Source organism: Oncorhynchus kisutch, linkage group LG29 (assembly GCF_002021735.2).
Source record: "Oncorhynchus kisutch isolate 150728-3 linkage group LG29, Okis_V2, whole genome shotgun sequence".
NCBI classification, from domain to species: domain Eukaryota; kingdom Metazoa; phylum Chordata; class Actinopteri; order Salmoniformes; family Salmonidae; genus Oncorhynchus; species Oncorhynchus kisutch.
The window spans coordinates 14,253,508-14,325,596 of NC_034202.2; the positions used below are offsets into that span (position 1 = coordinate 14,253,508).

At 42.4% G+C, this 72,089-nt stretch overlaps 1 protein-coding gene across 1 annotated transcript; it reads left to right on the plus strand.

Moving 5' to 3' along the window:
* The first annotated feature begins 276 nt into the window (after positions 1–276).
* Positions 277–35,974, plus strand: LOC109873570 (neuropeptide FF receptor 2). The gene is made up of 5 exons (XM_031808705.1): positions 277–523; positions 6,495–6,860; positions 19,250–19,349; positions 19,467–19,587; positions 33,453–35,974. The coding sequence occupies exons 2-5, from the start codon at positions 6,503–6,505 to the stop codon at positions 34,242–34,244; spliced, it is 1,371 nt and encodes a 456-aa protein (XP_031664565.1). The 5' UTR covers positions 277–523; positions 6,495–6,502; the 3' UTR covers positions 34,245–35,974.
* Positions 35,975–72,089: the final 36,115 nt, after the last annotated feature.

Consider the following 72,089-nt stretch of genomic DNA (forward strand, 5'->3'; position numbering starts at 1 on the left):
AGCGAACCATTAACCTTCTGGCCTGTAGCCTTGTGCGGCATTTACTGTGCCAGAAAAGCATGAACGTGCCAACGTCGACATCCACATTTATAAACAGTTATTGTTATTTGTGATCGTGAACATTATTTTGAGTTAATTCTATGAGGGGGGCATTTCATATTTTACAGTAGAGCAGTGCTGGTATTTCATATTTTCCAAAGAGCAGTGTTGGTAGCCTCAACCGTATACACAAACCATCAGTCTCGAAAAACCATCAGCATCATAACAGCGGCACGCACTTTACCTACCCGCCCTGCAATACTGCGCATCTTGTGCTTGTTATTGGATTTATTTGTGCCAAAGCGTGCGGAGCGACAACAGTCAGTCCGTGTCTCTCTTCTCGGTCGTTGCTATGTACAGATCTTCTTCAAAGCAGTGCTCTCGTTCAGAAGTGAGCACATCTATCTCTTTGGACTTTTGAGTCTTCCTATTCTAGTTTTCTACATCACCTTTTGGAAGGTGGACATTTTATGAAGTTCTTAAGGTAAGGCAAGATCTTTCTTATTTTTTTTGTTGGTAACACTTTAGTTGACACCTAGCATCATAACACATTATGACATGGTCATAATATGTCATACAATGTCATAACAGCTGATATAACTTGTCATAACATGGTCATGACATTTTTTTAGACTGGTTGTGACATATATTGCGTTATTTTATGGCTGATTATGACACCTACATAAGAGTGTCCAAACCCACAAACCCCTCCACGGTAGTTATTGTATGGCTGGTTATGAAACCAAGAACCACAAAACCTACCACACAAGGCAAAATTACACCATAGCTTAGTTGTCAACAGTATTTTTATGTTATTTCACATTTTCTGAAATTGACCATATTAAATGGTAATTGTGTACACATTGATGTCACACATGCACCCACAACAAAGCTCTGTTGCTGATGAATGCAAGAGCAGATTTCAGGAGCAGGACAAGACATCCTCTTTTTAACTGATGACTGACTGTACTTTGGTAAGCCTATCTGGCTTACATGATTCTGATGTTTATAATGCTTATTGACACTGTCATAAAGTGTCTTTTCTACAAGTTCTTTAAAATCTGATGAAAAAAACATGACTGTAAAAAAATGCATTTACAAGTTACCATAAAGGATTTAAGGAACACACTGTCAAACAAAAGGAAGCTTCTTGGCAGAGAAAAAATGTGAATACATGTGGGTCTTGACACTTATGTAGTTGTCACAATTAGCCATAAAATAATGCAATATATGTCACAACATGTGTAAATATATGGGTCATGACAGCTATGACCATATTATTACAGGTCACGACCATGTCATAATGTGTTATGACGCTAGGTGTCAAGTAATTTAAAAAAATGTTCTCTTCTAAATGTTAGAACGTAATGATAAATCATCAAAGCATTATGCCTATCCATTTAAAAAAGACTTAGCCTTTTTTTTTTTACGCATACAAATTGTCACTTTTCAAAGCGAGATGACGACTGCATTCACATGGTCCATAATCAACCTAATTATATGACTGACCTTAATTGATACTCTACAACTACATATTTAAGTTGTAGTGTCAAAGTTCAGTGAGTAGATGGCCTACAGTGTATACGACTGTCTTTCTGATCAATGGCAGGTGGTATAGCAGTCCACCCACTCCCATCCATCTAATTTCAGCTAGAGATTGGCACAATTCAGTTTATAATTCAGGAACTGAAATGTAGTTTGTGTGAATGTAATTAAATATAGATATTTTATTACACATTGAATTCTAACATCTACATGAGTTAAATTTGAATTATTTCCATAATAAGGTTCTGAAATCTCTCTTGATTTCTTCACATCTGGCATTCTGTGTATGTGCATAGGGTGACTAATTGCTTCTCATTCATTCTGCTTGCTGATTTTAATATCTTGGTTTTGGTCTGGTCTTGGATCTGGTCTTGGATCTGGTCATGTCCAGTTGTTGACTGGAGGTTGTTGAGGATTACAGATCAGTTTATCTGTGTTTAGCCTGGATTCAATTAGTATTTGTGATCTTTCAAATAATTTAGCTGTACTTGATTGATGTCACGTCTTAGTGTTTTGTGTTTTCGTTATATATTTTGGTCAGGCCAGGGTGTGACATGGGTTTACATGGGAGGAATGGACATGGGAAGACGTATTGGATGGCAAAGGTTGTTACACTTGGGAGGAGATACTGGCTGGAAGAGATCGCCTCCCATGGGAACAGGTGGAGGCACTTAGGAGAGCAGAGGCAGCCGGAGATAAGAGCCGACGATACGAGGGAACACGGTTGGCAAGGAAACCCGAAAAGCAGCCCCAAAAATTTATTGGGGGGGGGGGCTCAGAAGGAGAGTGGCTGAGTCGGGTGTCAGACCTGAGCCAACTCTCCCTGCTAATCGTGAAGAGCAGTTGCAGTGGGAGAGGCTGCATCACTTGGAGAATTGGACATGGGAGGAGGAACTGGACGGAAAAGGACCCTGGGCTCAGCCTGGAGAATATTGCCGTCCCAAGGAAGAACTAGAGGCGGCTAAAGCAGAGAGGCGCTGGTATGAAGAGGCAGCACGGCGACGCGGATGGAAGCCTGAGAGTCGGCCCCAAAAATGTATTGGGGGGGGGGCTTACAGGGAGTATGGCTATGCCAGGTAGGAGACCTGCGCAAACTCCCTGTGCTTACCGGGGGGCTAAAGAGACCGGGCAGGCACCGTGTTATGCTAGTGAGCGCACGGTGTCTCCAGTGCGGGTGCATAGCCCGGTACGGTTCATACCAGCCCTTCGTATTGGCCGGGCTAGAGTGGGCATCGAGCCAGGTAAGCTTGGGCAGGCTCGGTGCTCAAGAGCTCCAGTGCGCCTGCACGGTCCGGTCTATCCAGAGCCACCTCCACACACCAGTCCTCCGGTAGCAGCTCCCCGCACCAGGCTTCCTGTGCGTGTCCTCGCTCCAGTATCACCAACGCCCGCACCACGCATCAGGCCTACAGTGCGCCTCGCCTCTCCTGCTCTGTCGGAGTCTCCCGCCTGTTCAGCACAGCCAGAGCCTTCCTTCCCTCCTGCGCTGTCGGAGTCTCCCACCTGTTCAGCGCAGCCAGCATTTTCCTCCTCTCCTGCACTACCGGAGTCTCCTGTCTGTTCAGCGCTATCAGAGCATTCCTTCCCTCCTGCGCTGTCGGAGTCTCCCGCCTGTTCAGCGCTATCAGAGCCTTACTCCTCTACAGCGCTGCCGGAGCCTCCTGCCTGTTCGGAGCAGCCTGAGCTGTCAGTCTGCAAAGAGCTGTCAGTCTGCAGGGAGCTGTCAGTCTGCATGAAGCAGCCAGAGCTGTCAGTCTGCAAGGAGCTGTCAGCCTGCAGGGAGCAGTCAGAGCTGTCAGTCTGCATGAAGCAGCCAGAGCTGCCAGTCTGCAAGGAGCTGCCAGTCTGCAAGGAGCTGCCAGTCTGCAAGGAGCTGTCAGTCTGCAAGGAGCTGTCAGCCTGCATGGAGCAGTCAGAGCTGCCAGTCTGCAAGGAGCTGCCAGTCTGCAAGGAGCTGCCAGTCTGCAAGGAGCTGTCAGTCTGCAAGGAGCTGTCAGTCTGCAAGGAGCTGTCAGCCTGCAGGGAGCAGTCAGAGCTGCCAGTCTGCAAGGAACTGTCAGCCTGCATGGAGCAGTCAGAGCTGTCAGTCTGCAAGGAGCTGCCAGTCTGCAGTGAGCTGTCAGTCTGCAAGGAGCTGCCAGTCTGCAGGGTGCTGTCAGCCTGCATGGAGCAGTCAGAGCTGTCAGTCTGCATGAAGCAGCCAGAGCTGCCAGTCTGCAAAGAGCTGCCAGTCTGCAAGGAGCTGTCAGCCTGCATGGAGCAGTCAGAGCTGTCAGTCTGCATAGAGCAGTTAGATCCGCCAGTCAGCCATGATCTTCTAGATCTGCCAGTCAACCAGATTCTTCCAGATCAGCCTGTCAACCAGAATCTTCCAGATCTGCTAGTCAACCTGAATCTTCCAGATCCGCCAGCCAGCCAGGATCTACCGGAGCCTACTACCTACCTGAGCTTCATCTCAGTACTGGGCTTCCTCTCAGTACTGGGCTTCCTCTCAGTACTGGGCTGCCCCTCTGTTCCGGGCTGCCCCTCTGTTCCGGGCTGCCCCTCTGTTCCGGGCTGCCCCTCTGTTCCGGGCTGCCCCTCTGTTCCGAGCTGCCCCTCTGTTCCGAGCTGCCCCTCAGTCCCGAGATGCCCCTCAGTCCCGAGATGCCCCTCAGTCCCGAGATGCCCCTCAGTCCCGAGATGCCCCTCAGTCACGAGCTGCTCCTCAGTTCTGTGGGGTTCTGGGTGAGGACTATTAGGCCATGGTCGGCGGCGAGGGTGGATTATCCCAGGACGCGAAGGGGAGGAACTAGGACATTTATGAAGTGGGGTCCACGTCCCGAGCCGGAGCCGCCACCAATGACAGACGCCCACCCGGACCCTCCCTATGGTTTTGAGGTGCATCCGGGAGTCCGCACCTTGGGGGGGGGGGGGGGTTCTGTCACGCCTTGGTCTTAGTGTTTTCGTTATATATTTTGGTCAGGCCAGGGTGTGACATGGGTTTACGTGTTGTGTTTCGCATTGGGGGTTTTATAGGATTGGGATTGCTATGATTAGGGGTGTGTCTAGTTAGGTTTGGGCTGCCTGAGGCGGTTCTCGATCAGAGTCAGGTGTTTGTTGTCTCTGATTGGGAACCGTATTTAGGTAGCCTAAGTTTCGCTTTGTATTTCGTGGGTGATTGTTCCTGTCTCTGTGTAGTGTTCACCAGATAGGCTGTATTAGGTTTCACGTTCCGTTTGTTGTTTTCGTATTTATTTAGTTATTTCATGTATCACCGTTTTCTTTATTAAAGATCATGATTAACCACCACGCTGCATTTCAGTCCGACTCTCTCTCAACAAACGAAGAACGCCGTTACAATTGAGCTTGCCTGGTGCAATGCAACCAATTAAATAAACCACTAGAGAAAACCCCACTTGGCACTCCAGGCAGTCAAAATGTTTTTACGTATTTTTTAAAACCCAGATCTGCCCAAGAGACAGCCCTAGAGAATATGCTGATTGAAATTCAGAATGATTGCTATATGGTAAATTCCATCAGTGGGTCTCGCCTGTGGCTTAAGTAATGAAGTGCTGCAGGTGAACTGACAGCATCTGGAAGTCAGTCTGATCGGATCATTTCTCATGTTGGTGGAGGTTTTTTCTAAATCCAATTGAACTTCTTCACTTACCTTTCTTTAGAAGTAAAGAGTAAAGTAAGGATGAAAGTGCCCACAGGTGGTATGTGAAGTGTATTTAGCTATAAAAGAGGACTTCAAAACTACTTGTCAACTCTGTTAAAATGTCATATGTGAAAGTTAACAACAGCCTAAAGGAGTGTACTTATCAATCATAGGCAGTTTGGAGCTTCAGAGAGAAAAGAGCTTGATATCAAGGATAATTCTCTTCAGTCAAATATTTGAGAAATTTGCCAATTTGAAGTGATGTGATTGATCGCTTTGATCGTTTTGATGCCTTGGTGCACAGAGGGGTACCAGCATGCCAGCAGAATATCACCATAAAAAATACTTTGGAATTTTTCACTCGAGCTCATGTTTTAATTGTCTCTGTGTGTGTGTGTGTGTGTGTGTGAAGTTGAGAGACAGCATACACTTGTTGGAATCACAATCATCAAGGAAGAAAAATGGTTCAAGTTGATTTCTGGAGACTAGGTTGTGTATGTTGTATGTAATGGTGACCAATCACTATCCACTTCATGTGAGTGTGGTATTGCCTTTTATTACCTGTAGATTGTGAAGGCTTTAACCTTTCTGAGCATGGGCATTCTTGATTGGATGATTTTGTAAATAGGATGTTTCTAACATCGTCTCAGCACACGGTTCTGGTAATCTAAATCTGAATGACTTCAAAGGTTGAAATGGTTACACCCAGTGATGTAGTGGTAAAATAATAGGTGGGTGAATGCTGATAGCCATTCAGGATTGTTTAAAGAAGTAACGCTCCCTATACTAAAATGCATTTTCCCGCAAAAGGTGGGTAAACGCTTGAGCAAAATAAAAAAAATTCATAAACGGTATTTACTTGCGTTTACCCTCCACTACAGCCCTGTTTACGCCTCCCTCCACTTACTGCCACACACACACACACATCCATAGAGACCTACAGTACACACAATATAATATTTATCACGTATGGTGTACTGTATGCCAATGGTAAGTGCCTTCAAGGTTCAACGCCACAATTGAAAGATGGCTTTTGACAGAATTTTTTTAAATCTGAAAATAGCCAGACTGTTGCACATCATCTCTACCAGAACCTTTCTTTTGTCAACCACTACAGTATATTCACAAGGTGTCCAACGTGACGAATCATTTCACTATCTGTACAGCACAAAGAAACCCACAATCTAAAACCACCATCTCACCGTCATACTCTCCCTCCCATTTTCTCTTTCTCTCTCTTTCCCTCTCCCCCTCAATCCCTCCTCAGATTCCACCATGACGCAGACTCTGGATCCCAACTGCTCCAACAGCTCAGAAGACTGGAACAGCTTTTACTTCAACTCATCAAGGGAACCCCAATACCTCCAAAACCCACCTTACTACTACACCCAACAGAATATCACCTATGTGGACTTGTACCTCCACGAGCCCTCGGTGGCTGTGGTCTTCATTGTGTCCTACCTGCTCATCTTCCTGGTCTGTATGGTGGGGAATGGTGTGGTGTGTTTCATCGTGCTGCGGAGCAAGAATATGAGGACAGTCACCAACCTCTTCATACTCAATCTGGCTATTAGTGATTTGTTGGTTGGCATATTCTGTATGCCCACTACCCTGGTGGACAACATCATAACAGGTTAGTACTCAAAGGCCTCCTAACCCTGACCCTACCCCTCAACCACAACACTAACCATAGCTTCATGTCCAAACTTTGGCTCAACCTTAACCCTACACAATTGCATGATTGCCCACAGCTGTGGAGGGCACCTGGGCAGGCAATCAACAGGCAGTGGTTGGTAAGGACGTGGACGCACTAGCTCTCTCTGTCCTTATGGGACACCTGGTAAAAAAAAAAATGGGGGGGATATGGGGAGCCAGGGCGCAGAGTCAGAGCCAAAGCCCTCTCCTGACCACGAGCTCCCCGAGCCAAGGGATAGAGAGGCGGTGGGAGTGAGCCTCACTGCCAACAGCAGAGGTTTGAATTAGGCAGTGCTTAGCAGAGTACAACAGGGAAACAAGTGAGAATACCCGGTTCACCAGCAACCCCCAATCCTCTTCGGACGCAGCCTTGATGCCGTGCATAACGAGGGAAAGGGAAAGAGTTAGTCAGGGCGCAACCAAGGCTATGGGAACCAACAGGTCTGTGTTGGGAGAGAGAGGTGGTTCACCAGCGACTCCCAATCACCTTCGGACGTGGCCGTGAGGCCGTGCATAATGGGGAGATGGGGAGAGCCAGTTGGGTGCAACCCAGGCAAAATGGTGAGATGCAGTGAGATGCGGGGAGCCGGGACGCAGAGTCAGGTGGGTGCCTCCCTCCGAGACGGGAAGGGAAAGGAGGAGTGCACGGGGGAGAAAGGAGAGAGCCGAGACCCCCTCTCTTTACCACCGAGTTGTCCTGGTCTACACTTAGGAGGACAAAGGCCACACGGAGGCGGCCTGCTACTGCCCCAACTGTGAAAATCCGGGGGTTCCGATTGATGGCAAGGCAACCCTCAGACACGCGTAGCCCCAGGAGGAACCTGGGGCAGCAAGACAGACAGAGAAAGGGGGAGAGCCAGTCTGGCACAATCAAATCAAACTTTATTTGTCACATGCCCCGAATAAAACAATTGTAGACCTTACCGTGAAATGCTTACTTACAAGCCCTTAACCAACAGTGCAGTTCAGAAAGAGTTAAGAAATTATTTACCAAATAAACTAAAGTAAAAAATTATAAAAAGTAACACAATAACATAATAATAACGAGGTTATATAAAGGGGGTACATGTACCGAGTCAGTGTGCGGGGGTACTGGTTAGAGGTAATTTGTACATGTAGGTAGGGGTGAGGTGATTATGCATAGATAATAAACAGCGAGTAGCAGTAGTGTACAAAACAAATGAAGGGGTGTAAATTTAATAGTCCAGTGGCCATTTGATTCAGCAGTTTTATGGCTTGGGGGTCGAAGCTGTTAAGTAGCCTTTTGGTCCTAGACTTGGTGCTCCGGTACCGCTTGCCATGCGGTAGCAGAGAAAACAGTCTATGACTTATGTGACTGGAGTCTCTGACAATTTTATGTGCTTTCCTCTGACACCGCCTATTATATAGGTCCTGGATTGCAGGAAGCTTGGCCCCAGTGATGTACTGGGCCGTACACACTACCCTCTGTAGCGCCTTACGGTCAGACGCCGAGCAGTTGCCATACCAGGCGGTGATGCTCTCGATGGTGCCGCTGTACAACTTTTTGAGGATTTGGGGACCCATGCCAAATCTTTTCAGCCTCCTGAGGGGGAAAAGGTTTTGTCGTGCCCTCTTCACGACTGTCTTGGTGTGTTTTGACTATGGTAGATCATTGTTGAGCTCTCCAGCTCTCAACCCGCTCCACTACAGCCCTGTTGATGTTAATGGGGGCCTGTTAAGCCAGGCTTTTCCTGTAGTCTACGATCAGCTCCTTTGTCTTGCTCACGTTGAGGGAGAGGTTATTGTCCTGGCACCACACTGCCAGTTCCCTGAGCTCCTCCCTATAGGCAAATCCAGGCGATGGGAACCAACAGGTCTGTTTAGGGAGAGAAAGTTGGCAAGACCCGGTTCACCAGCGACCCCCAATCGACCCTGAACAAGTCTGTATTGGGAGAGATACAAGCATAAAATATCAGCGATTTACTTTAGTTGGAACCGCACACTGGATCCATGCACCTGGTATCCGAGCGGGATAGGGGGAAAGCTCCAGGGGTCCCCAAGGGTGTGCTGGGTGTCCATGGCTTTATTGGGAGAGACCCCGACTGGAGAGACCAAGGCCCCTACCCAGGGTCAGTCACTGGGGGGAGCCACTGGCCGTTTCAGAGCAGTTATCCAAGGGCACCAAGGGCACCCAATACAAATCAATAAGAGCACTCTGAAAAATGACAGTCCCACTTTTCAACCTTCTCCCTCTATGGAGCTCCAGACAGGCTCCCACTGACCTGGTGACTTCTGCCCCCCTCGGGGTACCCACTTTCTGCGTTTCACTCCTGCCTCACCCTCTGGAGCTCCACGCCTTACACTGGAGCTCCACAGCCTAAGCCCAGAGCTCTAGGCCTACACTCGAAGCCTGCCCTCCATGCCTGCCCTGCCTATCCACCTGCCCTCTTGCCTGACCTCTCCCTGGGCCTGAGACCATGGCCTACTCCCTAAGCCCACCCTATGGAGCTCCACACTGTCATTCACAGTTCAGCCCTGCACATGGTAACCCACCCTTAAAAATGCATGAAAGATCCGGGGCCAGGGAGGGCTGGGGCAGACCAAATAAACACCATCCGATTAAGGACACAAACTCAATAAAATGATGCACAATTATAATTTATTCTCAATTTATTTTGAATCAGCATTCTTGGTTTTCTGGGCAACCTGACCGAATTCTAATAACGATTCTGTGTATCCAAAATGTAATCCACAATTCCTTGATCTGTAGCTATCTTGGGTGAAATTGAATGTTGAAAATAGGGCTATGCGCTATAGACTTCCTTAGACAACTTAGACTTCCAAACATCACATCACAGCCCATACTCTTCAAATATTTCCCCCCACGCTTACGCCAAGCCCCGACAGCTATAGAAAAATGTCTTGGATGATCCCTAATAACGGCTTAGAGAGGGGTGGATTTGGTGGAAGCGCTGTAGCCAGTCAAATCCTTCTTCCGACAAGACAATTTGATATTACCCGAAAGCATAATTGGTTTTGTGACTATAAATACAGAGTTGGTACCCCTGGTCCTCTGGAACCACTTCTGAATATTTTTTTTCATTGAAAGACAAGAGATTGCGATGGCCAGTACTCAAACAGAGTCAGCCCTTGTTTGATCAAACCGCTGCTTTTTTGTAAGAACGTCTGCAGCTGTACGGGGATTAGCAAACGGGGTTGAACCTAAATCATTTTCCAATTTCTTCATTCTGAACAGAACCGATGTTTTTTCTCATTCCGTTCCACTTTTCCGAGTAGCAAAATAAACTTCTGAACCGGTTCAGAAAAAAAAAAACAAAGAACCGGTTTATATTGTTTCTTTCTGTTCCCTTTTTAACCTTTAAAATCTACAGTGCAGCTTGCTATGGAGCGGACAAGCTACCTAGTTATTTACAGACAAGTGTAGGGCGCGAGATGAGACTGAGATTTTGCACGTGGGGAGAGAGGATAGAACAGGAGGCTTGGCTTGAATCCCTGGGCACATTGTAATGACATCTATATTTTAATATGCAAAAAAATGGAAGCTGTGAGATAGTCTGCTCCTGTGTCGATTTTCGTCATTTTAGGCTCAAAAGAAGCATGTCATCCTCACATTTGGGCTGGCCACTTTTATCCTCTGTTCCCTGGTAGTTTAGAGATGTTAAAAGTTTGCTTAAAAGTCATGAACAGTCAAAATCATGTTTTCATGGAATTTGATATTTGGATGAAACCAGATCAAAGTATGATGACTAAAAGAAAAATGACTGTTGCTTATACATGAATTAAGTTTGATCATAACGTTACTGGTCCATTCCCCAATGTCAAACACTTGAATTCAGGATGCAGGATTATTAAGGGGCTAGGGTGACATCGCCCTAACTCTCTCATTTGAATACACCAATGGTAACATGATATTCTCTTACCTCATTTTAATAAGTACCGCCTAGTCACCAACATTGGAGAAGGTGTGTTTGTGGAGGGGCGTGATTTATATAACTAGATAGCTACTCTACTGGTGCCAAAAATTGACTGTAGGGTGTCAGCAAATATAATTAAAAGTTTACACTATCCATCCATGGCAAAGATACTTAAATGTCTCCCCATTCATCTGTATCTGATGTGAGCTAGTTACTGTCCAGCTAGGTCTTCAGCCAGCATGGGACAAAAGGCGGGGAAGGGTCGTTAAAAACTCTACCAGTTGTCATTTCAACACATCAATCAGTGTTGCTGTGAGACAAGAGACAAATGGGAGATATAAATAATTTACATAATTGATTAAATGTAAATGTTGTTTGAGTTGTTATGTACATCACCAAATTTTCTTGAGATAATTTTTTTGCAACACGGCTCACTGCATCCAAGTTTCTTGACATAGGAGTTTCAAAGAGCTGTCAATAAAGGCGAGCTCATGAATACAAGCTCTCTGCCCACTTAGCCTGGTAGTTAGCCATGAGAGAATAAGTACATTTTCTCAAATTGTGAGCATTTCTACCCCCATTTCTAGTCACTCAAAAGGCTACAGAATAACTGTTCAGGAGCTATAAAAAAAGATGGTATTTTAACTAAAACTTTTATGACTAACTTTTTGTTATTAGATGGTTGTTGAAGGAATTCTAAATTCCTCTGTTTTATTTCCCAATCAAAATTAAACACTCTGTCAATGCATTAAGAGGTTTGTAAGACCCTTAATTTATAAGAATGGACAGAGCCCCGGTCTTAAAAGTCAGGTAACAGCGTTTAATTCAAGAGAGTACTGCCTTCATACACATTTTACCACAGGCTATAAACTGAAAATGACATCAGCGTTTTCTAAATGTTCTATCTCTTCTTGACACTGGTAGAGAGGCCCTATAGTTCAAGCCTTCCCTCCTCGCCTAAAGCCAAGGTCAGTCAGTGTAGATAAGCATTCTAGACAGTCTGGATATAGTCCGTCCCTGCCATCTGGAGATAGTTCATTCATTTGTACAAAGGAACAGACCGTCATTGTCCTAACTTTTGCCCACGTTCACACACCTCCGTTCCAGTACCAAGGCTGTGTCTCAAGCCTTCCCACATCCGTCTCCCTACCAATTTAATATAATTTACGAGTCAAGGTTCTCTTGTGTAGATAAGCATTCTAGTCAGTCTGATTCAATTGTACCAATGAACAGACTGTCATTGTTACTAAACTCTTGACCACATTCACTTCAGTACTGGGATCAGATAAGAAAATTCATACATATACAGTAACATTTAGTATTTTGATTAGTACATACAGTACCATAATTGTATTCTGATTAGTACATCCTGATTGAAATGTATACATAAGTCATTATAGATAAAAATTCCCTTAACAATGATTTATAAAAGTTTAGGCAGTATAGATAATATATAAGTAGATAATAGCCTAATATGTTTGGGATATATACAATTTTATCTGGCCCTAGCAAATAAATAAAAACAATGTATTTATATATATTTTTAAACACATTCAATCACCAACAGTCAAGTCAGAGGCATGGCAAATAAATTGATAATCTATATTATAACATGGTAAGCGATTTTATGACCAAAAGAAGAGCGTTGTCCTCCTATATACCACTGCACACTATATTTAGCTGTTTTTTTGTTTGTGTTTGGAATGGCATGGTTACTATGGGAGATTTAGCTGTCATAATGCAAAGGAGCATTTGTAGGCCAATTTAGAATCGGTAGACTGACTGCATTAATCATAATACTAATTTACTGGACAGCGAGCAATTGACAGTGAGCAAAGTAACCATAGACAGGAAGTTGACAATGGCATATTAATAGGCATAAATAAATTGTATTTCTACAGTTGCAGTCCTCAAAGAGGAAATTGCATTGAATCAAATTAATCAGATGAAATGATTTACCACTGTAACGGTTCTCTTGTGGTGAAGGAGAGTCGGACCAAAATGCAGCGTTGTGATGATTCATGTTATTTTAATAAAGGAAAACCTATACATGAAAAACTACCAAAATAATGAAAATGTGAAAACCGAAACAGTCCTATCTGGTACAAACACAGAGACAGGAACAATCACCCACAAACACACAGTGAAACCCAGGCTACCTAAATATGGTTCCCAATCAGAGACAATGACTAACACCTGCCTCTGATTGAGAACCATATCAGGCCAGACATAGAAATAGCCAAACAAGACATCCAACATAGAATGCCCACTCAGATCACACCCTGACCAACCAAAACATAGAAACATACAAAGTAAATTATGGTCAGGGTGTGACAACCACCCACAGAGCTAGGGTACTCCTAGTGCAGGGGCCGGCAACCTTTTTTGTGTGGAGTGCCATTTCACAATTTATCCTACCATTTCTAACAATCTGCATGCCAGTTATGATTTTCTATGTGTATTATAACTAATTGTGTTTGTTTTATGTCTATTTGCGGACACACGGATGCATTCCATAGCTCGCTAAACGGAGGTGCTGTCCATTAGCACAACCCAGCTCCACTAAAGGCCTACCTGCATCAGATGAGCAATGCCGCACCAAGGCGATGTCCAAGTTGTTGAATCCGGCGTCATCTTCGCTCCTTTTCAAACGCATCTATAGATCTTTGTATTGTACTTCCTGATTTTCGCCATTGTTTGGTCGATATTGTTTGGTGATTGTAAGTCATTCCTTTGATGTTATGCCTCTTATTTCATTGCGTTATGTGTATTTGTCTGACATGCAGTTGTGGTCAGCAGTTTTAATGCTATGGTCATTTTAATTTTGATGTATTAATTTGAATTCGGTCTTATTGTGACTTGATAGGAGTGGCTTTATGTGGCTTTATGTTCGATTCAAGTGTCTTCTACTGTTTTCAATTGCATTTATCAGACATTTCAATTGTTTATATGTGAACATTTTGTTGGAACACTTGGAAATATGATTTATGCATCTTTGTTTAAAATAATAATAATAATAATAATGTGTATAAATTGCTCCTCTTTCATGTGTTTTTGTGGAACAGTCCCATTACAAAATAGGCTACATAACTACAAAGGTCAAATAATACGTGTGATTAAAAAAAACAAGGTTCAATAAAAATAAACAACTAAGATGACTGTTAAGCCTACCAACAGCCCTGAACATAACTGAATGTAAAAAAAAACATCTTATTTCCATATTATCATCTCCATATCTGTTGCTGAGAATTGTAGCCTACTCCGTCTTCCATCTCCCCCGTCTTATTCCAAATCCCCTGCAACAGAAATACACACACGTTTACATTAGTACTTGCTGAAATTTTCTGGCGTGAACATTACAAGGTTATATCATTTGGTGTTGAAATTCACATCTTACCAATTTAGTGTGATCCTTGTCCCTGCTTTCCATATCTGAGCTGCGTAATATCTATGCTATATTTGGAGACTTTGAGCTGCGCCCAGGCCTCTGAGTGGTCCTTTGGCAGCCGGCGGCGTGAAGGGCTCAGGGTTGATTTCATGTGTGAAAAGATCTGTTCACATAGATACGTGGATCCAAATGCTGAAAGCATTCCAAATATAACATTCTTCAGACTGTCAAATTTCACTGGCATGCTCTTCCAACAGTGGATAATGGAGGCCCCCTGATCTCTCTCAGTCCCTTCCGGTTCATTGCGCAGCTCCGTCAATTTTGATGACCAAAGGGAGGATGCCTTGAGCTCGATCAGCTGCCTTTCAGAGTCCTCGATACCCATCCACTGAAAAACAGACAGATCCAAGTCGCTCTCCTCAAAGTTGTCTGACTTGATCAAAAAATAAAACATTGGGCCATGTTACGTGTAGTCTTGAAATCTTTCAGGGAACTCAGCTCCCCCATTACACTCCGATAACGTCAGCACTGACAGTGTGTGGAATTAACAGCCCTTTGAGTTGCTTGAAGTGCCCGAAAGTTCCACTTTGGACTTTAAACTTCTATCTTGGCAAACAATACCTTCCATGCATTGAACAGATCCAGCACTGTTTAGCCTGCACCCTGCAGGCGCAGGTTGAGCTCAGTGAGGTGACCTGTTATATCAGTGAGAAACATAAATTTTACAAGCCAATCCTCATCCTCAAGCTTTGGGTAGTTTTGGCCCTTTTCTGACAAAAAGCTTTAACCGTATCCAAACACTTCACGAACCGTTCCAGAACCTTCCCTCCACTTAACCACCTGAAACTGCAGTGAAGAGGCAAGCCTTTGAGTATTTGTTCCATCTCTTCCAGCAGTGTCAAACTGTCTGTGTCAAAGATAAGCGAGCAACAAAGAAATTCACGATTTTAACTACAGTAGCCATCACAGTACCTAAATCGGAATTTGAAATATTGTAACATATTCCCTTGGTGAATGATACAGTGAAAATTAACCACAGGGGTGGCCAATCTATCTTCTATCAGCATTGCGAATCCTTTATGTTTCCCCACCATAGCGGGGGCACGGTCAGTTGTAATAGAGAATATGTTTTTAATATCGACACCTCTCTCCTTTAAATGATCAGTGAAGGCTTTTGCTACATCTTCCCCTTTAGTAGTATCATGCATGGGTTTTAGACAAAGGAGTACCTGCTCTGAGTCACAGTATCTTGCAACAACTGACAAATGTGGAATGTCATTCACATCCACACTCTCATCAAGAGCCACACTTTAACGCTACAGTTTGCTGCTCCTTTATATTTTCAACCATCTCAGTAATGCGCCTTTCAACAGTTCTGGCAGACACAGGCATGAATTCTATCTTTGAGATGATTGTGTCTTTGTTAGGCAATCCATCAAATAAAGCCTGCGAACTACTGAGGAAAGACTCCTTGATATATTTCCCTTCAGTAAATGGTTTTCCATGTTTAGCAGTGCACTGCGCAACTTTTGTAGCTCCCCTCTGTTGCTTGATTTTTGACTGCATGTAGATTTTTTAAACACACTTCTTTGCTTTTCATACCTGGACACGGCCATCTTGATTCATTCAGCCTTGCCCGCCTCATCCTTGAAGTTTCGTTTCAAAACGAAACTTGACGTCCAACAAACAACAGTTTTACAACAGAGAATCCATATTCCGTTGTCCAAGAGGCAATACATGATTGGAAATCTGCCTTATTTTTTCTTTGCTGATGAGATTTTGCGGCCTGAACCATTTTAAATAACAAAAGAAAGCTTGCTAGCTCATAGCCAAGTGAAAACGAATCTCTCATCTTCAGTGCCGCCTTGGTTTTGAATTTGGCGGGAGAGGCGAGGCGGGTCATCTTGCTAATAATATTAATCTCCTGCAAAATCATGAAAACCCATTGGCTAATCAGGTTGACATACCTTGGTAATAACTACAACATTGCGGTGAATATCAATGCAATTTCGAAACCAATGCATGCAATTTCACAAATTTTCTCCAGTCTATAAAAATTCATTACCTGGTGAAAATAAGGGGTATAATAAAAATCAAGCCAAGGCGTGGCAAGCCACGCAAATAAATAATTATTTAAAAAAAGCCTTGGTGTGCTAAGGCAAATACCCTTGCATGCCAAGGCTAGCACCCTTGTTCTAGTGCATTATGTTATAACATGCATTATCTGACCCATACCTACAGAATTTTATCTCGGGAGGAGCGGCTTCTGTGGAGGAACTTTGAATTTCTCTGAACTTCTGATTGGCTTAACGCTGGACCAGAGCTAGCTAACAAGCTTCTGTGTGCAGATCGGCACCAACATTTAAAATTACCTTTTTATAGTTAATAAGTCCAATGTGAAACAATAGTATCTTTAACTAGCATTGAAAAAGTGAATCCATTCTTCTCTAATAAAAAAAATAATATTCAGAGGGGGGAGGGGAGGTAGGCTACACACACACCCACGGACAGATTTTCAGCTAGCAGTCAGACACTGGAAGAAGTTTCTGAGTGACAGGCGCTTTGTTGTTTTTTGTGTAACATAAAATAATGTTATTAACTGCTTCCCATGCTTTAAAAAGAATGATTCTGGAACAGTATAGGCAATTTAATTCCCAGTTCTGTTTCTGTTTCTTGAAAATGTTTGTTATTTTCCGGTTTTCATGTCTGCTCTCTGAACTGGTTCCAAACCCTGGTTAGCACCCGGCTACCTCTGTTATGTTGTTGGTGGTACTGGGGTTGTTTTCCTGAATGTTTGTGTTTACTGTAATGGTCATATTCTGACAGCTGATAGATCTAATGGACAAAATCAGAACTTACTGTAAGTGGCACAGTCATGAGCTTAGAGTGCTTAGTGCTATCTACTTTGACCCAATGTCTATTACACAGTTTCCAATCACTCTACTTGTCTTTCCACATATTCCCTCACTCAGTCCCTATTCATTTTTGTTCATGCTTATGAAATTGCATGTTATCTACACTTTTAGAAAAAAGGGTTCCAAAAGGGTTCTTCGGCTATCCTCATAGGAAATCCTTTTTGGTTCCAGGTAGAACTGTTTTGGGTTCCATGTAGAACGCAAAAGGGGTTCTACTCAAACCAAAAAGGGATATTCAAAGGGTTCTCCGATTGCCCTGCCCTGACCTTAGAGATCCTTTTTATGTCTCTATTTTGGTTTGGTCAGGGCGTGAGTTGGGGTGGGCATTCTCTGTTTTTGTGTTCTATGTTTTCTATTTCTGTGTGTTTGGCCGGGTGTGTTTCTCAATCAGAGGGAGCTGTCTATCGTTGTCACTGATTGAGAACCATACTTAGGTAGCCTTTTCCCACCTGTGTGTTTTGTGGGTAGTTGTTTTCTGTTTTGGAAACAGGCTGAAGTAGTGAGGGAGGAACAACGTCGCTACCAGGAGTCACGGCAACAAACCAGACACGAGAGGAAGCCCCAAATTTGTTTTGGGGGGAGGCACACGGGGCACACTCTCCCCGTGTGGCAGAGTCAGGATTCAGACCTGAGCCAACACCCCGTGCCGAGGATGGAACCAGAGTCAGTCGGGGTGAAATTGGAGGTGAGCGAAGGGAGCGAAGCAGAGACAGTGAAGGAGTTGATGGGGAGATTGGAGGAGAGAGTAATGAGAGAGTTGCTGTGTTGGTGCATGAGGCACGACATCCGCGCAACCGAGCGTGTCCTCGATTTGATGTCACCTGAGTCAGCTCTCCATACTCGTCCTGAGGTGCGTGCTAGCCGTCTGGTGAAGACTGTGCCAGCCCCACGCACCAGACCTCCTATGCGCCTTCCCAGCCCTGCACGTCTTGTGCCAGCTTGGTGCTCCAGACCTCCAGTGTGCCTCCACAGCCCGGTGAGTCCTGCGCCGGCTCTAGGCACGGTTTCCCAAATTCGCCAGGAAGACCCAGTGCGGCCTGTTCCATCTCCCCGCACGTGCTGGGCTAGGGTGGCCATTCAGCCTGGAAGAGTGGTGCCAAGGCTATGCACCAGATCTCCAGTGCTCCCCCACAGCCCGGTCTATCCTGTGCCTCCTCCATGGACCAGGCCTCCAGTAGGTCTCCTCAGCCTGGTGAGTCGTGTGCCTGCGTCCTGTCCGGAGCTGCCAGAGTCTACCTCCTGTCCGGAGGTGCCAGAGTCTCCCTCCTGTCCGGAGGTGCCAGAGTCTCCCTCCTGTCCGGAGGTGCCAGAGTCTCCCTCCTGTCCGGAGGTGCCAGAGTCTCCCTCCTGTCCGGAGGTGCCAGAGTCTCCCTCCTGTCCGGAGGTGCCAGAGTCTCCCTCCTTTCCGGAGCTGCCAGAGTCTCCCTCCTGTCCAGGCCCGGGGTCGGCGACGAGGGTCCCCTCTCCAGATGTGCCACCTAAGTGGGCCAAGCCTAAGGTGGAGCAGGGTCCACATCCCGCACCAGAGCCGCCACCTCAGATAGATGCCCACCCAGACCCTCCCCTATAGGTTTAGGTTTTGCGGCCGGAATCTGCACCTTTGGGGGGGGGGGGGGGGGGAGTACTGTCACGCCCTGACCTTAGAAATCCTTTTTATGTCTCTGTTCTATGTTTTCTATTTCTGTATGTTTGGCCGGGTGTGGTTCTCAATCAGAGGCAGCTGTCTATCATTGTCTCTGATTGAGAACCATACTTGGGTAGCCTTTTCCCACCTGTGTTTTGTGGGTAGTTTTCTGTTTTGTGTCTTTCTGCACCAGACAGCACTGTTTTGGTTTTGTTCGTTCTCTTCATTGTTTTTTTGTTAATCAGTGTTCAGTTCAAATGATAAAGATGAACACATACCACCCTGCACCTTGGTCCTCCACTCCTTCCAACAGCCGTTACACCGATCGTGACATCCAAAGAATCCTTCAAGGTTCTAGATAGCACCTTTTTTTCTAAGAGTGTACCTTTTTCTTAAGAAAAATATTCAAGCTAAGGATCCACTACTGACTCATTATTTGTCCCAGATATCTTCTTTCCTTGTATATATATATTTTACAGATCACGTCTTTGTCTTATTTGACAGGCTGGCCTTTTGGAAGTTTAGTGTGTAAACTGAGTGGGATGGTTCAAGGCATATCAGTGTCAGCTTCAGTCTTTACTCTGGTGGCAATAGCTGTGGACAGGTGAGGTTTCTTTCAACTGATGAAATCATGAAATAAGCTGTGTGTTTGTGAAACAAAAGTGTGTGTGTTGAAAATGTTCACTAAGGACCAATCCATTCTCTCCTCTCCCTATGACAGGTTCCGCTGCATTATATACCCCTTCAAGCAGAAGCTGACCATCTCCACCTCCACGCTGATCATTGTCATCATCTGGGTCCTGGCTATCTCTATCATGTGTCCTTCAGGGGTCATGCTCCAGGTATGCTGGTACAGCTCATGTTTTATTATTCAAATGTCAGTTTCAACATCAATGTTATAAAGGCCATATTTCACTTTTACAAAAGCAAAACAATACAGTGCATATACAGTACATTACCAGTCAAAAGTTTGGACACATCTACTCATTCAATGGTTTTCCTTTATTTTGACGATTTTTTTTACGTTGTAGAAAAGTAGTGTAGACATCAAACTCCTTCAAGACTGTTGGAAAAGCATTCCTCAAGAATGTGGTTCAGAGAATGCCAAGAGTGTGTACAGGGTGGATACTTTGAAGAATCTCCCATATAAAATATATTTTGATTTGTTTAACACTTTTTGGATACTACATGATTCTATATGTGTAATTTAATAGTTTTGTTGTCTTCACTAAAATTCTACAGTGTACAAAATAGTAAAAATAAAGAAAAACCCTTGAATGAGTAGGTACATCCAAACTGTGACTGGTACTGTATGTATCAATCTGATATCACTGCATGAAAAGACACATTTCTGGGTTGAAAATTCCAGCATACTTTTCCGCAAACGGACAGTTTTTGGGAGTTTTTGACGCCGTGTCACAGATACATGGCTTTGGCACACCCCACGGATATGATGGGAAACACAGGTTGGTGTTCAAGCCACGTTTATAGGTCTATTCACGTGGCATGATCATGTTGAGTACTCCAGTGAACTTACCCGATAACATACAGTGTCGCTGAAGTTTCCTGGCTATACATATCACAAAATCAAAGTCAAGTCTATTTGTCATATACACAGAATGCATTGGCTGGGTGGTAAACTGTAAAAGATAACTATATACAGGTATTTTTTCACAGGCTGGTTTAGATTTTTACTTTACCTCTTAACAGCATTTTAATGTTTGTTTTACACTTTAAATAATTCAGTAATGACTCCAAAAAATGATGGCAATCATCCCATTTTATCACCACAAAGAACTGCCTTCAGCAGAAAACTGCTAGCTAACAGAGCAGAAGTTTACTTGCAAGCACAACTGTGGGAGTAAAGACCCACAGAAATCTGGTGACTACCCTTAGTGGTGAAAGTAAGAAGGTGAGATGAATCAAAGAAACAAACCAAAAACTGACTAGGTTGTCCCTTTCATCTGTGGCTTAATTGTCAGAGTAGAAGACCAAAAATGTTGTATGGGTCAAAATTCTACAAACATCCAGCTAAGAAAAGGACCATAGGCATTTTTAGGTAACTTAAGAACAACCCAATGTTTATCTCTTAGGAAAAATGAGCTAGCAACCGCAAGATAGCAACATGTCCTGGGGAGGGTAGCCATTGCTGGTCAACAGCCCAGCGCTGTATCCAACATGTCTGACAGAAACACAATGACAGAAAGAGGGTTTAGATAATAAAAGTTACCACATTGATTATTGCGATCCTAATGAATATAAAAATACTTTTTTATAATAACAAGCACGTGGATAATTGCTCAACTCTATCTGAGCTGGTATGCCATGACCTCATGCTATTAAAATGTTTAAATAATCTTCCAAAGACTAAAATGTCACCCCAACAGGGTCACCCCCAAGACTGACCTGGCAACATATAGCCCGTGAGAATGGAGTACCAGAGCGAGGGGTGTTCCTCCTCCCTGGGAGGAAGCAGAGGTGCATGGATATGGAGTACAATAATATTTAATGTCTCCATAAAACACCTTTAAGATTCAGTATTAATTGCATATTTTTTTCCCTAATTAAAAATTAAATAGTGAAAGAAAATCTACACATGAAGCCATTTGATACCCAGCTGAGCATTTTTTTTAACCTATATTTAACCAGGCAAGTCAGTTAAGAACAAATTCTTATTTTCAATGACAGCCTAGGAACAGTGGGTTAACTGCCTGTTCAGGGGTAGAACGACAGATTTGTACCATGTCAGCTCTGGGATTTGAACTTGCAACCTTCCGCTTACTAGCCCAACGCTCTAACCACTAGGCTACACTGCCGCATGGACAATGTTGCACATGAAAGAGGCATTTGGCCATGCCCTTAGCTCTCCCCTGGTGCTGGTGAAAATTTCCACCAAATTTGGCACACATGTCAGCCAAGAAGGGCTCCCTGATGTTGTCACTGAGGCAAGCAAAGGTCACCTACTTGAGGGGAATGAACCCCTTGTAGCATTGGGGAAAAAGAGTTGGACATGAGAAATTACATGCTTCAGAGTGGCTCTCAAAAAGTGAGGCAGTTGATGGGTCAGCCAATATAGGGAGTTAGACATTTTACATTTAGCAGAAGCTCTTATCCAACTTACAGGTACTGCATTCATCATACGGTAGCTATTTGAGACAACCACATATCACAGTCATAGTACTGTAAGTGCATTTTGCTACAGTAAAGTAGCTATTAGCAAAGTCAGTGCTAGTAACAAAAGACAAGTGTGAGAGTTAGTGCTAGAAAAACAAGGGTGTTAGTAAGGGGGAGGGGGGCATTGATACTATGATACAACGATAGTTTGTGTGGAGGTACACTACCGTTCAAAAGTTTGGGGTCAGTTAGAAATGTCCTTATTTTTGAAAGAAAAGCAAATGTTTTGTTCATTAAAATAACATCAAATTGATCAGAAATACAGTGCAGACATTGTTAATGTCGTAAATTACTATTGTAGCTGGAAATGGCTGATTTTTAATGTACACCTATGTAGTTTTTCCAGAGGCCCATTATCAGCAACCATCACTCCTGTGTTCCAATGGCACGTTGTGTTAGCTAATCCAAGTTTATAATTTTAAAAGGATAATTGATCATTAGAAAACTCTTTTGCAATTATGTTAGCACAGATAAACTATTATGCTGATTAAAGAAGCAATGCAACTGGCCTTATTTAGACCAGTTGAGTATCTGGAGCATCAGCATTTGTGGGTTCGGTTACAGGCTTAAAATGGCCAGAAACAAAGTACTTTCTTCTGAAACTCATCAGTCTATTCTTGTTCTGAGAAATGAAGACTATTCCATGCGAGAAATTGCCAAGAAACTGAAGATCTCGTACAATGCTGTGTACTACTCCAGAACAGTGCAAACTGTCTCTAACCAGAATAGAAAGAGGAGTGGGAGGCCCCAGTGCACAACTGAGCAAGAGGACAAGTACATTAGAGTGTCTGGATTAACTGGATAAGCTCCGTTCGAGACTATCCTACCAATGGAACTATAAAAACTGTAATATCTCATGTTTCACCGAGTCGTGGCTGAATGACATGGATAATATACAGTTGGATGGGTTTTCAGAACAGCTACCTCCGGTAAGACGATGTGTGGTGGTCTGTCTTTTTGTCAATATCAGCTGGTGAGCAAAAAAAAAGAAGTCTCAAGGTTTTGCCTGCCTGACGTAAAGTACATCATGATAAGCTGTAGACCACACTATTTGCCAAGAGTTTTCATCTATATTTTTTTGTAGCTATCTATTTACCACCACAAACCGATGCTGGCACTAAGACCACATTCGACGAGCTGTATAGGGCCTTAAGCAATGAAGAAAATGCTCATCCAGAGGAAGCACTCCTAAGTGCATCGAAGGCGTCATCCCCACAGTGACCGTACATACATACCCCAACCAGAAGCCATGGATTACAGGTGACATCCGCACTGAGCTAAAAAGTAGAATTGTCGCTTTCAGGGAGTGGGACACTAACCTTTGAGGCAAGCAACACTGAAGCATGCATGAGCGCACCAGCTGTTCCAGACGACTGTGTGATCATGCTCTCTGTAGCCGATGTGACTAAGACCTTTAAATAGGTCAACACTCAAAGCGCATCACTAGCGCTAAGGACCCTGGGACTAAGCACCTGCCTCTGCAACTGGATCCTGGACTTCTTGACGGGCCACCCCCAGGTGGTACGGATAGGCAACAACCTATCTGCCACACTGATCCTCAACACCTGGGGCCTCTCAGCGGTGCATACTTAGTCCCCTCCTGCACTCACTGTTCACCCACAACTGTGCTTGCGGCCAAGCACGACTCCAACACGATCACTAAGTTTGCCAACGATACAACGGTGGTAGGCCTGATCACCAACAATGATGAGACAGCCTAGGGAGGAGGTCAAAGACCTGGCAGTGTGGTACCAGAACAACAACCTCTCCCTCTTCGTTATCAAGACAAAGGAGCTGATCGTGGACTACAGGAAAGGGAGGGTCAAACACACCCCCATCCACATCGGTGGGGCTGTAGTAGAGCAGGTCAGGAGCTACAAGTTCCATGGTGTCCACATCACCAACAGTCTATCATGGTCCAAACACGCAAAGACAGTCGTGAAGAGGGCATGGCAACGCCTATTCCCCTTCGGGAGACTGAAAAGATTTGGCATGGGTCCTCAGATACTCAATAAGTTCTACAGTTGCACCTTCGAGAGCATCCTGACTGGTTCCATCACTGCCTGGTATGGCAACTGCTTGGCATCCGACTGCATGGCGCTGCAGAGCACTACCAGAGCACAGGCGGTGTCAGAGGAAGGCCCTAAAAATGGTCAAGGACTCTAGCCATCCTGGCAGTAGGTGCCAATGACTGGCTGTTTGGCTGTCTACATACTGCCCATGCTCAGAGCCCCCGGTAGCTCTTCCCTGGCTGGCTCTGGTAGTGACTTCCCCAGTCAAACCACATTACAGGACACGTTTTCAGACACCTTCACTGCACTGCAAGTTGCTTTGGATAAAGGTGTCTGCTAAATTGCATATACTGTATTATATTTTCACATGTTTTTCTGTGCTCACTTGAAGAGGAAGGTGGCGCAGCGGTCCTTCGTGTGTACATTTTGTCATCAAACTTTGTCATGAAAGTCTGGGATTCTCTGGATTTATGGTGCTTTCAAGACAACTGGGAACTCTGAAGGTTGATTCTTGACATCAGTGATCATCAGGTCGGAGCTCTAGAAAGAGGCTCAAGTTCCTGACTTGGAATTCCGAGTTGGATGACCATATTTTCCCAGTCGTAGCTAGTTTGTCTTGAACTCACTGAAGTCTGAGATTTCCCAGTTCCGGATTTCCAGTTGTTTTGAATGCGGTAGAGGTCATGCTGAATTGACAGCATGGCCAATGTATTCAACCTTTTATGGCCCATGGTGTTGAATGTTCATAATTTTAAGCTTGGAATAGAGACCTTAAACCCAGACTTGGACCACACACCCACAGGCTAGTGATTACCTTTCAACGCTTGCAGTTAGCTACTATTCCTTCCAAATCATTTGCAATTTCAAACTTGTTGTGTAATGTTTATGTCCAATGATTGCTAGCTAAGATTTTGAAAGTATGATGTTGACAAAGCTACAGTAGATATAACGTGTTTTCACATGAGCCTTCTTGGATGGGCACTTCTAATGTAACTCTATGGCAGCACGCAAGGGGCTTGAATTTTCGAACTCTACCCGTAGATTTAGTGGTGACATAGTGTCCCCATGAGTGACAGAACAGTAAGCCAATCACGGTGCAACTTGAGAACATTACCAACCCCTACGCTCTGTATTTTCCGCTGGCTGCATTTTGAAACACCTGCATTTTGGAGCTGCCTCACTCAAGAAAGCAAAAAAGAGACCATGTTTGTATGCTGCTTTTTTTTTACATTGCCAAATTAACATGCAAAACAGGTGGGGCTCAAAACATGCGGGAGGCTTACAATTTGCACCGATCTGCATGCCAGTTATGAATCTTTATATACAGTGGGGCAAAAAAGTATTTAGTCAGCCACCAACTGTGCAAGTTCTCCCACTTAAAAATATGAGACAGGCCTGTAATTTTCATCATAGGTACACTTCAACTATGACAGACAAAATGAGAAAAAAAATATCCAGAACATCACATTGTAGGATTTTTTATGAATTTATTTGCAAATTATGGTGGAAAATAAGTATTTGGTCACCTACAAACAAGCAAGATTTCTGGCTCTCACAGACCTGTAACTTCTTCTTTAAGAGGCTCCTCTGTCCTCCACTCGTTACCTGTATTAATGGCACCTGTTTGAACTTGTTATCAGTATAAAAGACACCTGTCCACAACCTCAAACAGTCACACTCCAAACTCCTCTATGGCCAAGACCAAAGAGCTGTCAAAGGACACCAGATACAAAATTGTAGACCTGCACCAGGCTGGGAAGACTGAATCTGCAATAGGTAAGCAGCTTGGTTTGAAGAAATCAACTTTGGGAGCAATTATTAAGAAATGGAAGACATACAAGACCACTGATAATCTTCCTCGATCTGGGACTCCACGCAAAATCTCACCCCGTGGGGTCAAAATGATCACAAGAACGGTGAGCAAAAATCCCAGAACCACACGGGGGGACCTAGTGAATGACCTGCAGAGAGCTGGGACCAAAGTAACAAAGCCTACCATCAGTAACACACTACGCCGCCAGGGACTCAAATCCTGCAGTGCCAGACGTGTCCCCCTGCTTAAGCCAGTACATGTCCAGGCCCGTCTGAAGTTTGCTAGAGAGCATTTGGATGATCCAGAAGAAGATTGGGAGAATGTCATATGGTCAGATGAAACCAAAATATAACTTTTTGGTAAAAACTCAACTCGTCGTGTTTGGAGGACAAAGAATGCTGAGTTGCATCCAAAGAACACCATACCTACTGGGAAGCATGGGGGTGGAAACATCATGCTTTGGGGCTGTTTTTCTGCAAAGGGACCAGGACGACTGATCCGTGTAAAGGAAAGAATGAATGGGGCCATGTATCGTGAGATTTTGAGTGAAAACCTCCTTCCATCAGCAAGGGCATTGAAGATGAAATGTGGCTGGGTCTTTCACCATGACAATGATCCCAAACACACCGCCCGGGCAACGAAGGAGTGGCTTCGTAAGATGCCTTTCAAGGTCCTAGAGTGGCCTAGCCAGTCTCCAGAGCTCAACCCCATAGAAAATCTTTGGAGGGAGTTGAAAGTCCGTGTTGCCCAGCAACAGCCCCAAAACATCACTGCTCTAGAGGAGATCTGCATGGAGGAATGGGCCAAAATACCAGCGACAGTGTGTGAAAAGCGTGTGAAGACTTACAGAAAACGTTTGACCTCTGTCATTGCCAACAAAGGGTATATAACAAAGTATTGAGATAAACTTTTGTTATTGACCAAATAGTTATTTTCCACCTTAATTTGCAAATAAATTCATTAAAAATCCTACAATGTGATTTTCTAGATATTTTTCTCTTTTTGTCTGTCATAGCTGAAGTGTACCTATGATGAAAATTACAGGCCTCTCTCATCTTTTTAAGTGGGAGAACTTGCACAATTGGTGGCTGACTAAATACTTTTTTGCCCCACTGTATGTACATTTTCATGGAATAACGTTTTTGTTTCTCAAAATCAATGTCACGTGGTTAATCATAAAAATCTAATATAAAATGATACAAGTTCAAATTCAACTATGACGAGAGCACTAGCCTATGCCATTTGAACACATTGATACACTGTGATCCATTGGCGGCTAAATAAATGAGATCCTAGACTATAGGCCAATGCAGCAGTAGGCCTATCATTTCCATCATCAAGTATGTAAATACATAGGCCTAAAGCTGACAAATAAAAACAGAAAATATCCAGATGAAAATTCTAGTTCTTTCAATCACATTCATCTCTCTTCTCCGCCTGTCTCCCTCCCTTTATATTTGTCTTGATATCAAATTTGATTTGTCACATACACATGGTTAGCAGATGTTAATGCGAGCATAGTGAAATGCTTGTGCTTCTAGTTCAGACCATGCAGTAATATCTAACAAGTAATCTAACCTAACAATTTCTGTACTGACCTCGCCTTCTGCATGATAGCGGGGTGAACAGGCTGTGGCTCGGGTGGTTGTTGTCTTTGATCTTTTTGGCCTTCCTGTGACATCGGGTGGTGTAGGTGTCCTGTAGGGCAGGTAGTTTGCCCCCGGTGATGCGTTGTGCAGACCTCACTATCCTCTGGAGAGCCTTATGGTTGTGGGCAGAGCAGTTGCCGTACCAGGCGGTGATACAGCCCAACAGGATGCTCTCGATTGTGCATCTGTAAAAGTTTGAGTTATCCTGGTGACAAGCCAAATTTCTTCAGCCTCCTGCACCTTCTTCACCACGCTGTCTGTGTGGGTGGACCATTTCAGTTTGTCCGTGATGTGTAAAAATGGACAAATTTCCATACAGATGTCTCCACTACTGTCCTGTCGATGTCAACTTTGTTTAGTTGACATTGAGTGTGAGGTTATTTTCCTGACAACACACTCCGAGGGCCCTCACCTCCTCCCTGTAGGCCGTCTCGTCGTTGTTGGTAATCAAGCCTACCACTGTAGTGTCATCTGCAAGTTTGATGATTGAGTTGGAGGCGTGCATAGCCACGCAGTCATGGGTGAACAGGGAGTACAGGAGAGGGCTGGGAATGGACCCTTGTGGGGCCCCAGTGTTAAGCATCAGCAGGATGGAGATGTTGTTACCTTCCCTCACCACCTGGGGGTGGCCCGTCAGGAAGTCCAGGATCCAGTTTCGCAGGGCGGGGTCGAGACCCAGGGTCCCGAGCTTAACCTGTCTGGGAACGGGGTTCCGCTCGCCAACAGCCAATGAAATTTCAGGGCGCCAAATACAAATCAACAGAAATCTCATAAATCAAATTTCTCAAACATACATGTTTTAGGCACCATTTTAAAGATACAATTCTCGTTAATCCAGCCACAGTGTCTGATTTAAAAAATGCTTTACAGTGAAAGCTCCACAAACGATTATGTTAGGTCACCACCAAGTCACAGAAAACCCAGCCATTTTCCAGCCAAAGAGAGGAGTCACAAAAAGCACAAATCCTGTTTCCATTGATCATCCTTAAGATGTTTCTATAACTTGATTGGAGTCCACCTGTGGTAAATTCAATTTATTAGACATGATTTGGAAAGGCACACACCTGTTTATATAAGTTCCCAAAGTTGACATTGCATGTCAAAAACCAAGACATGAGGTGAAAGTAATTCTCCGTGGAGCTCCGACACAGGTTTGTGTCGAAGCACAGTTCTGGAGAATTGTATCAAAATATTTCTGCAGCATTGAAGGTCCCCAAGGCCCAATAACAGTCAACCTCATCCTCTAAGACATTCTTCTGAGCTGAGAACGCAATGTACAGAACTCAACATCAAACTACAGTAGATGGCATTAACTCTCAGCTCAGTGCGATAGGGGGCAAGGTGACAACACTGGAAAATGCCTTGCCTGATATCAACAACAACATGGGGGGCCCGGATGTAGCAGAGGGGCCAATCCTATCCATGGAAAACTCACTGACCGATGCCATGAAAACAATAGCATCTGCTAAAAGGAAAATAGAGCAACGGGAAGAAAAAACAGAGGACCTGGAAATAAGGGGGCGAAGGAATAACTGTGTTCTATTAAACCTGGCCGAAAAAGAGGGAAACATGCCACTGATCCGCTACCTGCAAGACAAAGTCTCGAGTGGGTTCACCTGTCCACTGACAGGCCCATAGAACAACCACCCAATCACAGTAAGTTTCCCGAGATTCACCGACAAGGAATGAGTCCTACAGGCGGCAAAAATCAACACCATTGCAGTGGGTAATGCCAAACTCACCTTACACCAGAATCAGTCAGTTGGAATACGACGAAAGCGTAGAGAGTTTGACGAGGTGAAGAAAAACTTCATTGACTGAGGCATCTTGAGGGGATTCAAATACCCAAACGAGCTCAGGATTATTCACGGAGGAACCATGCAACACTTCAAAACTCCCAAAGAGGAAAAACGTTTTTTGAAGGACAATCCTGGCCACTGAGAAATGGACCAATAACTGAAAGCGATTACTGTTATTACTAATGGAGGTAAGACAACTTATAGCCACCGTCCAATGACCCACCCGCCACCCTAAATGTCATTATAGCCGTCAATTTTTTATACATTTTAGTTTAGCTGAGAGAGGGATATGCCCTATAGCCTAACCCAGGCCTACTAACGTTTTAGCCTACTTTTTTTTATGTCAAGTGAGAAAATTAACAATTTACAGCCTGGCGCCCTGTGCTCTTCATAGATGAAAGCAGGTTCACACTGAGCACGTGACAGAGTCTGGAGACGCTGTGGAGAACGTTCTGCTGCCTGCAACATCCTCCAGCATGACCGCTTTGGCGGTGGGTCAGTCATGGTGTGGGGTGGCATTTCTTTGGGGGGCCGCACTGCCCTCCATGTGCTCGCCAGAGGTAGCCTGACTGCCATTAGGTACCGAGATGAGATCCTCAGACCCCTTGTTAGACCATATGCTGGTGCGGTTGGCCCTGGGTTCCTCCTAATGCAAGACAATGCTAGACCTCATGTGGCTGGAGTGTGTCAGCAGTTCCTGCAAGAGGAAGGAATTGATGCTATGGACTGGCCCGCCCATTCCCCAGACCTGAAACCAATTGAGCACATCTGGGACATCATGTCTCGCTCCAGGTCCAGGTCTGGGAGGAAATCCCTCAGGAGATCCCTCAGGAGACCATCCCTCAGGAGACCATCCGCCACCTCATCAGGAGCATGCCCAGGTGTTGTAGGGTGTCCATACAGGCACGTGGAGGCCACACACACTACTGAGCCTCATTTTGACTTGTTTTAAGGACATTACATCAAAGTTGGATCAGCCTATAGTGTGGTTTTCCACTTTTAATTTTGAGTGTGACTCCAAATCCAGACCTCCATAGGTTGATAAATTTGATTTCCATTGATAATTTCTGTGTGATTTTCTTGTCAGCACATTCAACTATGTGAAGAAAAAAGTATTTTAATAAGAATTTTTCATTCATTCAGATCTAGGATGTGTTATTTTAGTGTTCCCTTTATTTTTTGGAGCAGTGTATATGCATCTAAAACATACTCCTGCTTTCATGTCGAAAAAGATAACCCTGTTCAAAAAGCATTGTATCCTTCGGAGTGCTGGCTGGAGATTTTAATTGTACCGTCAACTCAGGACAAATCATCTCAAGTCCCCACCACACACCCTAGATCAGCAAAGATGTTGAACTCTCTTACTAAAGACATGGGACTGATAGATATCTGGAGAGACAAATAGCTCATCTATACATACTACTCCAATGTCCATAACACCTACTCTCGGATAGATTACATTTTTATCCCAAAGATTTTCATAAATTCTGCCACTTGTACAATCGGACCCATAGCACTTTCAGATCACGCCTTTGTCCACTTTGACCTCTGTAAAAACGTACTGAGCTGGAAATTCAACACCTCCATGTTATCAAACAAATCATTCCATACATTGGTTACTACATGGATAGACAAATCCACACAAGACAACAAAGACTCCTGTTTCTCCGGCCACAATATGGGATGCTGCCAAAGCCACACTAAGAGGTCAACTAACTGACCTCTTAGTGTGGCGGCAGGTAGCCTAGTGGTTAGAGCGTTGGGCCAGTAACCGAAAGGTTGCTGGATCGACTCCTGTACCCTGTCGTTCTATCCCTGAACGAGACAGCTAACCCACTGTTCCCCGGTACGCCATCATTGTAAATAAGAATTTGTTCTTAAACTGACTTGCCTGGTAAAATAATTGCATCTGCTTTCTCTAAGAAAAAAAGCAGAGCACTCCCAGACTCTATGTGCTCAAAAAAGACAAGGCCCTCTATCCTGCTCATCCTTCTGGCCGATAAGCTTGTTGGATTTCGACTACAAAATAATTACCAAATTGCTCGCCAAAAGACTCATCTTCCCAAAATAATAGTGGACCAAACTGGATTTATTAGAGATAGGTACTCTTCTGATAATATTCACTGTCTTTTTGATATTATAGCTCAAGTAAACGCACCAAAGACCCATGTCCTGCTGGTTTCACTGGATGCTGAGAAGGCGTTTCACAGGATGGAGCTGTGCACATTTTGGAGAGATTTGTGGCCACTTGGAGACACCAGTTAGTCCAGCATTTCCCAAACTCGTATTTTTGCCCTAGTACTACACAGCTGATTCTAATAATAAAAGCTTGATGACTAACTGGTGTCTCCAAGTGGCCACACATCTCTCCAAAATGTGCACAGTTCCTAAGCATTGAAATCAATGCACTTTTATGACTCAATGAAGAGTCTTCAACTATAAGGTCATTTTTTGAGCTCTTCTACCGGTGCCGTTGAGAAACAAGAGCAAGCACACTGGTAGATGTTTCATTTGGAACACAACCCTGCATCCACCCCATCACATATTATAAATCGCAATCTGGGTAAGGTGGGCATGATTTGAATGCTTGTTCAATTGCCAACATGACTAGCTAAGTTATAAAATACGATCTTGCTGTGTTAGGCTTCCACAGGAAAATTCAGATTGTTATTTTAGTGCGCATAGAAAGGAGTCTTGAGGGCATTCAGGTGCTTGTGCCCTGGCAAATTTTCTTCACAATAAACAGACATAGGCTCATGCTGTTTTTTATGTGTCCACTTTCTCCAAAAACTCTGTTAAATATCTGCTCTGAATTAAGATGCAAATACGTTGGCAGGAAGAATGGGGTGTAAGCTATGACATGACACCTTGAGTTAGAAAAAATACTTTTTTAGTTATTGAATTACAGTAATTGAAGTGGATTTACACCCGGTAACAGAATTACGATAACGGAATTACATTATGGGTGCCTGATCTGTACTACATTGAAATGCATAATTATGGATATTAATGTCATTCTCTTCATGGTGATGTATCCTAAATAGGTACACAAAGGTAGAAATATGCAATATCATCTATTGCATCTATTGGTATTATTCTACACACTGGCTATTATTCTAATGAACTCTGACCCCAAACAAGACCCAATTTGGTTGGTCCGCACTGTGAAAATATGTTAGTGCTGCGTCCATATCAGTTCGCATGCATTTGAGTGGTTACATACAATACATTTTGACAGAATGGCTGTGACTGAGACTGTTGTCGTACTCCCAGGTAAAGCCCTTGCTTCCGGTACCACTGAAGATGAGATGTGCAGTTTGATTCATTTTTTTAACAACTCTTTTAACTGACTTGAGAGTCATGATGAGTTTTTCTGAGTGACTGGTTCATTTTAGTTGTTAGTTTGACCCAATGAATTCTAGGTCCGTGCTATCCGGGGTGCAATTAACCTTTTGCTGCAGTGGGCTAAATCAGGGTCACAGTGTTTATTGGTAGTCTTAAACAAATCTACTTTGAAATGAAAGCATACACCTCACACACATGGTTATGGCCTTAAAAAAAGACACCTGTACAATGTCAGATATAGAGTTTGCATCCCAATATATACCCTGAATATACAAAACATAAAAAATACCTGCTCTTTCCATGACAGACTGACCAGCTGAATCCAGGTGAAAGCTATGATCCCTTACTGATGTCACTTGTTAAATCCACTTCAATCAGTTCAATCCACTTCAAATCCACTTCAATGCACTGCATTCGGAAAGTATTCTGAGCCCTTGACTTTTTCCACATTTTGTTACATTGCAGCCTTATTCTAAAATTGCTTAAAGTCCCCCCCCCCCCCTAAACCTGTCTGTCCTCTACAGAAATGTTTCCCAGTTGAGTTGCCCCAGTCAGATCCAGAGCCTTCACCTGGTGTAACGTCACAGGCAAAATTACAGGCTCTGTCATGCACTTGAGGGGCGTTGCTTACTAGCGCATATTTTTTTCTCTAGCAGCCCGTGGGGAATTGTTCTACCTTTTTTGAGAGTATTGCCATCTATTATATTTTATTGGCAAATTTAAACCAATTGTAACTTGCAACATGGTCTTTAAGGTGCTTGAGTAGGCATCAGAGCAATTTATTTTTTGTGTGACTGTCACTTTGTATGTATGTGTTGTATGCTGCAAAATTACTGGCCAAATTGCCTCATTGAGGACATTAAAGTCAATTTAAATGAAATTAATCTAGTTTAAAAAAATCTAATCTTATCCAAGGTGACCAAGGAGCAGCGTGTCCTGATTCTACTGGGGGACGGCTACAACAACACACTCCCAATCTACTGGTGCCGTGAGAACTGGCCCAATCAGGAAATGAGGAAGATCTACACCACCGTCCTATTTGCTAACATCTACCTAGCCCCACTGTCACTCATTGTCATCATGTACGTCCGCATCGGATTCACACTCTTCAAGATGGCTGTACCCGCCTCAGGCCGGGGAATCAGTAGTGGCAGCAGCGGTGGGACGAAGCCCGGCCTGGACAACCACCGTCAGACGGTGTCGAAGAAGAAGAAGAGGGTGATCAAGATGCTGCTGATGGTGGCGTTGCTTTTCATCCTGTCGTGGCTGCCGCTCTGGACGTTGATGATGCTGAGTGACTACGCCAGCCTGACAGCGAGCCAGCACCGTGTCATCAACATCTACGTGTACCCATTGGCCCACTGGCTGGCCTTCTTCAACTCCTCCGTCAACCCCATCATCTACGGCTTCTTCAATGAGAACTTCCGCCGGGGGTTCGAGGCTGCGTTTAAGTTCCAGCTGTGCGTCGCCTACATGGAGCGCCAGGTGATCTACTCGCGTCGTATCCAAGGCAACGCAGTGTTACCTGAGAACCTGCATCTGCCCACCAGGCCCGGCTCGGCAGGGTCAGGATTGGCTTTGGTGAACGGGAAGGGGCTGGGCCGGGAGGAAGTTGTCGGGCGGACGTCAGGCGAGAGGTCGTCGGGGAGCAACATGAAGGAGCATGATCTGATCATGGAGGACCTGGAGAAGGTATCCCAGATTTAAACATGTCATACTGTATGTGCCATTGGGACATGTATTCAGAACCTGGAGATTGTATCCCGTATTTAAAAATTACAGTTAAACATTTGTACTGTTGCATGAACTGTAATACACATACATGTAATGTACCTATATTGTGCAATAGACATTCAGGGCACAGAGAGGAAACAGGCAGTGGGTGTTCCAAATCGCACCATGTTCCCTATATTGCACCACTTTTTACCAGGGCCCATTTGGGACGCAGACGCTGTGAAGGTATTATCAAACCAACCACATAGAGAGAGGCCCTTGAGGGTAAACTTGACACTTTAGGAATATTTTTTTTCTTAAAACCTCCTCCATGTCCACCTGTCTCTCTCGCTCTCTCGCTCTCTCCACACCCCGCAAAAATTTGAGTCGCATCTTGCGCCCTACACTTGTCTGTCCGTTAATCAGGGCCAGCCTTAGGCATAAGCCACATAAGCGAACACTTAGTGCCCCGTGAACTTGGTAAGTTAGTCTAACCAGCCATCTAAACTTGTAGTCAAATTACCAACCGGTCACAGAGGGCAGAGGGGTTCTGACCTACAGGGGGCCCCATTGATGTTATTAGTCACTCAGATATCATATTTCAGTGAATATGATCTATAATTACTTACAATATGAGTGAAATAGTTTTACTTCCCAAAATATTTTAATGAAGTATGTTAAAAAGCTGCTTGTGTTGGAATGGTGTAACATACCTCAACATCAGAATGGTGTGGATGCATACAGGTCATTAATAATATTCATGCGAGTAGACCACTGATTGGCCAGCTCATCCTAATCAGGAGTAAGACATCATATAGCAAGCATTGTAAAAAGTTTTGAGTTGGGGTTTTTCTCCAATTTATGCTTTGGCCACAAATATAGGACGAGTCATCAACATTTCCTGGGTATGAGTTAACAGAATGTTAACTTTTAAAAGTGAGATTTTCACTGGACAGTTACTTTAACATGGCATAAGTCATGGCAAAATGTCAGAAAATGTGCTTTAAAATTGCAAAAATGTATCACCACCCGATTGCAAAATGAGTAGAATTGCAGTATATTACTTATAACATTTCTAAATCTTCTCTCCACCCCATGGCAAAATGTATAGAATTGCAGCAAACTTGCTTTAAAACGGCAACATTTTCACTACACCCCATGGAAAATGTGTAAAATTGCAGGATATTAACTAACTTTAACCTCCTTAAAAAAGGAACATAAAAGGACGAAAAAAACGGTACTTTATTCTGGTTCGAACCGGTTCAGAACTTTATTATGCTGATCGGGACAGTGGAAAGGTAGAATTTTTTTTGTTGGTTCTGCTCAGAACTAAACGATTGGAAAATAACTTAGGTTCCAAACCCCTGATAGATAATAAAGAATTGTGTATGTTATATTATATGCCAATCTGTATATGGGGAGAAGTCTGATTGGAAACTACAACATTAACAATAGAATACATTTTGATTTCAGCATCATCTTGTATTATACTGCACTTTGATAGTCTTATCTTACAGAAAAAATACATGATTTAACGTGTGGAAAATCACGATGTTAATTTATACAGTAATTATTATTCAACATGTCCTCACCTGGGATTTTAACTCACAACACATCTGCCATGCTGATCCTCGACACTGAGGTCCCACAGGGGCCCGTGCTTAGTCCCCTCCTGTACTTGCTGTCCTCCCTGACTGCGTGGCCAAGCACCATCATTAAGTTTGCTGACGACACAACAGTGGTAGGCCTGATCACCAACAACGATGAGACAGCCTATAGGGAGGAGGTCAGAGACCTGGCAGTGTGGTGCCAGGACAGCGACCTCTCCCTCAATGTGAGCAAGTTTAAGGAGTTGATCGTGGACAATAGGAAAAGGTGGGACGAACAGACCCCCATCAAGTTCCTTGGTGTCCACATCACCAACGAACTGTCACGGTCCAATCACACCAAGACAGTTGTGAAGAGACCTTTTCCCCCCTCAGGAGACTGAAATATTTGGCATGGGTCCTGCTGAACAATTAATAAAATGGCCACCGGGACTAAATACAGTGTTTTTACACTGCTGCTACTCACTGTTTATTATCAATGCATAGTTACCTTACAAATGACCTTGACTAACCTGTACCCCGCACATTGATTCGGTACCTGTACCCCCTGTATATAGCCTCGTTATTGTTATGTCATTTTCATGTGTTGCTTTTTTGATTTTATTACATTCTTTTACTTTAGTGTATTTAGTCAATATTTTCTTAGCTCTACTCCAATATTTCTGCTACGCCACATCTGTGTCAATAACTGGTGTCTCCTGTATTCACACACTTTAGCTTTCAAAGTAAATCTCAGTTTTGTTAAAAATACACTCAAGAAAAACTATTATATTTATCATAGTAATCCAGGAATAACATTGAAACTGAATAATATGTCCCATCAACATTAGACAACTATACAGAAAACCCTGAAATTGCAAAAATAAGTAAATAAAATCAATGATAAGAGAATTGTCATATTAATTAACTGATAACTAAAATAGGAGTGCAGAAGTCACTATTTTGCTGAGTGCAGAGATGTATAGGTAATTAAGGTGTAAGGGACTGAAACAGACTTTGTGGTGCAGCTAAAATTCAGCGGATGTGAGATCAAATCCCAGGTGGGGTGATATTTTAGCTGAACCGCATACAACTTACTTTAAAACCTTCATACCACCATACATTTCAGTACTTTACTTACAATGGTTTGGGATGATTTGAGACCATCTGGGGCAATCATGTGAAGTCCTGGCGATTGATAACAAACATCATGAGAACATCTTACAAACATCCCAACGTGGTCCTCAACCTTAAAGAAAAACCACATGAATTTCACGTAATCACGTGTTCCAGTGATCCCATGTAATCTTATGTGCAGTTAATGGGCGCGTTCCTCTGCCCAGGCGTGTCTGATGCATGCCAGATTTGCAATGCCTGGATAGGTATTTTATCAGATAACCACATCATATGCTATAGCAATCTGGTACCCAATGGCACTGTCGATGACGTGGCACGAAATCATTGGTTGATGGATGCAATGTCTGAGCAAGGGAATGCAACCAATGTGACAACATGTAAAGCATAGTGATAACATGAAACTACACGTGAGAAGATGTGACAACATGTAAGCACATGTGGAAACGTGATCTCATGTGAAGTGTTCCAAAAACACATTTGCATATGATTTCATATGTGAAATTTCACTTGCACCTGATTTCACATGTGAAATGTCACGTGAATTTTTCCAGAAACATGTTTTCACATGTAAAACGGAAAATGTGAAGAGTTCCAAAAATACATGATTTCACATGTGAAAAACCCCCACAGATAATATGCTCTTACAACGTTTACAGAACAGACAATGTCAAAGGTCGTAATCACCTTGCATTGGCATGACCATTAAACACAAACACTGATACAACGCTTCCACTGTACCATAACCATGCCCTTGTTTTTTTGGGGTGTTAATGCAGGTTCCAAGGCAAGCAATAAGTATGAACCTGGTGGCACTGCAGAAACATCAATGCACTCAACCAAGAGGTTGCAAGTTTAAATCCTCAAAGCATTCATGTATAGTCCATGTCAAGTATCCTTGAGCACTTTTAAGTGGATGGTATGTTGGTGGTGATAATTTTATAATTATTTACTTGATTCGGGGCAGCTTTTAGCAAAGTCCAGAAATGTTTTCTTACCAATAAGTCTGTGGCCATATCTTTTTTTATGCTCGTAGACCTGGTGGTGTAGCAGGACATTGCAGGTTGCTAGTAACAGAGGTTATAAGTTCAAATCCCAAGTGTGGTCAACGTACCAGATTTTTTACACTAATTGAAATTAGAATACAGCAGCATACTGCAACTGCATTGTTGGTTAAGGGCTTTTTAAGCATTTCATGGTAAGGTGTGCACTTATTTTATTCGGCCCATGTGACAAATCAAGTTTGATTTGATTTTATAGACACAACATCTTCAAGTTGTTGTATATACATTAGGGCAAGTACAATATATGTTTAGCCAATCTTTAGTACAGTGCATTCGGAAACTATTAACTTTTTCCACATTTTGTTATGTTACAGCCTTATTCTAAAATGAATTAAATATTTTTTTCTCATCAAACTACACCCTACCCCATAATGACAAAGCAAAAACAGGTTTTTAGAAATGTTTGTAAGTGTATTCAAAATTTTTAAAAACGTGCTCACATGATGTCACGTGTAGTTTCATGTTAGTACCTGCTGAAATTTTGCGTCCCCATGTTATCATGTTTATTTCACATGAGATCACATTCTCACGTGCTCTCATGTTATCACATTAACTTCACATAAAATCATACATGAAATCCATGTGTTTTTTTCTTTAATTGAGAGGTCTCAATGATTGCATACCATTTGCTTGCATACCAAAGATATCATTTTTCAATTTCGTACCTGTTCTGTATTGAAAACCATGTCTAGGACATCTTGTTCTTCAACTTTCTCTTCCTTCCGCAGATTATATATGACCTAGGAGACACTTAGTGTCACAAAGGAAGGTGCACTTCCTTCATTTAGCCTTGCACGTAGACATCCATTTCCACATGGCTATTTAGGGTCATGACTTACATGTACGGTTGCAAAGTGAGGGTATATTACTGGAAACGTTCAAGGTTTAGCCGTAAATTATCAGAATTTTGGTAGCTAGTGGCCTTTTTGGATATTTCAGATTATCAGAGGGATCTGTAATTATCGCTGTCCCTCTGTGTGGCCTTATCACATAAAATACATGTCATTTTTTTTATTTTTTTTAATCAAATGACAAATCTGTATAAACCATCAACTTAGTGAACAATATTGGTGTTTAATATGAGGGTTTCAGTATTAAATATACTTTATCTTTTTTTACTATGTCAATAGTAATATGTTGTACATTTTTTCGCTAATAGAACAATTTAATTGTTGATTAGATGCCTTTTTCATTAATTAAGGTTATTTTCTCTTGAACCATATGGTCTATCCACTAGAAATTAATGTACACTATGGACAGAGATATAGGAAATTAATAATATGAAGTTATTCAAGTATAAATTATCATAGATTACCTATTAATTACCAAAATTACAGAAGATTCTGGATACTTTAGTAAATTTCTGGTAGCTTTGCAACCCTACTGACGGGTGACATTTAAGGAGGACATCTCACACTAAAGAAGTATTGAATGTCACAGATGCTACGCTTGGGTTCAGCCTTACAGATGGACAATAGAGTACTAAGCCAAAAATGGGGGTGAGAGGATGCTGGTGGCTTCTTAATGCTGGCCGGGGGTGTAATTACAATATGACAGTCTTTCTTCCAGTCAACTGGGATGTCACTCAGAGCTGAGGCCGAGTCTATTCAATTGCCTTGGGACTGACACCAGATCAGAACAATACAATAGATAATGTGGGGCTGGGTGATGCCTCCTGCTACTGCATACTTAAAGGTCCAATGCAGCCGTTTTTATCTCAATATCAAATCATGTCCGGGTAACAATTACAGCGCCTGCAGAAAGTTTTCACACCCCTTGACTTTTTCCACATTTTGTTTTGTTACAGCCTGAATTCAAATGGATAAAATTCAGATTTTGTGTCAGTGGCCTATACACAATACCCCATAATGTCAAAGTGGAATTATGTTATTAGAAATGTTTACAAATTAATAAAAATATGACAAGCTGATATGTCTTGAGTCAGTAAGTAGTCAATCCCTTTGTTATGGCAAGTAAAATGTGCTTTAACAAGTCACATAATAAGTTGCATGGATAAGTTGCAATAACAGTGGTTAACATGATTTTGTAATGACTACCTCAGCTCTGTATCCCACACATACAATTATCTGTAAGGTCCCTCAGTTGAGCAGTGAATTTCAAACACAGATTAAACCACAAAGACCAGGGAGGTTTTCCAATGCCTTGCAAAGAAGGGCACCTATTGGTAGATGGGTAAAAATAAAAAAGCAGACATTGGATCTCCCTTTGAGCATGGTGAGGTTATTAATTACACTTTGGATGATGTGTCAATACACTGAGTCACTACAAAGATACAGGTGTCCTCCCTAACCAGTTGCTGCTCAGGGATTTCACCATGCCAATTGTGACTTTTAAACATTTACAGAGTTTAATGGCTGTGATAGGATAAAACTGAGTATGGATCAACAACATTGTAGTTACTCTATAATGCTAACCTAAATGACAGAGTGAAAAGAACAAAGCCTGTACGGACTAAACATTTCCAAAACATGCATCCTTTTTGCAATGAGGTACTAAATAAAGTTAAACTGCAAAAAGGTTTGCAAAGAAATGAGCTTTTTATCCTAAATACAAAGCATTATGTCGGGGGCAAATACAACACAACACATCACTGAGTACCACTCTTCATATTTTCAAGCATGGTGGTGGCTGCATCATGTTATGGGTATGCTTGTCATCGGCAAGGACTAGGGAGTTTTTGGGGGGGATAAAAATAAATGGAATAGAGCTAAGCACAGGCAAAATCCTAGAGGAAAACTTGGTTCATTCTGCTTTCCAACAGACACTGGACGACAAATACACCTTTCAGCAGGACAATAACCTAAAACACAAGGCCAAATATACACTGGAGTTGAATGTTCCTGAGCTGTCTAAGTTACAGTCTATGGCAATCTTGTAAATCTTGAAAACCGACATGAAAGATCTTGACGATTTCAAAAAGAATAATGTGCACATTTTGTATAATCTAGGTGTGCAAAGCTATTAGAGCAAGGGTGTGCCAACGAGGCAGCACACTGAGAAACTTTAATTGATCATTTTGGTGATTGCCTAAATTCAAAACATCTGGTCTTCCAGGTCGGTTAAATCAAAGACATGAAGTACAGTACCTACAGCACTCCAGGACCAGGGTTGCCTATCCCTGTCTTATAGACTTACCCAGAAAGTCTTACAGCTGTAATCGATGCCAAAGGTCATTTTAACATGTATTGACTCAGGGGTGTGAATACTTATGTAAATTAGATATTTTTGTATTTCATTTTCAATACATTTGCACACATTTCTAAAAACATGTTCTCACTTTGTATTGGGTATTGTGTGTAGGTGGGTGAGAAAAAATACATGTAATCAATTTTGATTCAGGTAGTAACAACAAAGTCAATGGGTATGAATAATTTCTGAAGGAACCTCACTGTGATTGTTTTCAAATAAAATGGTTAAAAAGCCCCGCCCCACCTACTCAGCCAGTCTGCTACTGTATTGCGGCCGAGGCATACTGCATACTTTTTACTAAACGCGACGATGCGACGATGAGTACAGTATGCAGTTTAAGTATGAACAGTAGTACACTAGTATGGTTATTCGGCCACGGCCACTGACACTGTTGACAGGCAATTATGGATCTGTTCCTGGAGAGTTACCCTGCTGTAGGTGTTCGCTACGACCCCAGTTGTAGCTAACCTGATTCAGTTTATCAACCGGCAAATGTTTTGAATCAGGTGCACTAAATTAGGGTTGGAGCAAAAGCGTACAGGACGGTAGCTCTCCAGGAAACGGTTTGCTGTGTAAATATTGTATGAACTGTATCATGTCTGTTGAAGTTATGAAATGTCATGAAATGTTATGATAGGTTGTCTATCATTCAAATAAAAAGCATGAGCTGTGAACACCCAGAGAAAATGATTTTGTATAGAGGTGCTGAGTAATGGCGAATAAACTGTAAGCTATAAAAAACTAAATAGAGTCGTTATAGACACTCTATGTCTATAAACTCTGAGTAATTTATTGGGTTATTGCCGACCCAATAAATTACTGGGAGTGTGTGTGTATATGGCGGTGTTGTGATTGTCTCATTCAAGAAATGTGCACCATAAAAAATACATACCTCAGCTTATTGGTAGAAGAGTAGTCCACCCACCCTCTGAGATTGAACTGTTACAGACAGGCAGATAAGACCATATTTCTTCTGCGTAGTAAACCTAATACATAATTAGTTAAGAGGATGTCAAAGGCTGTACTATGTTATGTTGTGTTACTGGGCTTCTGTGTAAACAATTTAAATGCTGTGTGAGCTTGTCATTTCTGATGGAGGACAACAGTGGGGCTTCAAAATAAACATGTTAAAAAATCTTCATGGAAGCTCAGTTGTTGAGTCAGTGAGTTTGTGAATGAATGTACAGTGCCTTGCGAAAGTATTCGGCCCCCTTGAACTTTGCGACCTTTTGCCACATTTCAGGTTTCAAACATAAAGATATAAAACTGTATTTTTTTGTGAAGAATCAACAACAAGTGGGACACAATCATGAAGTGGAACGACATTTATTGGATATTTCAAACTTTTTTAACAAATCAAAAACTGAAAAATTGGGCGTGCAAAATTATTCAGCCCCCTTAAGTTAATACTTTGTAGCGCCACCTTTTGCTGCGATTACAGCTGTAAGCCGCTTGGGGTATGTCTCTATCAGCTTTGCACATCGAGAGACTGACATTTTTTCCCATTCTTCCTTGCAAAACAGCTCGAGCTCAGCGAGGTTAGATGGAGAGTATTTGTGAACAGCAGTTTTCAGTTCTTTCCACAGATTCTCAATTGGATTCAGATCTGGACTTTGACTTGGCCATTCTAACACCTGGATATGTTTATTTTTGAACCATTCCATTGTAGATTTTGCTTCATGTTTTGGATCATTGTCTTGTTGGAAGACAAATCTGTGTCCCAGTCTCAGGTCTTTTGCAGACTCCATCAGGTTTTCTTCCAGAATGGTCCTGTATTTGGCTCCATCCATCTTCCCATCAATTTTAACCATCTTCCCTGTCCCTGCTGAAGAAAAGCAGGCCCAAACCATGATGCTGCCACCACCATGTTTGACAGTGGGGATGGTGTGTTCAGGGTGATGAGCTGTGTTGCTTTTACGCCAAACATAACGTTTTGCATTGTTGCCAAAAAGTTCAATTTTGGTTTCATCTGACCAGAGCACCTTCTTCCACATGTTTGGTGTGTCTCCCAGGTGGCTTGTGGCAAACTTTAAACGACACTTTTTATGGATATCTTTAAGAAATGGCTTTCTTCTTGCCACTCTTCCATAAAGGCCAGATTTGTGCAATATACGACTGATTGTTGTCCTATGGACAGAGTCTCCCACCTCAGCTGTAGATCTCTGCAGTTCATCCAGAGTGATCATGGGCCTCTTGGCTGCATCTCTGATCAGTCTTTTCCTTGTATGAGCTGAAAGTTTAGAGGGACGGCCAGGTCTTGGTAGATTTGCAGTGGTCTGATACTCCTTCCATTTCAATAGTATCACTTGCACAGTGCTCCTTGGGATGTTTAAAGCTTGGGAAATGTTTTTGTATCCAAATCCAGCTTTAAACTTCTTCACAACAGTATCTCGGACCTGCCTGGTGTGTTCCTTGTTCTTCATGATGCTCTCTGCGCTTTTAACGGACCTCTGAGACTATCACAGTGCAGGTGCATTTATACGGAGACTTGATTACACACAGGTGGATTGTATTTATCATCATTAGTCATTTAGGTCAACATTGGATCATTCAGAGATCCTCACTGAACTTCTGGAGAGAGTTTGCTGCACTGAAAGTACAGGGGCTGAATAATTCTGCACACCCAATTTTTCAGTTTTTGATTTGTCAAAAAAGTTTGAAATATCCAATAAATATCGTTCCACTTCATGATTGTGTCCCACTTGTCGTTGATTCTTCACAAAAAAATACAGTTTTATATCTTTATGTTTGAAGCCTGAAATGTGGCAAAAGGTCGCAAAGTTCAAGGGGGCCGAATACTTTCGCAAGGCACTGTATGCTTTGATGGACTTGCAAATCAACATGAATTTAGACTTGAGTTAGATTTCTTTTTTTCAATATATCAATGTTCTGTTCAGGGACAAAATAGAGACACCTAATGTAGGTTATGTCTGAAAATGAAAACTAGAAAAAGATTGTGAGAAGTATAACAAGTCTGCAGTGAGATTTGGAATGTGCTTTAAACTTACAAAAAAGGAGTATAGAGTCCCATTGGTTTTTAGAGAGCCATGCTTGTCAGTTTGCTCAAACAGACTTTCAGAGTGTTGGCTGTTAGTCATTTAGCAAATACAGAAGTACTTCAAAAGTAAGTCCATCTTAATAATGCCCTCTTGGGGATCAATAAAATTATATTATATTAGACAAAGGCTCCACCATATTTAGACTGACTTCACCAGATTGTCCTTGTTGTTGGCAACACATTTCACAGGCATTATTATTGGGCACAGAGAATTAGCATTACTGTATAAAATGTTGTAGCCCTTACCATTTTGGGTATGTGCTGTTAAGTAGCCTTGCATGAGCCTTGGCTGGTGCAAGCCGGAATGGCAGGAGCATATATTTTCTCTGTAGCAGTTTGATGTATAAGTAAACAAGTATAGAGAGCATAATGGTGCTGCAATAATGGATAGCTGCCGTTTTATGGTCTCCTTACCAATTCTTCTATTTTTGCTTTGATCTTCATTTGGTTTTGTACATAATGTTTACGGCATCGTTTCCTATGACCGAAGAAACTTCTGGACATTAGAACAGCAATCTCTAATCCCCTTTTTGATGAAGATTTCTATTTCAGCGAGTCATCGGTGCAGGACATACTGCTCAGCCCTAATCCCAGAGACTCTGGAAAATCAGAGATATTGAGGTCGACATGCGGGCATCCTGACGAAACTACGTCGATGAGTAAGTAAACCGCCTCTACCACAGGAGGTTGGTGAAACCTTCATTTGGGAGGATGGCTCATGGTAATGGCTGGAGCGGAATTTGTGGAACGGTACCATGTTACATCAAACACATGGTTTCCATGTGTTTGATGCCATTCCATTTGCTCTGTTCCTGCAGTTCCAGCTATTATTATGAGACGTCCTTATCGTCCTACAGTGCCCTCTACCTTTTGTTCTATTGGTCGAACGTATAATCACTGCTCTGTTCAAGACTATCGGGACTAACGGGACTTGAAGAACTAATATCCTGTGCTTACTGGAGTCGTAGCTCAACAAGGACATGGATAAAATACATCTAGCTGTTTTTTCTGTGCATCGGCAGGATCGAACGGCAGCTCTTTGTTAACTACAGCTGGTGCACTATTTCTAATATTAATAATGCTCGAGTTTCTGCTCGCTCGAGTTAGAATACCTCATGATAAACTGTAGACCATATTGTCAACCAAGAATGTTTTCATCCATATTTTTTGTAGCTGTCTATTTGCCACCATAAACAGATGCTGGCACTAAGACCGCACTCATTGAGCTGTATAAGGCCATAAGCAAACAAGAAAATGCTCATCCAGAGGCGGCGCTCCTAGTGGCTGGGGATTTTAATGCAGAGAAACTGAAATCCGTTTGGCCTACTTTCTACGAGCATGTCACCTGTGCAATTAGGAGACAAAACTCTAGATCACCTTTACTCCACACAGAAATAATACAACGCTCTCCCTTGCCCTCTATTTGGAAAATCTGGCCATAACTTTATCCTCCTGATTACTGCTTACAAGCAAAAACTCAAATAAGAAGTACCAGTGACGCGCGCAACACGGAAGCAGATGCAAAGCTACAGGATTGTTTCGCTAGCACAGACTGGAAGATGTTCCCGAATTCATCTGATGGCATTGAGGAGTTTACCAAATCAGTCACCGGCTTCATTAATAAGTGCATTGTACGTGGGGTCTCTGTCCCCACGTACATATCCAAACTGAGCTAAAGGATAGGATGTGCCGCTTTCAAGGAGCGGGACAAGAATCCGGATGCTTAAAAGAAATCCCGCTACGACCACCGACGAGTCATCAAACAGGCAAAGTGTCAATGCAGGACTAAGATCAATTTCTACTACACCAGCTCTGACGCTCGTTGGATGTGGCAGAGCTTGCAAACTATCACAGATTACAAAGGGAATGGCAGCCGCGATTTGCCCAGTGACGTGAGCCTACCAGACGAGCTAAATGCCTTCTATGCTCGCTTCGAGGCAAGCAACACTGAAACATGCATGAGAACACCAGCTGTTCCAGATGACTGCAGGATCATATTTTCCGTAGCAGATATGAGTAAGATCTTGAAACGGGTTAACAATCAGACAGATTACCAGGATGCGTACTCAGAGCATACACTAACCAGCTGGCAAGTGTTTTCACTGACATTTTCAACCTCCCTGATCGAGTTTGTAATACCTAAATGTTTCAAGCAAACCAACATAGTCCCTGTGCCCAAGAACGCCTAGGTAACGTCTCCAAATGACTATTGCCTGTCGACATGAAATGCTTTGAAAGGCTGGTCATGATTCACATCAACACCATCATCCCAGAAACCTTAGAGCCACTTCAATTCGAATACCGCCCCAATGGATCCACAGATTAAGCAATCTCTATTGCACTCAACACTTCCCTCTCCCACCTGGACAAGAGGGACACCTATGTGAGAATTCTGTTCATTGACTACAGCTCAGCATTCAACACTATAGTGCCCTCCAAGCTCATCACTAAACTAAGGACCATGGGACTGAACACCTCCCTCTGCAACTGGATCCTGGACTTTAACGGGCCGTTTGCAGGAGGTGATAGTAGGCAACAACACATATGCCATGCTGGCCCTCAATACGTGGGACCCTCAGGTGTGCGTGATTAATCCCCTCCTGTACTCCCTGTTCACCCATGACTGCGTGTCCACACACAACTCCAACACCATCATTAAGTTTGCTGATGACACGACGGTGGTAGGCCTGATCACCGACGATGATGAGACAGCCTATAGGTAGATGGTCAGAGACCTGACAGTGTGGAGCCAGGACAACTACCTCTCCCAAGACAAAAGAGCTGATCATGGACTACAGGAAACAGAGGGCCGAGCACGTCGCCATTAACTTCGACTGGGCTGTAGTGGAGAGGGCCGAGAGATTCAAGTTCCTCTGTGTCCACATCACTAAGGATCTATCATGGTCCTCATACACCAACAGAGGGCACTACAATGCCTTTTCCCCCTCGGGAGGCTGAAAAGCTTTGGCATGCGCCCTCAGATTCTACAGCTGCACGATAGAAAGTATCTTGACTGGCTGCATTACCGGTGGGTATGGAAACTGCTTGGCGTCTGACCGCAAGGCGCTACAGAGGGTAGTGCATATGAGCTCCCTGACATCTAGGACCTCTATACTAGGCGGTGTCAGAGGAAAGCCCTAAGAATTGTCAAAGACTCCAGACACCCAAGTCATGGACTGTTCTCCCTGATACCGCACAGCAAGCGGTACCGAAACAACAGGTCTGGAACCAACAGAACAGTTTCTAACCCCAAGCAATAAGACTGCTAAATAGTTAGTTAAATAGTTAACCAAATAGCTACCCAGATTATCTGCATTGACCCTTTTTGAGCAAACTTTTTTGACTCATCACATACGCGGATGCTACTATTTATCTATTCTGTTTCTTAGTCACTTTATTCCTAATTATATGTTATATCTACCTCAATTACCCCATGTTAGTCTACACCTGTTTTTACAAAGTATGTGACAAATAACATTTCATTTGGGATCACAGCTGGTTCACCTTATTCCTAATTATATGTACATATCTACCTCAATCACCTCATATCCTTGCACACCGACTCGGCACTGATACCCTGTGTATATAGCCAAACTCTCCTTACTCATTACTTTTCCATTATTTCTCTATTTCCTTATTTTCTGTATTGTTGGGATGGGCACGTAAGCATTTTCCTGTTAGTCTACACCTGTTGTTTTTACAAAGTATGTGACAAATAACATTTGATTTGATTTGTGATCACAGCTGGTAACAGTCGTGATTCTCCTGCTACTCATACAACATACCTGGAGTCTGTTCTCATTGGAGCAGGAGCACCAGTAACAGCACTAACCCTGGGAGAACTCTACGGGGATGTACTGGTCTACGAGTGAAATTATCTTCTACAACTCTGTATGTTTGCTAACCAAGATGTGGTTTGTTGGATCTTCCCAATGGAGTGCACCAGGAAAATGAGATGCAGATGAGGTAAGAAAGGAGGGTTATGGCAGTGCATCCATGAGAGGTAGAACCGGCCACCTCTACCTACAATCTTGCAAACAAACATGCACTCATTACCAAAGCAATTCACCAAACTCCAGTCATGTGTGAAATGTCTATATGAATACAGACAGTTGCCTGCTATGCTTTACCGAGACCTGGCTTAAAGATTCTGTGGACAACAATCTCACTTCAGGGTTTTGGATGTTCGGTAAGAACAGATAGGGATCAGCAAACCACGGGGAAATCACTAGGAAGGGCCGTGTGTCACATCAATGAGGGCTGGTGCAACAACTACATCATTAGAGACTCTCTTTCTGTAGACAACATAGAACTACTGACCGTGTCGCTTAGGCCATTCAATCTTCGCAGAGAGTTTGGTAAAATCTTCATCATAGTGGTGTACATCCATCCTAATGCACATTTTTATGTTGCTCAACTGACCATGTTGCCAAACTGGACAGTGTATCTATCACCTGACATTCCTAAATTCATACTGGGCGACTAATTTCCTCCAATATGTGAACTGTCCGACAAGAAATTATAAGACACTGGAACTTTGTAACGGAAATATCACAAACTAGTCTGTGCCTAGTCTGGAACTAACTAGGACTTTGAACAGCTTCTTCTACCCCCAAGCCAAAAGACTGCTAAAGAGTTAACCAAATAGCTACCTGGACTATCTGCATTTGACCCTTCTTGCACGAACTTTTTGACTCATCACATACGCAGCTGCTACTGTTTATTATCTCACTTTATTCCTAGTTATATGTAAATACTGTATCTATCTCAATTACCTTGTACCCCTGCACATCGACTCAGGTACTGGTACCCTGTGTATATAGCCAAGTTATCGTTACTCATTTTGTTTATTACATTATGATAATGTTTACGAATCATGTAATGAATAGAATTGTATTATAATCTCCACCCGGCATATCCAGAAGAGGACGTGCCAAATCTCAGAGCCTGGTTCCTGACTGGGTTCCTGACTTTTCACCCTGAAAATACAAAGACAATGTTCCACAGAGAAGTGGAGTAGTGTTCAATCGATTCCTAGAATTGTTAGAATGTCTGATGATTTCTTCGAAGCATTAAAAGTTTATTAGCAACATACACAGGATACAACAGGTGTAAATCAGCACAGTGAAATTCTTACCTTGAGAGCTCTTTCTCAACAATGAAGTGATCATAGAAAAAAATATACAAAAGTAAAAGACTAAAAACCACACAATATATTTATTTTGAAGATGCGCATACTCATCTCCAGAATCTTTTCATGTGTCTATTTTCAAATGATAAAGCCAAGAGCATTAACAACACTAACAGTATGGAAGAAAATGACAGATTCTACATGAACCAATATCACACCCTTATAAAATAATCCTTGGATAGCTTTTCAGAATTCACTGATAAATTGGCCCGCATGGAAAACTAGAAGCATAGAAACAGTGAATTATGTGGTAATAGGAAATACAATTAGTTCCATGAGATAAGACAGCAATTAGACATTTTCAAATATATGTAACTTAAGTTTCTCGAAATTTTGACCTGAAAGATTTTGGACATCAGAGCAATGTTGAGGGAATCCTATTTGAGTCAGAAAAAGATACTCATATCATAGGTAAGATATACAAAACTTTGCAGAGAGCCTATACAACTGACAATCTCTTATATAAAAAAATATAAACTATTGGAACCAAGACTTAAAAAGTACTGATATTGGCAGAAGATGAAGAGAGTGTTGGAATAACAAATAACAAAATTAGTTAACGAAAATATACTGTATGCTTAGTCCAGTATAAACTAATGTATATCATTTATTATACAAGAGACAATTCACAAATTCTACAGCACAATGGCAGAGTTAATGTTCCAGCTAAAAATTACTCAATAATTCATGCCTTCTGGGAGTGCTATAAAGTCCACAAGTTATGGGCAGAGTTAGAAAGCTGACTATCAGAAGTTTCACAATGTAAGTTTACTTTTAATCCATCTATCTGCATATTTCAAGACCTGGCATATAAGGGTGTGGTGATATACCCAATGGGTTGTGTCATGAACCGGCTCAAAGTTCATAACAAAAAGGGAGACAACGTAGAGATAAGGAATAACAAAATATGTTAACCAAGGTAACCTATATACAAATAAACAATAGTGTGTCTGCGTGGAGAGAGTCTCCCAATGAATGTGGAAGAGGTCTATTTATTCTGGGACACACCCGGGCCCAGGTGTTTCCCCATGTTGCTGACAACCTTCCCGGCTCCGCCCACCGGCATCCTAATAAGGAAACAAGAGCAAAGAGAGAACATGGCAGACAGAGTGGGAGGGTCGTCACCCACCCCCTCCATAAAACCTGGGACCAACAAGGACCCCGGAACAACTTACCAGCCTCTGCTTCCCAAAGTGACAGACTCTGCGTCCCAAAGTGACGAGGGGTTACGTGTTCACACTTCCACTTGCCCCAGCCAACCTCCTCAGACCTCAGCAACCTTTGCACACAGGAAGCAACGTTTAAGAGGTAAGAAGAAAACGAGACCAGGAGGGAACAGACAGGAGAGATAGAACATGACAACACCAAACAATGGTCAGTCAAGTAAATGTTCAGGAACAGGGCACAAGAGACCACGTCAGCTACAAGCGCCAATGAAAATAACATCTCAGGGTCCTTCCTACGCATTTAATTTTTGCATCAACGTAACAGATTCACTAATTTCAATCATAATGTTCCACGATCAACAGCTGTTCTTCAGTATATAATTCTTAGTTCCTCTGGAAAGCGTACGAGCTCATCTACATTAGACGCCATAGTCAGAAGTAAATACAAAAAAATAATCTTGCTCAACCCCCCGGCTGAGCACACCAGACAACAACAAGATAAATGACAATCACACTGGGCACCACAGAAGAGAGATGAGATATGGAGCTTCCCCAAACCTACAATAATTCAACCCTAGTCTTCGTGCGGATTCACGGTGGGTAATTATGCACTGTAGCCCACTGGCAAGGAAATAAACCACCCAGCACGCTGGCAGATTCCCCCAAGCCAGGGATGTGCCCACGAGACAACTGCTCAATCCACAGACACAACAAAAATAACAATCAAAATAACCATGCCCAACATATTCCAAAATTTAAACACTTAACAGGGGAAAAAGGCTATAGCTCCGGGTAGCAAGTTTCACTACCCTGTCCAAATCTCCCAATGAGGTACACAGCCAGTTGTACTCACTTCCTCAGACCAATGTCCCAACAGCGAGTAGTTAAAAGCTTAAATTGTTGTTAATCTAACTGCACTGTCCAATTTACAATAGGCTTTACAGCAAAAGCATGCCATGCGTTTGTTTGAGGACGGCGACCCACACATTTTTCCACCGGCACAGGATTCATACATTCACAAATAGCGATTAAATATTCACTTACATAAAAAAAATCTTCCTCTGATTTGTCATCCAAAGGGTCCCAGCTACAATATGTAGTGTCGGTTAGTTAGATAAAATCCTTCTTTATGTCCCAAAGTTGGAGCCATTGATTTTGAGTAATCCACTCATTCAACATGCAGAAAATCCAAAAATCTACCCCAAAACTTTGTTAAAACAAGTCAAAATGCTTTTCTATTTAATTCTCAGGTACCCTAAAATGTAATTCAACTATAATATTTCAGATGGAAAGAAGTATGTTCAATAGGAAAATGATATTAGCATCCTCTTCGTTGCATGCTCCTCATAGACTGATTTCCAAGTCTGTATCCCAGTACTAAAATAATTATTCCTCGTCTGGGAAGAAACAAGCCTGAAACCTTGAACAAAGACTACTGACATCCAGTGGAAGCCATAGGAATTACATACTGGGAGCTCGATTACATTTGTTCTAATGGAAGAGCATGGGCTCTCCAATCTTCTTTGGATTTTCTCCAACCATATCTACTGTGTTATAGTCTCCTACAGTATTTGAAAATTTCCACAAACTTCAAAGTGTTTTCTTTCCAATGTTATATGCATATCCTGGATTCAGGGCCTGAGCAACAGGCAGTTTACTTTGGGCACATCAGTCAGGCGGAAATGGAGGAAAATAGACCCTAGCCTGAAGAAGTTAGAGGCAAAGGTCGAGTCATGCGTCCTCCGAAAAATGACCTGCCAAACTGAGCTTCTTAACACCCGCCCGCTTAACCCGGAAGCCAGCTACACCAATGTGTCGGAGGAAACACCGTTCAACTGACAACCGAAGTCAGCCTGCAGGCGCCTGGCCCGCCACAAGAAGTCGCTAGAGCACGATGAGCCAAGTAAATCCCCCCAGGCCAAACCCTCCCCTAACCCGGACAACGCTGGGCCAATTATGAGCTGTCCTATGGGACTCCCGGTCACGGCCAGTTGTACACATCCTGGGATCAAACCGGGGTCTGTAGTGATGCCTTAGACTGCTGTGCCACTCAGGAGAGTAAAGTAAAGACAACTTAATAGAAAATGACTATTAAGTAAAAGGCACCCAGTAAATGACTATGAAAAGTAATGACTATTAAAAGTAAAAGACACCCAGTAAAATACCCAGTTTTAAATGTACTTAAGTACAGTGGTGGAAAAAGTACTCAATTGTCATACTTGAGAAAGTAAAAGTAAATACTATACATCAAATTCCTTATATTAAGAAAACCAGACGGCACAATATTATTTTGTATTTTTTTACAGACAGACAGTGGGAAACTCCAACATGCAGTATTTGCATACAGTGAGTCCGCCAGATCAGTGGAAGTAGGGATGGCAACATGTTATATTGATGAGTGGGTAAATTTGACCATTTCTGTCCTGCTAAGCATTCAAAATGTACGAGTACTTTTGGTTGTCAGGGAAAATGTATGGAGTAAAAAAATATTTTCTTTAGGAATGTAGTGAAGTTAAAGTAAAAGTTGACAAAAATATGAATAGTAAAGTACAGATACCCCCAAAAACGACTTAAGTAGTACTTTAAAGTATTTTTACATTAGTACTTTACACCACTAGTTTTTGGTAACATGAGGTGGAACAGGTTACCTCTGCTTGCTGACCACAGGGTCAGTGCTATCCAGAATCCTTGGGATGTCTATTACCTTAACCCTAACCTTAATGTAACGTTCGTCGTCCTCGTCTGAGGAGGAGTAGGAGAGATCGGACCAATATGCAGCGTGGTACGTGTCCATGTTCATATTTATTAAACAGAGAACACTAAACAAAATAACAACGCCGAATGAAACGAATGTACCGTTTTTTAAAACTTTAGCAATGAGAAAGGGTAGAACTCTGTATTATACTTCAAATGTTTAATCAATGAGAAAATTAGCAGAATGTCAGCCAAAATCCATCTCGCTCCATCTTCTCCACTGGCGGCCTCTGGGCTTCCTCACATCAACATATTTGGTAGTGAGTGGAAACGCCAACCAGATGCTTCACAGTTATACATCCGTTGAAATATCTGTCTAATTTTTCTATCTCAGTGGAAGGGACACAAGGAGCTATTAGTAGGTAGGTTAGATAGCTAGTAACTAGCTGGCTATGAAGAGGCACTACTGACTAGCACTACTGGCTAACATAACTAGCCCACTGGTAGCTAGCTCCAGTCACAACAAGACATTGTGGAACATCTTTAGGTACTGTAAGAGGCTTTGTCTTATAATTTCCCATTTGGAAGGCGCATTGAAACAATTAGCTGGATAACTAGCATGGTTATTTATTTTCTACCACTGATAGCTAGAAACCTATAATGGAAGAAATCGGACCTCTCTGGAATGAAAATGAATGGCCCTGCCTTCAGGGAAATATATTTTACCTAAACGCTTATTAAAAAACAAACAAGTGACCCTCCCCATAGTGCGCCACAGTGGACTCGTCATAATACCCATAAAAACATGGAAATGGTTCCAATGAGATTTTCCACCATTCATTTTTTTACATCGTGAATTTGACAAACATTTCGATTAATTGTGTGTTTGGTGTAGGCTTACTTGTTTTGAAAACCGTGTAATTGTCTCTCCGACAAGGTGAGTTTTGTATATATATTCAGGTTAATTTACTCTCAGAGATTTGAAATGCTAATTAGCAACAGAGAAGACCTCAGAAAGACTACAAATTCCTGAAGGAAGCTCCTGCACATCATCTCTAGCCAACACTGTCAGCTACCGTTCACCAGTGGGATCAGAGACCTCTGCCCAATCAATGATGAATCCACGTGCTGTAATGAAATTAATTCAAGAAGTGTTGAACTCCTTCCATCCCCTTCCTCTGTCTTAGCTATCTACTAACTATAATTTAGCTAGCTAGTTAGCAGAGCAGTAGGTCAAATTTTTTTTTGTTTTACATAGCCTAGATAATTGCTTGTACAGTCAATTTTGGTGTCTATTTCAGACCTTATGTCATTTTTCAAGGATGAGCATAAGAGCATTAAAAGGGGAGAAGACCACCATAACAGGTAAAAATACACCTTATGGAACAACGGGGACTGTGAAGAGACACACACAAAGGTACAGACACATACATATGCATACATTGTGATATTGTTGTATGGAGGTATTATACATTTTGCATTGTAGATATGTACTGGTGTAATAATGTTATATGATGTACTGTTTTAGCTTTGTTTTATATGTAATGTAAGTGCTTTAATGTGTTTGGATCCCATGAAGAGTAGCTACTGCCTTGGCAGCAGCTAATGGGGATCCCTAATACATACAAATACAAAATAAGTCTGGACATGTGGAACAGTGCAGGGGAAACTTTATCGGTTTCATCAGGGCCAGCATGAGAGACAAAGTTTATCCTGTGTCGATGAGTGTGGCTAGTAAATGAAGTTTGAGTGTCTTAGCAATAAAAAGGTGTTCTATACACCTGTCACCAATCTACAAGGAAATAGCAACTCAATCAATTCTATAATCATTAACCAGATTACCCTGGATACAAAACTTTAAAGAGTGATAACTCAGTTCTAGAATGGTGTCATTGAATGTTGGCATGAATCAAAAATCTATTGACTCAGAATTGACTTTGTTTAGTCATCCAGCCTGTATTGTAGTTTCATGACCAGAGACAAATCTTCAATGGCACAGTATTGATTTACTGGGAATGGTACATGCATTCACACAGTCTTGATTTATAGGATTCTTCGATTTGTGAAGTAAATAAATCCCAAGTTAACAATTCAAAGTTTATGGAAAAACTGCACTTGTCCTCATGTGAAAATGACAGTTTATTAAATATTCTACAGCTGTAATGTCAATAAAATCAAACTATTTACATAGCAATTTTTTTTTTTACAATGAATGCATTTCAAGGTGTTAAAAGTCATGCATTTAAAGGCATCTGGCACTTGACATCATTCCTTTCGGCAAGTCTCTTTAGGCGACCAAGAGATTCTCTCTACCACATGCGAATGCCTCCATGGAGCCATGCAGCCTATTTTGGAGGTTCGCAATATCGGCCGTGCGGATCTGGAATGCAAGTGGAGGAAGCCAGCCGTGCCCAACCAGGTGCATTCAGTGGAGGACCTGTACCTGGCTGAAGACTACAACCCTTTGTCCCAAGAGCCCACAGAGCAGGATCTTCAGTGTTTAAGGAACCGTCTCCGGGGCAGGTTCAGTGGAATGGCATGTCTTCTTGAACCTGAGCCAGAACAACTACTACCCTCCCTGTCATCCCTGTCTGTTTTGGACATTGTTAAAAGAACAAGGGCTACTGGGGTATGCAGGCATCCTGGCTGGTATGGCGCTGTCGGTGGAGCAGCAGAAGGCTATACAGCAGGCAACAGTTGGACAGCGAACCAACTCCAACTGGCATATACCATGAGGAGAGGGAGGTTGACAGCCAGCAATTTTGTAGCAGTGGTTAGGGTCAAGCGCGTTACTCCGTTGCTGCTAAAAAAAGAGTCAGTTGTTGGATGAGGTGTTGTCTATAAAGTGGGGCACAGATAACAAAGAGGAGGGCATCAAGGCATCCAAAATGGCTACAGGAGTCAGGGCTTTGGGTCATGGGGTCTGGGATCCTGGGTGCCTCATCGGGTGGTCTTGTGGGCACCACAGCAGTGGTTGAGGTCAAGTGTCCCTATGGTTAAAGTGGGAATATATTGAGTAAGAAAGAGCAATTACATGTGACAGGCACTGATAAGGGTGGAGATATGTGGTTTAGTGGGGAGGGGGGTTGAAGTCAGGTCAGGTCAGGTCACCTTAAGGGAGAAGAAACAGTTTATAGCCCACATCACTGCCTAGCAAAAAATATGTGACGTTTAGAGAGGAGGAGACTACAGTCATGGCCAAAAGTTTTGAGAATGACACAAATATGAATGTTCACAAAGTTTGCTGCTTCAGTGTCTTTAGATATTTTTGTCAGACGTTACTATGGAATACTGAATTATCATTACAAGCATTTAATGAATGTTAAAGGATTTTATTGACAATTACATGAACTTGAAGCAAAGAGACAATATTTGTCACATGCACAATAGAACATTTTGGACAAACACAAAATAGTCCAAAACCGTGAAGTGAAATGAAAAAAATAACTCTACAAAATAAAAAACAGAAAAGTGGTGCGTGCATATGTATTCACCCCCTTTGCTATGAAGCCCCTAAATAAGATCTGGTGCAACCAATTATCTTCAGATGTCACATAATTAGTTACATAAAGTCCACCTGTGTGCAATCTAAGTGTCAGATGATCTGTCACATGAGCTCAGTATATTTACACACCTGTTCGAAAAGGCCCCAGAGTCTGCAACACCACTAAGCAAGGGGCACCACCAAGCAAGCGGCACCATGAAGACCAAGGAGCTCTCCAAACAGATCAGGGACAAAGTTGTGGAGAATTACAGATCAGTGTTGGGTTCTAAAAAAATATCTGAAACTTTGAACATCCCACGGAGCACCATTAAATCCATCATTAAAAAAATTGAAAGAATATGGCACCACAACACCAAAACTCACGGACCAAACAAGGAGGACATTAATCAGAGGCAACAAAGCTCCACATGTAACAAAGCTCCACAGCAAAGCTTCACGACGGAGTTTGGAGTATCTGTACATAGGACCACTTTCAGCTGTATACTCCACAGAGCTGGGATTTATGGAATTGTGGCTAGAAAAAAAGTTATTACTTAAAGACATTTTTTTATCAAACATGTTTGATGTTCGCCAAAGTGCATGTGGGAGACTCCCCAAACATATGGAAGAAGGTACTCTTGTCAGATGAGACTAAAATGTTGCTTTTTGGCCATCAAGGAAAACGCTATGTCTGGCGCAAACACAACACCTCCCATCACCACGAGAACACCATCCTATGATGTTTTTCATAGGCAAACAGACTGGGAAACTGGTCAGAATTGAAGGAATGATGGATGGAGCTAAATACAGGTAAATTCTTGAGGGAAACCTGTTTCAGTTTTCCAGAGATTTGAGACTGGGACGGGGGTTCACCTTCCAGCAGGACAATACTGATAAAGTAACACTTGAGTGGTTTAAGGGGAAACATTTAAATGTCTTGGAATGGCCTAGTAAAAGCCCACACCAATCCAATTGAGAATCTGTGGTATAACTTGAAGATTTCTGTACACCAGCAGAACCCAACCAACTAGAAGGAGCTGGAGCAGTTTTGCCTTGAAGAATAGGCAAACATTCCAGGGGCTATAAGTGCCAAGCTTAGAGAGACATACCCCAAGAGACTTACAACTATAATTACTGCAAAAGGTGGCTCTAAAATGTATTGACTTTGGGGGGGTGAATAGTTATACAGTGCCTTGCGAAAGTATTCGGCCCCCTTGAACTTTGCGAACTTTTGCCACATTTCAGGCTTCAAACATAAAGATATAAAACTGTATTTTTTTGTGAAGAATCAACAACAAGTGGGACACAATCATGAAGTGGAACGACATTTATTGGATATTTCAAACTTTTTTAACAAATCAAAAACTGAAAAATTGGGCGTGCAAAATTATTCAGCCCCCTTAAGTTAATACTTTGTAGCGCCACCTTTTGCTACGATTACAGCTGTAAGTCACTTGGGGTATGTCTCTATCAGTTTTGCACATCGAGAGACTGACATTTTTTCCCATTCCTCCTTGCAAAACAGCTCGAGCTCAGCGAGATTGGATGGAGAGTATTTGTGAACAGCAGTTCAGTTCTTTCCACAGATTCTCAATTGGATTCAGATCTGGACTTTGACTTGGCCATTCTAACACCTGGATATGTTTATTTTTGAACCATTCCATTGTAGATTTTGCTTTATGTTTTGGATCATTGTCTTGTTGGAAGACATATCTGCGTCCCAGTCTCAGGTCTTTTGCAGACTCCATCAGGTTTTCTTCCAGAATGGTCCTGTATTTGGCTCCATCCATCTTCCCATCAATTTTAACCATCTTCCCTGTCCCTGCTGAAGAAAAGCAGGCCCAAACCATGATGCTGCCACCACCATGTTTGACAGTGGGGATGGTGTGTTCAGGGTGATGAGCTGTGTGGCTTTTACGCCAAACATAACGTTTTGCATTGTTGCCAGAAAGTTCAATTTTGGTTTCATCTGACCAGAGCACCTTCTTCCACATGTTTGGTGTGTCTCCCAGGTGGCTTGTGGCAAACTTTAAATGACACTTTTTATGGATATCTTTAAGAAATGGCTTTCTTCTTGCCACTCTTCCATAAAGGCCAGATTTGTGCAATATACGACTGATTGTTGTCCTATGGACAGAGTCTCCCACCTCAGCTGTAGATCTCTGCAGTTCATGAGTGATCATGGGCCTCTTGGCTGCATCTCTGATCAGTCTTCTCCTTGTATGAGCTGAAGGTTTAGAGGGAAGGCCAGGTCTTGGTAGATTTGCAGTGGTCTGATACTCCTTCCATTTCAATAATTTCGCTTGCACAGTGCTCCTTGGGATGTTTAAAGCTTGGGAAATCTTTTTGTATCCAAATCCGGCTTTAAACTTCTTCACAACAGTATCTCGGACCTGCCTGGTGTGTTCCTTGTTCTTCATGATGCTCTCTGCACTTTTAACGGACCTCTGAGACTATCACAGTGCAGGTGCATTTATACGGAGACTTGATTACACACAGGTAGATTGTATTTATCATCATTAGTCATTTAGGTCAACATTGGATCATTCAGAGATCCTCACTGAACTTCTGGAGAGAGTTTGCTGCACTGAAAGTATAGGGGCTGAATAATTTAGATTTTTCAGTTTTTGATTTGTTAAAAAGGTTTGAAATATCCAATAAATGTCGTTCAACTTCATGATTGTGTCCCACTTGTTGTTGATTCTTCACAAAAAAATACAGTTTTATATCTTTATGTTTGAAGCCTGAAATGTGGAAAAAGGTCGCAAAGTTCAAGGGGGCCGAATACTTTCGCAAGGACACGCTCAAGTTCAGATTTTTTGTCTTATTTCTTGCTTGTTTCACAATAGAAAATATTTTGCATCTTCAAAGTGGTAGGCATGTAGTGTAAATCAAATGATACAAAACCCCCCAAAATCTATTTTAATTCCAGATTGTAAGGCAACAAAATAGGACAAATGCCAAGGGGGTGAATACTTTCGCAGCCACTATACTTACTGTATTTTGCAAGTCATTACTTGATTGTATCACACACTGTGAACAGACCGTGTGGAGCACACTTTCTCCACATAGGCAGTGCTCTCTCCATCACCTATACGCCTATTCCTGTAGCTGAGGGTTATATCAATATTACAAATGAGGGGGATTCGATTAAGATTGCACAAGCGGGTGGAGATTGCACCGTGTGAAAAGTGATTGTTTTGAAAACCGTGTGTGAGCCCAGTGCCCTGTTGATAGGCCACAGCGAATTCGGGACAAAACAAAGTGACGCACTGAACGTAGAGTAATGACTTAGGATTCAGCCTTCACATGCAAAGTGTTTGCGCTTGGTAATTAAAAAAATATATACTTTATCTTCCTTCCCAAGTAAAACTAGTCAAATTCTAACATATACTTTATGGAAAATACATGTATGTTTCTGAACAATGAACCATGCTGTCTTGTTAACAATATGACTTGGCAGTGCAGATTACTGTTTGCTTTAAAACCTGTTCAGGATAGGGGGTGATATTTCCCCTTTGGATGAATTGCGTGCCCATAGTAAACTGCATAAAAATCTGTCCTAAATTGCTAATATATGCAAATGATTATTATTATTGGATAGAAAACACTCTGAAGCTTCTAAAACCGTTTGAATTATGTATGTGAGTATAACAGAACTCACAGGGCAGGCAATCTTCCAAACTAGTTTTGAGATCCTGAAAGTTGGGGCAACTTTGACGTCATCGCCCCCTCCCTTCCCAACAAGTTATGGATCTGGAAACACTTCCTATGTCTTCCACTAGATGTCCTCATTCAGTAGAGCGTTTAATTGTGCAAATGCTGTGAACTTTGACCCAATGAGGCGAAAAACTTTGAGTGTCGCGAGGAGTTCCATGTGCGTTAGGGCGCGCTTTGGGCACAGGGCTTCCTTTGTTCCAGCTAGCCCTAGATGAACTAGGATTGTCCGGTTGGAATGCCATTCGTTTTGTATGTTTATAACATCCTAAAGCTTGATTCTGCACTTAGTTTGACCAGTTTAGTCGACCTATAATATGTAATGTGGAAGTTTTGATGCGCAATTATTCTGGACCAGAAGTCATTTTTTGGGCATTTGAGCTGAAAGTGGTAGCATATGCTACTACATGGACACTAGAATTGAAACAAAACGATGTATTGGGTAAGTATGACTCCTTCCACTACATTCTGATCGAAGACCATCAAAGGTAAGGGAATATTTATGTTGTAATTTTGTATTTCTGTTGACTCCAACATAGCGGAGAAATATTGTTACGTCTGAGCGCCGTCTCAGGTTATTGCATAGTCAACTAATTCTGTTTCTACGTTAAAAACAAATCTGACACAGCGGTTGCATTAAGAACCAGTGTATCTTTCTAACTATATGTAGAACATGTATCTTTAGTCAAAGTTTATGATGAGTATTTCTGTTATCTGGCGTAGCTTTCTATAATTTCTCCGGACATTTTTGATAATTTTATGAACATGGCGTCAATGTAAACCGTGATTTATGGATATAAAATGCATATTATCGAACAAAACATAAATGTACTGTGTAACATGTCATATGACTGTCATCTGATGAAGATTTTCAAAAGGTTAGTCAAAGATTTATTTTTTTATCCTGCTTTTTATATTTTCTGGGACAAAATGGCTGCCTCTTGTCTTTGTTTCGGTGGTGGTCTAATATAAATATGTGCTGTGTTTTCGCCGTAAAACATTTAAAAAATCTGACATGCTGGGTAGATGAACAAGGTGTTTATCGTTCATTTGAGGTATTGGACTTGTTAATGTGTGGAGGTTAAATATTTCTAAGAATATTTTTGCATTCCCTGCGCCACCGTTTCAGCTGAACGGGGGGGGGGGGGTGGCGTTCCCTGAGGGGGACCCCTCGCTTTAACAGGTTTTAAGCCGGGTGCTCCTCCCTCACCGCTTTCGCCCATTATTGTCATAGCCTCTTGCACCCTGTTCCAGCTTAATTAAACTCCCTCAATATAAAGGCTACTCTATGGCATGGGAGTGTCCACACTATAATACAAATCTAATTGTATTTATATTGTAGTCCCATGATCCTCCCCCAATGAGTTCTTGTATGTGACATTTTGTTTATTGGAAGTCAAGCTTTTGTTTGCATGCAAGCGAAAATTGTCCACGCTACAATATTTAATTATTATATCCCGCATGTGTCACGTTCTGACCTTAGTTCCTTTGTTTTTGTCTTTGTTTTAGTATGGTTGGGGTGGGCAATCTATGTTGGTTTTTCTATGTTGGTTTTTGAGCTCGGCCTGGTATGGTTCTCAATCAGAGGCAGCTGTCAATTGTTGTCCCTGATTGAGAATCATACTTAGGTAGCCTGGGTTTCACTTTTGGTTTGTGGGTGTTTGTTTTCCGTGTGACTGTTTGGTCCACACTATACTGTTTCGGTTTTCATTCGTTCACTTTATTGTTTTGTATTTCAGTGTTCAGTTCGTTTCATTAAATATTTACATCATGAACACTTACCACGCTGCGCTTTGGTCCGATCCTTCTTCCACCTCTGAATGCTGTTACAGCATGGAACAGTACCAGAGCCTTTGTAAGGAGGCAGATTCTCTATGAAATGGACTGGAATCAGTCTGATGAGCTCTTGTTGTCTGATTTGAAGGCTACAATGGAATTGCACAATTGGTTATTCTAGTTCAGTGTTCCTATTTGTTGCCTAATGGGCAACATAGTGAACCTTGTCATTCCTATCTTTGCTATAACACCTCATTGAACTACTCAATAAGACCACACTTGGGTAACTTGAGTGAAGGAATGATTGGTTATGACATGCACTAAACTGGAGCATACAGTTATTTTGAACAATAAAAAAAACTGTAGAATATATTAAATTAACTATGACTAGTGTTGTAGATTTCCATCCATTCTAACCTTTTTGTGCATTTGTGCTCCTTTTTCACAGTCTGGCTGATGACCTGTCTCTATAGCTGATAGAAACCCAGAAAGAATATCATCCCCAATTGTGATTGTGAGAATATACTGTAAAACATAACTATAGTAATTGGATAGCGGTAGAAAAGAACACACACATAGAAGGTAAAAAGCACGTACACATAGAAGAAAGTTACAAGAAGGATTGGGTGGCTGTAAAAGGAGAAGGGCAGCGGTGGTTTTACAGTGGGCTGTAGATAGAAAACGAATGAGAGAAGTATAGATGTAGAAAAATTTGAATTCATGATAAAGCAAATGCATAAGGCATGCAGAGATAATATAGGGAAGTAGACAGAGTAGAGGGGCTAGACACCGCTAGGGTGTGATAGTCTGAAGACAGAAAAAGAGAGCTGACAGACAGGAATAGAATAATTATTGCTACTCTAGGGAAAGCCAGGAAAGGTTTAACCGAACTAGGACAGGATTTAGCTAACTTATTGAGAAAGAGAAAATGCGAGAGAGAGGGAGTAATGTGAATCCTCGCTGGGGATGCCTTGACCTTTGAGTTAGGGCTATTTTTTGGGAATTGTCTCGGTGCCGGAGTTTGCGACTACAGACAGTTAAAATAATAGTTGTTGGCGGGGAGGCTCTACCATTCAAATAGTGATGGTGGTTCAGTGTTTAAATAGCTACCTTCCAGGCTTGAAACCTGAGTTCGGTTCCCAGTAAGTGCTCTTTTTTTTGTAATTAAACTATTTGTATGTTTTGCCTGGAAAGATACGGTCGCTAGTGCTTGTATAAGATATAAATTGAACTTTTTTAATAGATTGTTTCGGTTAAATTGAGAGACTAATTCCTTCAAAATGATAGGGAAGCGAATTTCGATGCAAGACGGTTTCTGTTGCCTAAATGATCTGCTCGAATAACGTATTGAGAATTGAGTCGTATTTAAATGACTGATTCATAGAAGAGACAGTTACCTAAATCTAATGAATTCTAAATAATAACGAAGAGACAACTAGAGTTGTGCCCATCAAAATGTTTTTATAACATACGTTATAAATTTAGCTAAGTACATGGTACTTTTAAATTTTGGAGTAGAGACAGTTGGAAAGTTTGATTTTACTTTTACGAAAGAATTAAAGCAGAACTCAATCCGAGTAGGAGGTATATCTTTGCCTAGAGGCAGGTTGAATTGTTGCGAGATTACGTTGAATACACAATAACGTTAGTCAAATTGATTTGACCGTTGTTCAGGTACACTCTTTTCTGTACTTCTGGCAGTAAAATGTTGATTAAGAGATGTTGATTGATGTTGTAAGTTCTATTCAAGATCCAACATTTGTGATAAATTGGGTTTGGCTTATCGAACCCGTACTATTGCTGCTTGTCACGCCCTGGTCTTAGTATTTTGTGTTTTCTATATTTATTTGGTCAGGCCAGGGTGTGACATGGGTTTATTTTGTGTTGTGTTTATGTATGGGGGTTTTTCATAGGTTTTGGGATTGTGGCTTAGTGGGGGTTTTCTAGCAGAGTCTATGGCTGCCTGAGGCGGTTCTCAATCAGAGTCAGGTGATTCTCGTTGTCTCTGATTGGGAACCATATTTAGGTAGCCAGGGTTTCACTGTGTGTTTGTGGGTGATTGTTCCTGTCTCAGTGTGTGTTTGTATTCACCAGACAGGCTGTATAGGTTTTCACATTTTCCGTTTGTTGTTTTTGTATTGTTCGTTTTCGTTTTCATTAAACATGTATCGAACTAACCACGCTGCATTTTGGTCCGACTCTCCTTCAACGGAAGAAAGCCGTAACACTGCTGCAGTCAGCCAACAATGATTTGCAATTCGTTGAAGTTACTTCTGTCTGAGCACGGGCTGAGCGCCTGTTGCTGACATCACTCACAGTGCACTTTTGCAGCCAGGCAATGAGGTTGTGATGAGGGTGACAGAGAAAATTGTTTGTGTCATTTAGAGGGAAAATGCGTGCATTATAGCTTTGAGTCACTTTTCAAAAGTTGCTAAAAGTTCCAAATACATTTTTAACAGTAGCCATCTCTCTCGGCCAGGTCATCTTAGGTTTCATTACATACAGTCGGGAAGAACTACTGAATATAAGAGCAACGTCAACTCACCATCAGTACGACCAGGAATATGACTTTCCCGAAGCGGATCCTGTGTTCTGCCTTTCACCCAGGACAATGGATTGGATCCCAGCCTGCGACCCAAAACAAAAACGTTGTAAAAGAGGGAAATTAAGCGGTCTTCTGGTCAGACTCCGGAGACGGGCACATCGCGCACCACTCCCTAGCATACTTATCGCCAATGTCCAGTCTCTTGACAACAAGGTTGATGAAATCCGAGCAAGGGTAGCATTCCAGAGGGACATCAGAGACTGTAACGTTCTTTGCTTCACGGAAACATGGCTCACTCGAGAGATGCTAACAGAATCGGTGCAGCCAGCTGGTTTCTCCACACATCGCGCCGACAGAAACAAACATCTTTCTGGTAAGAAGAGGGGTGGGGGCGCCTTATGGTTAATGAGACGTGGTGTGGTCACAACAATATACAGGAACTCAAGTCCTTCTGTTCACCTGATTTAGAATTCCTCACAATCAAATGTCGACCGCATTATCTACCAAGGGAATTCTCTTCGATTATAATCAAATCAAATCAAATGTATTTATATAGCCCTTCGTACATCAGCTGATATCTCAAAGTGCTGTACAGAAACCCAGCTTAAAACCCCAAACAGCAAGCAATGCAGGTGTAGAAGCACGGTGGCTAGGAAAAACTCCCTAGAAAGGCCAATACCTAGGAAGAAACCTAGAGAGGAACCAGGCTATGTGGGGTGGCCAGTCCTCTTCTGGCTGTGCCGGGTGGAGATTATAACAGAATATGGCCAAGATGTTCAAATGTTCCTAAATGACCAGCATGGTCGAATAATAATAAGGCAGAACAGTTGAAACTGGAGCAGCAGCACAGTCAGGTGGAAGTTGAAACTGGAACAGCAGCATGGCCAGGTGGACTGGGGACAGCAAGGAGTCATCATGTCAGGTAGTCCTGGGGCATGGTCCTAGGGCTCAGGTCCTCCGAGAGAGAGAAAGAAAGAGAGAAGGAGAAAATTAGAGAACGCACACTTAGATTCACACAGGACACCGAATAGGACAGGAGAAGTACTCCAGATATAACAAACTGACCCCAGCCCCCCGACACATAAACTACTGCAGCATAAATACTGGAGGCTGAGACAGGAGGGGTCAGGAGACACTGTGGCCCCATCCGAGGACACCCCCGGACAGGGCCAAACAGGAAGGATTATAATCACAGCCGTATATATTCCCCCCCAAGCAGACACATCGATGGCTCTGAACAAACTTTATTTGACTTTTGGCAAACTGGAAACCACATATCCTGAGGCTGCATTCATTATAGCTGGGGATTTTAACAAGGCTAATCTGAAAACAAGACTCCCTAAATTGTATCAGCATATTGATTGCGCAACCAGGGCTGGTAAAACCTTGGATCATTGCTATTCTAACTTCCGCGACGCATATAAGGCCCCCCCCCGCCCTCCTTTCGGAAAAGCTGACCACGACTCCATTTTGTTGCTCCCTGCTTACAGACAGAAGCTAAAACAAGAAGCTCCCGTGCTGAGGTCTGTTCAACACTGGTCCGACCAATCTGACTCCACGCTCCAAGACTGCTTTCATCACGTGGACTGGGATATGTTCCACATTGTGGCGAACAACCACATTCACGAATATGCCGATTCGGTGTGCAAGTTCATTAGAACGTGCATTGATGATGTCGTTCCCATAGCAACGATTAAAACATTCCCAAACCAGAAACCTTGGATTGATGGCAGCATTCGTGTGAAACTGAAAGTGCGAACCACTGCTTTTAATCAGGGCAAGGTGACCGGAGAAATGACCGAATACAAACAGTGTAACTATTCCCTCCGCAAGGCAATCAAACAAGCTAAGCATCAGTATAGAGACAAAGTAGAGTCGCAATTCAACAGCTCAGACACAAGAGGTATGTGGCAGGGTCTACAGTCAATCACGGATTACAAAAAGAAAACCAGCCCCATCACGGACCAGGATGTCTTGCTCCCAGGCAGACTAAATAACTTTTTTGCTCGCTTTGAGGACAATACAGTGCCACTGACACGGCCAGCAACCAAAACATTAGGACTCTCCTTCACTGCAGCCAACGTGAGTAAAACATTTAAACGTGTTAACCCTCGCAAGGCTGCAGGCCCAGACGGCATCCCCAGCCGCGCCCTCAGAGCATGCGCAGACCAGCTGGCTGGTGTGTTTATGGACATATTTAATCAATCCTTATCCCAGTCTGCTGTTCCCACATGCTTCAAGAGGGCCAGCATTGTTCCTGTTCCCAAGAAAGCTAAGGTAACTGAGCTAAACGACTAACTCACTTCCGTCATCATGAAGTGCTTTGAGAGACTAGTCAAGGACCATATCACCTTCACCCTACCTGACACCCTAGACCCACTCCAATTTGCTTACCGCCCAAATAGGTCCACAGATGATGCAATCTCAACCACACTGCACACTGCCCTAACCCATCTGGACAAGAGGAATACTTACGTGAGAATGCTGTTCATCAACTACAGCTCAGCATTTAACACCATAGTACCCTCCAATCTCGTCATCAAGCTCGAGACCCTGGGTCTCGACCCCGCCCTATGCAACTGGGTACTGGACTTCCTGACGGGCCGCCCCCAGGTGGTGAGGGTAGGTAACAACATCTCCACACCGCTGATCCTCAACACTGGGGCCCCACAAGTGTGCGTTCTGAGCCCTCTCCTGTACCCCCTGTTCACCCACGACTGCGTGGCCACGCAAGTTTGCGGACGACACTACAGTGGTAGGTAGGCTTGATTACCAACAACGACGAGACAGCCTAAATAACCTAACACTCAACGTCAACAAAACTAAGGAGACTTCAGGAAATAGCAGAGGGAGCACCCCCCTATCCACATTGATGGGACAGTAGTTGAGAGGGTAGTAAGTTTTAAGTTCCTTGGCGTACACATCACAGACAAACTGAATTGGTCCACCCACACAGACAGCATCGTGAAGAAGGCGCAGCAGCGCCTCTTCAACCTCAGGAGGCTGAAGAAATTTGGCTTGTCACCAAAAACACTCACAAACTTCTACAGATGCACAATCGAGAGCATCCTGTCTGGCTGTATCACCGCCTGGTACGGCAACTGCTCCGCCCACAACCATAAGGCTCTCCAGAGGGTAGTGAGGACTGCACAACGCATCACCGGGGCAAACTACCTGCCCTCCAGGACACCTACACCACCCGATGTCACAGGAAGGCCATAAATCAAGGACAACAACCACCTGAGCCACTGACTTTTCACCCCGCTATCATCCAGAAGGCGAGGTCAGTACAGGTGCATCAAAGCTGGGACAGAGAGACTGAAAAACAGCTTCTATCTCAAGGCCATCAGACTGTTAAACAGCCACCACTAACATTGAGTGGCTGCTGCCAACACACTGACTCAACTCCAACCACTTTAATAATGGGAATTGATGTAAAATATATCACTAGCCACTTTAAACAATGCTACTTAATATAATGTTTACATACCCTACGTTATTCATCTCATATGTATATGTATATAATGTACTCTTATCATCTACTGCATCTTTATGTAATACATGTATCACTTGCCACTTTAAACAATGCCACTTTACTCATCTCATATCTATATACTGTACTCTATATCATCTACTGCATCTTGCCTATGCCGTTCTGTACCATCACTCATTCATATATCTTTATGTACATATTCTTTATCCCTTTACACTTGTGTGTGTAAGGTAGTAGTTGTGGAATTGTTAGGTTAGATTACTCGTTGTTTATTACTGCATTGTCAGAACTAGAAGCACAAGCATTTCGCTACACTCGCATTAACATCTGCTAACCATGTGTATGTGACAAATACATTTGATTTGATTTGATTTGAATATCGTCAGGGTAGTCTGAAAAGATGCTAAAACTAGTAACAAAATTGCTAGGTGGCCATCACTGATTGGTGGCGTTCATTGGGCTATATTTGGCTATAAGAGAGGGAGGTCTGAATAGTTCTATCGTAAAAGTTTTGGAATAGTTCCCGGTTATTGATTTTGGTTTGATTGTTTAGGTAACACCAGTGAAACTTAACAGGAAGTTAAATTATACTAACAATAGAATTATACAGGTCCAAAAAGGGGATTCCAGGTTGAGCTGATTTTATTTTAAAGGGACAGTTCACGTTTATCACAGTTATGTGATGGGGATGTTCAAACCCCCGAGCTGACAAGGTACAAATCTGTCGTTCTGCGCCTGAACAGGCAGTTAACACACTGTTCCTAGGCCGTCATTGAAAATAAGAATTTGTTCTTAACTGACTTGCCTAGTTAAATAAAGGTAAAATAAAAAAATTAAAATGTGTGTCTAATGGCAGGGTATTCCTATCAAGCATTTTGGGGAGACTATTTGGAGAAAGACTGAATGAGTTACATGAAACATTGAGGAAATTTAAAACTAATGATTGGAGGGAGTAGATTTCCATGTTTCCCAGAGACATATCTTAAAGGGGTACAATCACATAGGAAATATTAGGAGTTGTATTTTCTGAGTTTGAATTAAATACGTGAATTGTTTAGATAAAGGGTTCTTTAATATGTCTAATATAGTATGGAAAATGACTGTAAAAGGGTGGTATAACCATTGACCTCTATCATGGCTTTCCCAGCCTCAGGGGAGGGCCATTTGGATAATGAATTTGTGGTCATTTGTGATACTGATTTCAAGGTAAATTAATTATGATGGAGTTTATAGCTCTTGGACATAATTGTAGTTCGAACCACAGAGGAGAAAGTGGAATTGAGGCAGGACAAATTGTGGGGAGCGGGGAAATAGACTCTAGTGAGAATAAGAAAGAGGTTTAGGATTCTGTTGTAAACACTGACTGTGAAGGTTACGAAATGGCTACTATTGATTTAGTATTACAACAAGAACAGAAATCCTACTTATCATCGATAATAAATAGGGGAAGATATGGTCCATTGAGGTTTGGACAGGAAATACAGTCAGCCACCAATTGTGCAAGTTCTCCCACTTAAAAAGATGAGAGAGGCCTGTAATTTCATGATAGGTACACTTCAACTATGAAAATAAACATGTTGCAGTTCTTAGGGATGGTAAATTACTGTAGATAATGTATCCCACACTATGCAACATATATTAAATGAATGATGTGAGTGATTTTAAGGTTAATGAACACATAAGAACTAAATTCATCTAACACTAATACAATAGAACATGTCTATATACAGTGTGTGCAAATGGCTTGAGGAGGTAAGGCAATAAATAGGCCATTGTAGCGAAGTAATTACAATTTAGCAAATTAACTTCTTGACGCTACCCATCCCTTAAGCGGGATAATTGTCATCAGCAACCGCTGAATAGCATAGCGCCACAGTCAAATAATATCACTAAAATATTCATGAAATCACAAGTGCAATATTGCAAAACACAGCTTAGCCTTTTGTTAGTCCACCTGTCGTCTCAGATTTTTAAATTATGCGTTACAGGGAAAGCAATCCAAGCATTTGTGTAAGTTTATCGATCGCATGACAAAACATTAAGTACACTTAGCATCAGGTAGCTTGGTCACGAAAATCAGAAAAGCAATCAAATTAATCGTTTACCTTTGATAATCTTCGGATGTTTTTACTCACGAGACTCCCACTTACACAACAAATGTTCCTTTTGTTCCATAAAGATGATTTTTATATCCCAAAAACCTCAGTTTGTTTGGCGCGCTATGTTCAGAAATCCACAGGACAGAGTGGTCACGACAACGCAGACAAATTCCAAATAATATCCGTAATGTCCAAAGAAACATGTCAAACGTTTTTATAATCAATCCTCAGGTTGTTTTTAAAATATATAATCGATAATATATCAACCGCAAATGTCTTTATCAGTAGGAGAGGGAAAAACAATAGCTGTTGACCACCTGACGCAATGCTATCTTTCTGGCTCATTTTTCAAAATAAAAGCCTGAAACTATGTCTGAATACTGTTGACACCTTGAGAAAGCGATAGGAAAAGGAATCTGGTTGACATCCCTTTAAATGGAGCAATGGGAGGATATGGAACATGGAGTTTTCAAAATATAACCACTTCCTGGTTTGATTTTTCTCAGGGTTTCGCCTGCAATATCAGTTCTGTTATACTCACAGACAATATTGTGTGTTTTCTATCCTAATCTGTCAATCATATGCATATTCTAGCATCTGGTCCTGAGAAATAGACTGTTTACTTTGGGAACGTTATTTTTCCAAACATAAAAATAGTGCCCCCTAGCTTCAAGAGATTAACAGCAGAGTGAGATGTGCAGATGATGATGTGCAAGAAGAAATACTGGTGTGCAAAAGAGCATAAAAGTAAATAAAAACAATATGGGGATGAGGTAGGTAGATTGGATGGGCTATATACAGATGGGCTGTGTACAGCTGCAGCCATCGGTAAGCTGCTCAGATAGCTGATGCTTAAAGTTAGTGAGGGTCTCCAACTTCAGTGATTTCCAACTTCAGCAAATCGTTCCAGTCATTGGCAGCAGAGAACTGGAAAGAAAGGCGACCAAAGTAGGTGTTGACTTTGGGGATGACCAATGAGATATACCTGCTGGAGTGCGTGCTACGGGTGGATGTTGTTATGGTGACCAGTGAGCTGAGTTAAGGTGGAGCTTTACCTAGCAAAGACTTATAGATGACCTGGAGCCAGTGGGTCTGGTGACGAATATGTAGCGAGGGCCAGCCGAGGAGAGCATACAGGACACAGTGGTGGGTGGTATATGGGGCTTTGGTGACAAAACAGATGGCACTGTGATAGACTGCATCCAGTTTGAGGGGTAGAATGTTGGAGGCTATTTTGTAATTGATGTTGAGGATTGGTAGGATAGTCAGTTTTACGAGGGTATGTTTGGCAGCGTGAGTGAAGGAGGCTTTGTTGCTAAATAGGAAGCCGATTTAATTTGATATGTTCTGCTGGGGTGCGTGGAATCCACTCTCTGTGGTCAAACCTTGAATAACCTGCCTTAGTTCCTAACCTGGTTGTGGTGAATTTCTGCAGGAATTTGCTGCATCCTCTAAAAAAGGAAACAAACACAGTATTTAATTTTAAAAGAGGAAGCTTGGTGGTCAAATAATTGGAATAGAGCCGAAGTTGGTTCCTCTCCTTGTTCGGGAGGCGTTCGGCGTTCGGCGTCGCCGGTCTTCTAGCCATCATTGATCCATTTTTCATTTTCCATTTGTTTAGT

Excerpts from the sequence above, each read along its gene's own strand:
- LOC109873570 (XM_031808705.1), top strand. The coding sequence starts at position 6,503 with ATGACGCAGACTCTGGATCCCAACTGCTCCAACAGCTCAGAAGACTGG. Across the intron at positions 19,350-19,466 it reads GTGGCAATAGCTGTGGACAG|GTTCCGCTGCATTATATACC; the intron begins GTGAGGTTTCTT and ends TCCCTATGACAG. Across the intron at positions 19,588-33,452 it reads CTTCAGGGGTCATGCTCCAG|GTGACCAAGGAGCAGCGTGT; the intron begins GTATGCTGGTAC and ends ATCTTATCCAAG.